The sequence below is a fragment of the Telopea speciosissima genome, chromosome 4 (assembly GCF_018873765.1).
Source record: "Telopea speciosissima isolate NSW1024214 ecotype Mountain lineage chromosome 4, Tspe_v1, whole genome shotgun sequence".
In the NCBI taxonomy this organism is placed as follows: Eukaryota; Viridiplantae; Streptophyta; class Magnoliopsida; order Proteales; family Proteaceae; genus Telopea; species Telopea speciosissima.
The window spans coordinates 18,023,131-18,095,219 of NC_057919.1; the positions used below are offsets into that span (position 1 = coordinate 18,023,131).

The 72,089-nt window shown below is 41.2% G+C and overlaps 2 protein-coding genes and 1 pseudogene across 2 annotated transcripts; 1 reads left to right on the forward strand and 2 right to left on the reverse strand.

Moving 5' to 3' along the window:
* Window positions 1-416: 416 nt before the first annotated feature.
* Window positions 417-1,202, reverse strand: LOC122657765 (DPH4 homolog). The gene has a single exon (XM_043852560.1). The coding sequence runs from the start codon at window positions 1,102-1,104 to the stop codon at window positions 568-570; it is 537 nt and encodes a 178-aa protein (XP_043708495.1). The 5' UTR covers window positions 1,105-1,202; the 3' UTR covers window positions 417-567.
* A 10,102-nt stretch (window positions 1,203-11,304) lies between these two features.
* Window positions 11,305-30,959, reverse strand: LOC122660156. Its single transcript, XM_043855342.1, has 7 exons — window positions 30,710-30,959; window positions 30,382-30,470; window positions 30,091-30,229; window positions 16,390-16,488; window positions 16,159-16,281; window positions 13,132-13,394; window positions 11,305-11,754 (listed from the first exon to the last, which is right to left on the reverse strand). Exons 1-7 carry the CDS (start codon window positions 30,855-30,857, stop codon window positions 11,644-11,646), a joined length of 972 nt encoding a protein of 323 aa, XP_043711277.1. The 5' UTR covers window positions 30,858-30,959; the 3' UTR covers window positions 11,305-11,643.
* An 11,610-nt stretch (window positions 30,960-42,569) lies between these two features.
* LOC122659039 lies at window positions 42,570-60,579 on the forward strand (annotated as a pseudogene).
* The last annotated feature ends 11,510 nt before the right edge of the window (window positions 60,580-72,089 follow it).

The following is a 72,089-nucleotide window of genomic DNA, read 5'->3' on the forward strand; positions in this document are numbered from 1 at the left end:
GACCCAAGTTTCCACCAAGTTGCAAATTAATAAGACCTAAAATTTTGTGAACAGATAGACACACTTAAGGTTCTAACTTAAGGTCAAGTTTCAAATCAAACAGAATTTAACATGTGACAAAATACACATTTGAAAATCTAAGAATTCAGAAAAAGTGATGCAAAGACAGTTGAAAAATACAAAGAAGCATACATACACAGGAAGGTATTTTATGCCCTGAAATTTTACGAGACTGATCCAATCTTGAATGTATCTATTAAATGGTCAGAATTACAGCACCATTCCAAATTTTGCCCCATTTTGGGGTTTACAAATCAGAAGATTTTGGGCTAACAAATTCATTGTCAAAATTTGCATGTGCCATGGAATGGCTCTTCAATATAAAGTTTTTGTCAGACAACACTCTGTTCCACTGTATATAAATGCATGACCAAATGAAAGAATTGCTTTCAACAGATCATCAAGAATCCCCCCCCCCTCCAGGTTAAGCAGATCATCGGCAGACTGAAAAATTGTTCTGATAAGCTCGCAGTCAAAAAATAGCTCCAAGGCAGCTAGTTTTGCTGATCAACTGGAAAAACTAGTATCTGCATCAATAGTCAAGCGGACTTTTAGAGAGCAAGACCCACATGGAAGAACAACTGATGAAGCCAAGGCATCTACTGTCCATAATAGTATCTTACTCTCACTCCTATCTAATGAATATCCCATCTCCTCTAGCTCTGCAGAATTAATGGAGAAGTAATCACCACAGCTGCATTGGTACGAAAGCTCCATGACTTCTCCAACATCTTCTACCACCATGTCCTCCAAACTAACATCTTCTGCAGTTCCCATATCCCGTCTCAGTTCCTGCAGTTCACTATCATAAGCAGCACGAGAACTTGAATTACTGAGAACTTCCCAAGCCTTCTGTATGTTGAGAAATTTTTCTTGTGATTCATGGTGAGGATTGGATATCTCAGATATCCCACGCAACTTGTCTGGGTGAGAGTTAAGGATGGCAGATCTGTAGCTTGCACGGATATCTTCATAACTAGCATTTTCCTTCATGGATAGAATGTCATAGTAGGTTTTCTGAATCGAACTGCTGCCAAGAGGCATGGTTGGTTGGTGAAACTGCTCCTATGAGCTATGACAACAAATTCACTGCCAATACAAAAAAGACGAAATGTTGCAATTAGAATGCCAACAGCTTTAACAACTAAATTTAGACAAAAGCAACTCGAGTTAAAAAAAGAAAAAACAAGAGCTCTAGTGGACATGAAAACAACTTGAATGGAAAATTAAATTAACTAACAAGAGAAAAATAAAATTATGCACTGTTTGGATCCTGTGCAAAATAAATGTGTTTTTGCTTCCGAAAAAAGGGTTTCCCGTAACTACTCTAGTTTCTCAATAGAGAAAAGAACCAGCAATTCATTGTTGCTATCACTGCAATACCCACCATGGCACCAAAAATATTTTGGTAAGAACCATTCTCACTCATACTGTATTCCAAAATGTTAAGTTTTCAAGTTTTCTCGAATGTCTTTGCTGGAGACCTAATTCAGTGATCCTTATTGTAGCAAATGCCTCATCAGTTCAAATTTTCCTCACCAGGGGATCAAGGGCAACACAACAAGGGAAAAATGAGCTAGGTTGGTCACTAATTTTTAAAAACTTCTCTCAGCTCATTAGTGAATAATTTTGAGGGAATAAAGTACATTGAATTAGACAAAGAGAGAGAAGTTTGCTGATTTAAAGAAAAAATTGATGACTTTAAGTTAGGGACTGAGCTTCTGCTTTTGGCGGATGCCACTTCTACATTTTGTTTGGGAAGTTAACTGAATTTACAAAACAATTTTATGACATTGAAGTTAGGGACTGAGCTTCTGTTTTTGGTGGAGTCACTTCTACATTTTGTTTGGCTACTTCCGATTGTCGTTTTAGTGGATTCCTCACATTCTGCGCCCCCCGGCGGTCTCTCGTCCCGTTCTTTTTTTTTCCTTTTCTTTTGATGTATTCAATGTCATCTCTCCAAAGAAAAAAGAATCCTAGGACCGTCCTCTGCAATTCTTATACCTTTCTCTCTTTTTATCTTACAATGGACTAGCCTTTTTTACTTTTCAAATATCAAGAGATCCACACGGACCACACCCCATATTAATCATTTGGAGGCATCCTCCCTAGTCTACACATTATTTCTATTCTATTTGAGCAGCCAATACCATTATTCATGATGAAATCCAGAAATTAAGAAAACATTACTATGAAATATTTTTCATCCTTAAATGGGAACCTGTGAAGGTGTTCAAATTCAAATAGCCATTAGCCCACTCAAATCAGGGTGCAAAGACCCAAAAAAAAAATCTAATACAACCTTATCATGACCATCTCTAGTAATGCTCTATCATAAATAATCACCCCATGGCAAGAACTGAGTCAGTTCCCCCCCCCCCCCCCCTTTTAAATAACAGGTTTCAATTTAACCAAGAAAGCATATAGTATAACAACAAAAAAAAAGAATCCAGAGGACAACAAATCCATGACAAAGATCAAATATTATGATAGCATTTCAACATTTCAACTTCGAGACTTGATCTAAAACTCAACCAATTGTATAGGACACAATGCAAATTCTCTCTCTCCTTGGGGCAACAGACTACATGACTGGAAGGTTTTGACCACATGTTCATGTTAAAATGCTGAAACCAATACAACAACAACTCAGCCTTCCCAACAGCTGAAACCAATATTCGCTTAAGACAAAAAGCAGAGTTTGTTTTAAAAATCAGAAAAAACTTCACTTTTCAATATTAAATTGCCAGCATTCCACCCCCCCCCCCAAAAAAAAAAGCCCCCTGAAAAAGATAATGATCCAAAAATGCGGAAATCAAGAGGTTCCAACTGAAAAAATAAACTGTGATAATTGTAAATCAAATAAATTAAATCTCGTTCATATTACATTATTCTAGTTATTACAAGTAATGCTATTACCATACTTGTCAAGGTGTCACCTAGGCATCCAGGTGCCTTTGTCAACTTGGGCGCCTTGGTCGCCTAGGCGGTCGCCTTGGACGCCTGAACACTTAGTTGGTGTCACCTTGAATTTGGACCCTCTCCAACGCCTTGGGTCGCCGAGACACCATGACAACTATGGCTATTACGACAGAGTCCCTATAAAAGAAAACTGAAAGAGAACCATATTTCCTCTAAGTATTACCATAAGAATTATTATTTTTTTTTTAAAAAAGAAGTTGTAAACCATGGGTACTTTGTTAAGCATCTCACTCTATCAAGATAAAAGCAACGTTTTGGTTCTCTCCAGAGCTTTATTAATAGCTTAGCGTCATTTTCAGAGACATCACAATTCTTCTCCTTACAGATATCCCAAGAGATGGTGAAAGCAACCAAAAAAAAAAAATCATAACATTTCTGGAAACACCAGAATTTGTTATACCCTCTTAACACATTCCTGAAAAATCTTAACATAACCACTGAAATCCAAGGGCATACAGTTCTGTGACTTCTGTCACAGGCACAAGAGCTCATAGAGCTTCTTCACTTAAAGGTTAATACATACCACTAATACAACAACATCTACACTAAGTGCCCCTCCTCTTTTCTTTTGTTCTGCTTAGGTGAGTGTCAATTCTTCTATAACGTTTCTACCTTTATTTTCATCCCTTCTTTTTCAACAAATAAAATTTTAATTGTCATTCATCAAAAGGGGGAAAAAAGAAAGTTGATTTGATACGCATCCCTAAATTTTCATTGCTTGTTTAGGTGATTCACAATTTCAACTCAACTCAGCCTTATCCCAACTAAATGGGGTTGGCTACATGGATCCTATTTCTCCAATCAGCTCATTCAAAGCCATACAAGATTCCAGTCCTAAACTATACATGTCTTTCCTCACCACTTCTCCTATGGTTATTTTGGGCATACCTCTAGTTCTTATAGCTCCTTCAATTTGAAATATATCAGTTCTCCGTACTGGGGTATTCAAAGGCCTCCGCTACACATGTCCATGCCACCTCAGACAAGTTTCTCTCAACTTATCATGAATAGGGGGCAACGCCCAGGTTTCCTCTAATTTGTTCATTCTTCATTTTATCTTTTCTATTTTTACCACTCATCCACCACAACATCCTCATTTCAGCCATATTAAGTTTGTTTAGATGTTTTTTCTTTACTACCCAACATTCAGCTCTATACGCCATTGCTGGTCATATAACTGTTCTACAAAATTTCCCTTTTGTGTTTTAAAGGGTACGTGGATCACACAACAATCTGGATGCACTTCTCCATTTCATCTACCATATTCTAATTCTTTACATAATATCATCCTCTATTTCTCCTTCTTTATTCATAATTAAACCTAAGTATCAAAAGTTATTTCTTTGAAACTCCCTATCATCAATTTTCTCCATCCTACTCTCAGTACTATAGTTACTGAAGTTACACATCATATTCTATGTTTTTGTTCTACTTATCTAATAACCATTTCAATCCAGTTTCCACGGTTGATTTCCATAAATCCAACTTTGCATTTATCTCAACATTTGTTCCATCCACGAAAACAATATCATTTGCAAATAGCATCCACCAAGGAAGCTGATCTTGAATGTCTCTAGTCAATTCATCCATGATTAGTGCAAACAAATACAAGCTTAGAGTTGAACCATGGTGTGATCCAACTGTTATTGTGCATTGACTAACCTGTCCTCTCAAAGTTCTTACGCTAGTCACTACATCATGATACATATCTTTAATTATATTACTCGAAACATTTTTCTTCTCTAATACTTGCCAAATTAACTCTTTGGAAACTCTATCATAAACTTTTTCCAAATCAATAAAGACAATATGAAAATCTTTCTTATATGCTCTAAATCTTTCCATTAGTCTCCTAAGCAAATAAATAGCTTATGTGGTTGATCTCCCTGACATAAAACCAAATTGGTTATCTGAAATATTAGTTTCTTGTTTTAAGCGAGCTTCAATTACTTTTTCCCATAATTTCATAGAATGGCTCATGAGTTTAATTCCTCAATAATTATTAGAACTTTGAGTATCAACTTTATTTTTATAAATCGGTACCACAATGTTTCTTCTCCATTCATCAAGCATATTCCTCGTGCTCAAAATCTTATTAAATAACCTATTTAGCCACAATAATCCACAAATTCATACTCTTCCAAACCTCTATTGGGATACCATCTGGACTAACTACTCTACCTATTTTCATTTTTTTTAAAGCTCAAGAATGATTATGTTCCCTTTGTCAGTTCGGAGAAATCCAAATCAGACGCGTCCTAATTGAACACCCAAGGCTTCTGCTCTTCTTACAATCGCAGAATCGATGCTTCCCAGCCCTAAAATCCCGACTCTTTTGCCACTGAACCAGGTGGTCAACAAAAGCAGGCAACAGAATATCCAACAGCGGACCCTAACCCACTGGTTCTATGTACGAGAGCGAGACTTCCTCCATAACCCAGAACTCCAAATCAAAACCATATCGGCTGATCAACTTCTAGGGAAAAGAACGCAGTCTCGATCTAGAAGTGTAATTCTTTTACAGAGACAAGAGAACCAATCAGACTTCTAGCTTGCGATTTGAGGCTAGTCTTCTTCTTCAATTGACCACCGCTCTACCAGACACCGGAGAGAAACGATAACAGACCTGACGATTTAATTTCTGACTCAGACCATATTCCACAACAACAATAACAACAACAAGCTCTGCCTTATCCCAACTTAATGGGTTGGCTACATGGATCCAAACAAATAAAGTAGGTAAAACTGAGGATTTGACAAAATAAGGGAATGAAGAGACAGAAAAAGAAGGGAGGGAAATGAGATTAGAAGTGAAAATTGGGAAATGACAAATGAATGATGTAAAACAAAAGAAAAATGAAAGATAAAAGTAAGAGGAAAGAGGCACAACCCAGCAAGTTAGGAAAATCTCAGCTAAATAGGGTCTGCTACATGGATCATTGCCCTCCAATAGGCTCTCTCCGAGGTCATGTAAGACCTAGACTATGCATGTCCTTCCTCACAACTTCTCCTATGGTCAATTTAGGTCTGCCCCTCGCTCTTTTAGCTCCTTCAATCGGAATCAAATCACTACTCCTAACTGGAGCGTCCCTAGGCCTCCGTTGAACATGACCATACCACCTCAAACGACTCTCTCGAAGCTTGTCATTGATTGGAGCAACTCCCAAGTCAGCTCTAATACGATCATTCCTTACTTTATCCTCCCTTGTTTTGCCACATATCCATCTTAACATCTTCATCTTTGCCACACATAGCTTCGCAATATGATACTTCTTAACTGCCCAACATTCTGCCCCGTACAGACCATATTCCACATTCTCCACAAATGAGATCTTGCCTTGATCACAATTTCACTATTTTCACTTCAGATGAAAAAATCGATTGTCATTGACTTCCCACCAATGAGCTTACCAATGGTTGAGTACTCATTGACTATAGCTGTTAATTGAAAGAGGCCCACTGAAGAATGAGCCAAAGAGCGCCCAATCTGTTCTGCTTGGAAACAACAGTTTTTAGAGCCAGCAGTAGCAGCACAGATGGATCGAAAATACTCTTTTAAGATTGAATTTTCAACTCTCACCTATCATCAACACGCTTTAAGGAAACCAGCAGACTATGAGTTAGGTTTCAACTACTTTCCTTGTAATATCTTTTTCCTACTTAGAAAGGCATACGAAGGAATGTGTAATCCCAATTCTTGTCCAACCGACATCTCGACCACTTATATATACATAGATAGCCTTTGAATGCTTATACAACCATTGACAGCTCAATAACACCTACACTCATCCATTATAGCCCTCCAAATTCGACGTGGAGGCCATATCTTTGGAATGAGAATTTGCATTTGGATGCATATTACACAGTTTGGGAAACAGAAAAAGAAAAGTAGGAGTAAGGATAGGATTCAAAGAAATAGAAAGGATCAGAAGTTGGATATATTTCTGGACTTATATCTAGTTCAAAATTTTGGGACTAAAAGTTCAGATAACTTCTACTCAATTAATCAGTAACCAATCCTTAGTAATATGCAACTAATGAAAAGATTGAATCTCAAGAACAATATAAAGGTTCATACATATTATGGATGAACCTCACGACATGACAAGTCAAACCAACATTTGTAATCATACCTAAAAGCACTAAGTTCTTATTGTTTGCATCCATTTGCCCAACACAACAAAAGGTCATTTTCATCCATCAAAAAACAAAATGAAGTACAACAAACCAATTAGAAGAAAAGTACAAAAAACCATTGGATAACTTTCTGATTCGACATGGTCCCTATCTTTTACTATATCCTTTAACAATATCTTAGTGAAGGGTTCGATCTCTCGGACCAGATAACTTGCTGCATTATTAACAATCTCCCCAATAAAAAGCGACGTTTCTTATCAGCAGCACATGCCCCAATTAGTACTTTCTTATTTTCTTTTCCAATCATATGAAGGTCCAAAAGCATACCAACACCTTAAAAAGTACAGTACAAGTGCATAACTCATGCTCTTGAATATCGATTTAACTCCTCCAAGTTGTGCCTCGGACCATTGTTAATAAACAAATCATCAAGTGCAACTCTAGCAGAAGTAAGTTCCAAATAACAAGAAAAGTCTGCAGAACTCAACTCTGAAAAATTGATTTGTTGCAGTAGATTAAATTTCAATCAGTAGCAAAAGAAATTGCATGCAAAAGAATTAAATTTTAACCAGTAGCAAAAGAAATTGCATGCAAAAGGCTCAAAGGTGATAGTTTATTGAAAGTTTGAAACTTAAGAAATACAATTACAAAAAAGAAAAGAAACCTACGAAATACCCATAAGCTCAACAGAAGTGTAACTTATTTCTTACCTTTAAGAGGAGTTCATAAAAGTATCCATAAGTTCAACAATATAATGGGTGAAGCTTGAAGCTAGAAAGCAGAGGGAAAGCTCAATGTGTGAATTAGGTCAGCAGTGTTTCTATCCAATTAAAATTAAGATTCGATACAATTTTTAAACACCGGCTATATGCTTCTCAGTCAATATTAGAATAGGGATTTTAACCAATTCAGAATATACAGCTATAGCAAACCCTATGTGTTCTTCAAATATCTTTGGCAGAAGAACCTTACTACAAGGGAAAACTTCAGCGCTAGTTGCATATGATTTATGGAAGGTACCCACAGTAAGAGGAACGTAAATGAATCCAACTATAATTTGAATCACAAAGAAGCACGACAGGACAGTCAAGGGAAACATGCTTTCTTGAAGTTTTACGCGTAAATGTTTAAAGAATGGTTCAGAGAGAGAGGAGCATGCATTGCCACTTTGCAACTGATCCCTACACACACACACACGAGCTATTGGATTGCTACCCCACACCGATCGTCTCCACACACAAACACACTATATCAGAGAGAGAGAAAGAGAGATGGCTTACCAAGTGGGATGGAGGAATGGAGGTTGCAGGCTTGGGCAAAGCCAAGACCGGATGCTTCGAGGAGTCCAAGGCGTTAGGAGTTGGACCGCTGCAGCCTGTGAACCTCCCCTGATTGGTCCCCGCCAGTAGTGGCCACACGACCAGGAATTTAACGTGTCTCCAGGGAGCCCAGTACGCCCAGGGTGCTTCCAGCCATTGGGCTGTGCCGCACACATCCCTAGGCGTGCATCAAGATGTGTGTGGCACAGCTCAGCTGCTGGATGCCCCCCGGCAGCACCCTGGGCGCTGGGCTACCTGGAGACGATCCTGATCCCACGACCAGCTAGCAATTCCCAGTGCAAAAAAAAAGGTACCAATGTTGTATGAGAGATGATACAGAGTGGGACCTATCACATACTTTGCCGAACTCATGATGTGGTGCCTAGCTTTAATACCAAATGCTAAGTAAAGGGATGATACACCAAAAGCTCCAGAACTTATGGAACGTGTTAGATTAAGTCTTTTAATTTATCTCATTTTAGGTTGGCCCAATCCGACATTCATACATTAAAATGGACCCCCACTAGGCACATAACATAATGCACTGTGGATTGAAGAGCAAAAGGAAGAAAATCAGTACAATGGATCCATACTCACTCTAGAGGACCAGAGCTGATGGAACGCGTTAGATCAAACCTTTTAACTTATCTCATATTAGGCTAACCCGATCTAGAATTCATACACTAAAATGGACCCCCACTAGGCACATAACAAAGTGCACTGTAGATTGAGGAGCAAAAGGAAGAAAATCACTACAAAGGATCCACACTCGTCATTCCACCACTTAACTACCATTTTTACCTTGAATATTTGTTGTCAATCCAATTATGTGGACATATTTTTTTTCATGTCACGTGTCAATTTCAAATTCCATATTCCAATGTAATGCTATCACATGTTAATATAATCTTGATATTTGTTTGAAAAAATCAATTATATGTAAAAAAAAAAAATGTATTATTACATGATAAATGAGGGGGAAAAGCACATATATGGTAACTATATCATTGAGATATGCCACAAACAGTCGGATCATGGCAAGAGACTCTATAAGGAGTCCTTTTTCCTGTGTGCTTTCATTTGTTGATACTTATGAATAGCCCAGAATGACTTGCTCTTCGATCGACATCCATGAACTCCTGTGGAAGTTATTGAGATGACCCAGAAGTCTTTGAGAGAGTTTTTTGGAGCATTATCATTGTCCACTCATTCACTAAGGTCATAGGGTTCGATAATTTCGTTTTCATGGGAGCCTCCTCCCCAATCTTTCTTTATGTTGAATTGTGATGTTTCGGTTCAACTGGAGAAAAAGCAAGGAGGCTTGGGTTTTATTATCAAAGATTCCCAAGGTCGTTGCATCACTGTAGTCTCTGAGCCTTGCAATACATGTGATGTACTTCTTAATGAGGCATTGGCAGTTAGGTAAAGAATGCTTGAAGTTATTTCTGAAGGGATTAAAAATTTGATTGTTGACACTGATAACCAAGTAAACTTGGCCTTGCAATTAGTATCAACTCCTTTCCTTGTATTAATTCGTCCAATTGTAGAAGACATGATATATCTTCAAGGCTGCTTTGGGTCTTGTACTTTTTTGTTATTATAAGAGCTAGAAATGCTTAGTGAGGAGGATAAAATGGCCTTTATCCGGTCCCAGTCTCTTTGAAGATGAGAGTGTATTTCGCTCTTTTGAATAGACTGGCTTTTTACAAGAGAAAAAAAAAAAAAAAAAAAAAAAAAAGATATGCCATGAGAATCGGGAATCAAACAAAAGAAAAGCAAGTTTATTTTAGGGAAGCAGTTTTCTGTACAGGAGTGTGGCCTACGCCAGCACTCTCCATGTGTCTATCTCTCTCCTCCTTAAAACAAGAAGGCAGAGATGTCTTTTCACATGGGGAGGAGAGAGATAGACTCATGGGAGTGCTGGCGTAGACCACACTCCCGGACAGAGAACTTTTTCCCTTTATTTTATTAACAATCATACAATAGATAACTATAAAAATAAAAGAAAGTTAACGATGCACTTTAACCGGACTATAATCTCCGTTTGGCTTTGACATGTGTCATCCAACCACACTGTTGGAGGAGAGTAGCTACCCTCTTTGGCAGAGGAGATGATCCGGACCTTCCCCCCCAAAAAAAAAAAAAGAAAGAGGTAAAGGCAGAACATTTTTTAAATAAGAAAAAACGATGTTGGCTCCCTGAAGAGGAGCTCTATCCTCCGATCTCCCAACCACTGGTGTTTGAACTCTTGTCATTCCCAGCTCCACAACATCGTGTGCAGGAATTTAATTCACGGTAACGGGACTGATATTGGCCACTGGCAAAACCAATACTGATATCGATACATCAATCAGATATTGAATCATAGCACCATTTTTTCATTAAAAAAAACCATCATACGATCCGTATTGATCAAGTATCAGTATCAATCACGTCAATACCTAACAGCGACACAGATCGGTCACCAATACTGATTCCTAATCCCTGATGGTGTGATTAGAGTGTTAGTTACAAAGAATTTTCCATTGGTAAAAATAAGAGTGTTCGTTACAAAGAAATTAAAGGAAAAAACTTTTGTTTTGATCATAAAGTTCATTCAAAGTGAGAATGGATGCTGCACAGATGGAATCCAAGTCGGTCAATAGCATAGCCATTATTTACCAGATCGCCGCTTTAATGACAGTCACTCTACTGGATTCCATCTGTGCAGGATCTGGCGTACTAGAATGGGTCTCATACAAGAACCTGATCCAACCTCTTCAAAGGTCTAGCCCTAGAACCAAAACACTGCCTTATGAGGACTCAAAAATAGAAATATCAATTGCAATAAATCGTGATATCCACATTATAATGAATCAAAAAATACTGATTACATCCGTCAATGAGCTTCAGTAGGTTTCACTACTCAAAAACTCCCCCAAGGGTGAGACTATGAACTTTGAAAGCCTAAGCCCCTAGACCAGAACCTATGTTACAAAAATGATGGTATAATAAACAAACTTGAGCTTAAGACTACAAAATACCTTCACAAAGGAAGATCAGCTGATCGAATTTAGAGCTGGCCTCAAGAGTGAGTGTTTGTAGTTTAAATGAGAGAAGGATTTGTTACCATCCCTACAAGCCAACCTCCTGATGCAAACCCTTGTCATGTACTAATAACACCTGCGACCCAGGGAACAATCACTGGTGCAGTTGGGTGGGAATTTCTATAAGATTCGGAGTACTTGTTTTTGAAGCTCAATCGAGGTTTTTCTGCCTGTATTTGACAATGAGAAAAGGACAACCGATTAGGTTAAATATAAAGAGAAATTCAAAGATGATGGGAATCCATAATAAGAAGAACGGGCTTAAAACATTAGATAGGCTTATTCATGAAAAATCATAGACTGCACAGAATAAAAGTGCCTAGAATGTTAAGTAGGCTTATTTACAACATATCTAGATGGTAGTAGGTCTGTAAATGAACCGGATATTATCTCGATCATTCAGATCCAGCCAGTTTGTTCGGATATGGATGTCTAGATACAGATACACTGAAATCATATCCGATTAAGATCGGATGCATTTATAACATATCCTATTCATAACAATTGGTATGACAACTGTATAAAATTGTTGATATAAGGTTTTATATAATGGCATTTAACATAATGAGAGGGGTATTATGGGGAGAGATTTTAAAATGGAGTAAATAAGTAAAAACAAGTGTAAAAATTGCAGGTAAATGAGGATTAAAACATAGGCAATTTTAACCGTATATCCGAATACGGGATTTGAATTTGGACATGCCTTTTCAAATCTGTCAGATATCGGATATCCAATTGATTAAACGAACAAAATACGAGTATAGCAATAAACGGCCAGTATCTGGTCCGTTTACAGCCCTAGATGGCTGTTATTGTGATGGAATATTAGGATAACACTCATGCAGTGGGATAGAACCCTATGGAGACGGTCTGTGGATACCTTGGAGACACTATTAAAATATCACATAAGAATTTCCAAGTTGTGGATGTCAACCTTTAGCTTGTGAACTATGACGAAGTCTTAAGTCCTGGCTGCTGTGAGAACTAAAAGGTTTTTAGTGGCTCCAAAAATGAATGTTGCCACAATCAAATGCTAGTGAGAAGTCACCAAAAATCTTCTCAAGAACTTGTTGGTAAGGTAGTGAATTACATTCTCCATTACTCTGTTCTCATACACAGGAATACGTCCGTGGAGGAGACAGACAACTCAGAAATACTACCTGATTTTATGTAATCACCTGGCTAGTATTCTCACCCAAGTACATGCAGGTATTACCCAGACCACTCAACTAGGTCCTCCCCTGACAACACTGCTTACGAATGATGCTCATGGAGATGCACAAACAGGAATTCAAATACAAAATCTAGATAAAGAGCATAATGAGGCTTTTTTTTTATGAGAAAGAACATAATGAGGCTGATGACCCTTTACCCATGCTCATAGCATTGAAAAACTTCGCTACACTACTGCAAATCATACAAAAGTACAAAACCAAGAAATCAATCATTATCAGTGTCTTAAAAAAAATAGAGTATGCAGTTATATCTCTAAGCAAGCAAAATTAAAAGGATTAAAAAAAATAAGAAATAATAAAGCCAAGCCTTACATATTTTAGCCAGCATTCCTGATGCTTGTGTTCATAAATATCAGGTGAATGGCACCCTGTCTCAGAAGGGCAATAAACCCATATATTGCATTTCAATTCACCCGGCTTTGCAAGTTTAGCCTGATCCAAGCAGGCCTGACAACAGTCAGCAGCACTTTCCTCATGGTTGGTCAGACCCCATCTGACAGCAGCCCCACCATAATCTGTATGAATCTCAGCATGGCATTCAGGTGGAATCCGCCGGCCAGGTATAATTTGATCCTCTGAAGAAAGAAGAGTCAAAGAAGTAAATATACATTCAATATTATAATACACGAATGTAAAGATGCCAAAAACCATATTAAGTATGAGGCATGCTGATGGAGATAAAACATAGAATTGATCCTATTTAGGGGAAATAAGCCTTGGGCTGGGTTATATATGTGTTGGGCCTTTAGTCCAATGGGTTTTCTATGTAATATGTTGTTTTAATGGGCCTAAATTATGAGTAGGAGGTAGGAATACGGAATTTACTTTATCAGGTTAATTTGAGATATTTTACTTCATTCACTAATTGTTATTTCCTTGGTGGTTAAGGATAAGATAAGAGTCTTGCCTAAATAGAACTCCAATTCCTACATTGGATAGAGTTTTAATTAGAGAAAATTACCTGATTAGCCACTATTAAGTTTGTGTTTACAAAATTAGACATTAACTGTTTTAGTTAACAAAATTAACTAAAAATAAGTTTGGGTTTACAAAATTAGCCAAAATAGGCCAGTATGTTTTTTGATGGTTTTACCCTTCCACCTCCCCCTCTCCGATCATCATCTGCAACCTCTCCACCACTGCAATCCTCCCACACCTGCTGAGAATGCATACTTTACCTCTCTGATTTTGATCATCGATATGCCACTGATATGGAGAGCCACACTGAAAATCTTTGTTTCCTGAGAATTGGAAAATTGATCTTTTATCATATTTAGCGAGTAACTAGGTTAGCATGAGATCTGAAAGTCCACTATAGTTATCAGTTGGAGGGGTTTGGATTGAGTCCAAAGGGATATGGGATAATGGACCGCAACAATTTTCCATTATTTGGAGTTTTGGGTTATCTGAATCCGTATTATTTCCAGTTTGGGAAACTTTAAAAATTCAAATTTTTTTAGTGGAGTCTCTATCAACTTAAGAATGATGCCATCACCCAGATCTATTTGATTTTTTGCTTCTTTCTAGACCTGGTGTTCTACACTGTAATTATATTTTGGTTTTCTCTTATTCCGCTGTTTTCAGTGTGTGAACTGTGAAGGGCTTTGATTTATGGGTGAGCGCACTTAGATCTATTGTTGAGTTTTTGGTAGATGATTGCATACAGAAGAGTTTTCGAAAATCTATTTCTCTGCTCTTGGCGTCCAGATCTTGTTTCTGTTCATTGGGGGTAAGCTGAATCGAGGGTAGAGGTAGGGTTGTGGGAAGAAAGAAGAAGCAGAAGGGCTTCGATTTATGGGTGAGCACTCATAGATTTGAGTTTTTAGTAGATGATTGCATGCGGAAGAGTTTTTTCTCTTCATTGGGGTCAGCCGAATCGAGCGGTAGGGCTGAGTTGTGGGAAGGAAGACGAAGAAGGGACAGGTGGGGGCACCCCTGCGGCGGGAGGAAGAAGATGATCGCCTCATTCATTGTCCTTTAAGGGTAAAATTGTCAAAAAAGAAGGAAACACACTGTATTGACTTGTTCTGTAAAACCAAACTCAACTTTGTCTCATTTTGTTGAACCAAACAATAAGAGGTTAGTTTGGTAAAAGGAAACCTAAAAGCGTGTAATCTTGTAATTTTCCCTTTTAATTATGTGGGGCACCTATTCCAACTAGTTAAGATGGACTTTTAGTTATAAGGGACATCTATTCCTTTTATGGATAGAGTTTCCTATTTCTTTCTTTCCTATTTCAAGTACACTTTCCTTTCTTATTGTAAATACACTTTTAGTTTCTATATATTGATGTAAGAGCAAAAGAGCTCTATATGTTTTTACTAATCAGGAAAATTTGCTTTTGCAGCCATTATGTTCTGTGGGATTCAGAATGCTCTGTGGTGAGAATGGGATGCAACAACCCTTGGAGGGATGCTATGGATGGTTAATGAGATGTCAGCCTAGCTCCAGGTGGGATGCTTGATCCATATTTTTCTTCTACTTCGACATTCTTCTAATCTTCTTCTTCGCTGTTTATTCCATCAATCTGGTCAGTAACTCCTTGTTTTTGTTCACTTATACCTTATATTTTGCTGCAGGAAATCCCTGTTTTTTAGTTTATACTGCTAAGAATTCAATTCTGATTTCATATATCCCAACGAGACCCTATTCTGAACCTTACCTACGGTATTAAAATTTGAATCTGCCTTCGGAACATTAGAGTCCTATCACTACTAGGATTTCTGATTTCTCAGGTTTGCTTACCTAACATTAGGTTGCTGTTATTGAATTTTGTTTTTCTTTAGAACTTAGATTTTCATTCCAATATTAATTCTGAGTTCTCTTACGTTGTGGATTAATTTAATACAACTACTTGCTGCCCTGAAGTCACCCCAATTACTGCTATCAGTTTTTAGTTTTGGAAAGTCCTATCCCAAATAGGATTCTTCTGTAACTTTGAATCAGACCACTGAATTAACTTCAGTTTTTGATATTCTGTTTTCTTTAATCTGAATAGAGTATTTGACCAGTTTTTGGACCATATACAAGCCCATCGATTTCAAGTTTTTATTTTTTTGTTTATTTATTTATTTTTAGGAATCTGGTTCTTTGTCTTCTTCACTGTGATTCTAGGTTTCAATTGAGTTTCTGATCCTAGTCACCTAGGCTATTAGAAACCCATCACATGCTAGAGGCAATCAGCCGTTGCAAATCTCCAAAGCTTCATGAAGGTAACACAAAGACCAAAAAACATATCAACATTTCCCGCGATTGGAGTGAAGGACAATGGAACATTAGAAATTAAAGACAGAAATTTAAAAAAAAAAGTTTAAAGAGCATAAAGAACTGATTCTTTACCAAGTTCTAGTTCTCTCTCAGGTTTATCATGATGTTCCTTGTGGACAATTTCACCAGGCATCCAAAGGCCAATTTTTTCAAGTAGCACAGTCCAATCAGACTCCAAAGCTCTTAAAAGCTTCTCTGCAGAGAAGATTTCAAAGTATACCAAACAACAGGATAATCAATTTTCTAGTACACAATAAACAGAAATGCAAAGAAGCATGTCCTTTCAAAGGAAAAAGACTATACGGGCTTCTTTGGCTGGAATGGTTGAATTCAAGGTTGCCTGTCCAAGAGTTAATTGTTTGACCTCTTGTAGTTTTTTCTGACGCCAGCTCTCCACTGCTTCTGCTTGTCAAAAATGGTTACCAAAAGAATTTGTAAGAATTTATAGAGAAAGAGAGAGACACAGAGAATAAGGAAAAGCAAAAAGTGCACAATATCTGCAACTTAAACATGAGTACGAGTATCCTACTATTGAAAGTTTCAGATTAATGGTGATTCTTTCTTTCTTTCTAAGAAATGGATATTCTTCTTCTGGGAAGTAAGGAAGGTAAATTCACATTTTTATACTGACATGTGCTTCCGCACTACGTCGAACAGTGCCTAATCACAAGTTAATCAAAACATCACATGCCCCAATTAGTTAGCATCAAGGGTGAACTTTTACTTTACAACGTCAACTGTTGGTCATTTCCCACATAACAAAAAATATGCCAACCATACAAAATATTTTGGATATTGTCTCCACAGAATCCAAATAAGACCTATCTGAAATTATTAGGATCAGCTATAAGAATCCTGTTCCGCAATACACTCTATAAAGAGCCATATCTTTGTTAGTTCATTAACATGCATATCCTTTCTCACCAGTCACCACTTCAACAAAGTCATTATGGGCCTAATCATGTTCTAATTCCCCTAACCTGCGTCATATCAATTCTTCCAACTGGCTTTGATAAACTTTAACGGCTTAGCAAACCAACATGTCAACACAACCCATCAAAAAAAAAAAAAAATTTGTCGACAAAATACAATACTTATTGAAATTGGACTATATGGGGATATTTGGAGTATGACTCCTTCCCAACCATAACATTCTGACAAATTACTTTTAAGTTTCTAATAGTTTATAACATCCTGACAAATCTGACAGTAAGTTTCTAGAATTAGTTTTTTTCACTGGATCAGTAAGATATATAACCCCACCAGAAAGAGATACATACCTTAAGAGCTAGTAGCGCACGCATGTTGCCATCATATTGGATGGGATAGCCATACCCATATCCTGGATTTCTTGAAGAAGAGTTGTTTCCGTGTTTCCCATAAAAATGCATGTATCCCCTATCCATATGTGCAGCCATTGTATATCTAATGCTTGTGGCTGAGACTCAGATCCTCTCATACCCATATCCTGGGTTTCTCAAAGAAGAATTGTATCTGTGTTTCTCATATAAATGCATGTATCCCCTAGCCATATCTGCAGCCATTGTCTCTCTAATGCTCATAGCTGAGACTCAGATCCTCTCAATATAGAGGTCCAGCATGTGTGTGTGTGTGTGTGTGTGAGAGAGAGAGAGAGAGACTGACGGAGTTCTAATATTTTGATCACTTGGCTGAACTTGATCAAGTTGCCCTCATCTAAGATCCAACATTTTATTTGTGCTACTCCTAAGGAGCCTCAAATACATTAATTTTCAAGCCTATCTTTCTCAGTCTTGCCACTAAACGATCCCAAAATCCTTGTCCAGCTCCATACTCCAACTGGATCCAACCACTGATTAAACAACTTCTAGGCCAAGAAAGTTATTCATACTTTAGTTTCATTTCTTCAATGTGTATCAGGTGGATTTCATCTAGATATGCCTCAACCTATTGAACTCTAGAAAAAAACATGGGGTCCTCAGGTACGTTTTGGGAGTTTGGAACACCAAAGTACCAGTACCCAATACTATTGATACAGGTACCTATAGATGGGTATCATAAGAAAGAAATACACAAATAATTGGACATGTTTCTGTATTTTTTTTAAATCAGCAAATTGAAAATTATTTCATTGTTATAATAAAGTTCTTTATGAATATGTGTATTATCATCAATTTATTTCATTGTTATAATAAATTCTTCTCTGTAATTTTTTTTACCAATGCTGATGCTTGTTCTTTCTCTTTTTTTTTTCTAATTCATACCGCTGCTCAGTGGTCACTGCTGTTCAGTATTCACCTTTTTTTTGCTGATAATCAAAATAAACTCACAGTTTACTCCTTACCGCTGTTCATCTCCTCCTCCTCTGTTTTTCATTTTCTTTTCTGCTCCCTCCATGAATGTGTTCCCATTACTGAATTGGAAATGCCAGATGTTATTAGGTTTATTGATTGTGGGGTTTATTGGTTAACCAATCTGTTTAACAGGATCATGAACGCAAGGAAGATGCTAAATAAATGGAGGAGAAGCATTGTAGTCCCGATCTACAAAAATAAAGGTGCTATCAAAAACTGTAATAACTAGAGAAGCATAAAGCTAATGAGTCACATTATGAAACTGTGGGAAAAGGTTATTGGAGCACGTTTGAGAAGAGAGACTCATATCTCGATGAACCAATTTGGCTTTATGCCAGGTAGATCCACAACAGAAGCTATCTACTTATTGAGGAGGTTCATGGAAAGATATAGAGATAGCAAGAAGGATCTCCATATGGTCTTTATTGACCTAGAAAAAGCCTATGACCGAGTCCCTAGCGATCTAATCCAACATGTTCTAGTGAAGAGCGAGGTGTCACATGAGGATGTCATTAAAAATATATATGAGGGCGTGGTGACCAGTGTGATCTGTGGGAGGTTGAGGTAAGGAATTCTCAATTACGATTAGGTTACATCAGGGTTCAGCTTTAAGTCCTTACCCATTTACGCTTATCATGGACGATCTAACCAAGAGCATTCAAGACGAGGTCTACTATAGTGTATGCCCTGCGCCGATGATATCGTTTTGGTGGATGAAACAAAAGAAGGGATTAACTCTAAGTCAGAGCTTTGGAGGTCAACCTTGGAAACAAGAGGCTTTAAGATTAGTAGAACGAAGACCGAGTATATGATGTGTGATTTTAGTCACACTGTGATGGATACTGATATGGTTCAAACATGGAAAGAGAACTCGGTCGAAACCTGTCGAAACTAAGACAAGTTGTGGGTGGAGTTAAAAAAGTTACTGGTTTCAGTTTCAACAGGTTTCGATCTTCTTCGACCGAAATAACCCATATTTCACAAGTTTTGACACTCGTGCCCATCGAAACTTGAGGAAATCTGGCTCGAAAATGGGACATAAAGTTATTTATGACAGAAACCAGACCAAAAACTAGGACAGAGACTTATTTATGCCTAATATCATTTACTTAAGATATTATTCATAAATAAGCAAATACCCCCTATTTGAATCCAATAAAATATTTAAAAAATCAAATTCCAAAAGGATAAAAAGTCAACCCTCCAGTTCAAGAACAAAAATTGGATTTTCAGCGGTAGGTGCAATTTTTCAGCTTTTAAATGTTGGGGTTTTTCTCAAATCTAAAAATTCAATAAATCTTAATACGGTAAAACATTGCTAAAAACCAAAAGTGCGGTAAAATATTCATTTTTTTATGTCTAAAAAATTATTTTCAATCAGTGCCATTTTGACAGCATTCGCCCACATCAAATTAACTTTGACTGGAACATAACTCTTTCAATATAAATCAGATTTAAGCAATCTTGGATTTGTTGGAAAGCTATCAAAGCAAAGCTTTCTAACAAATCCAAGATTGCTTAAATCTGATTTATATTGAAGGAGTTATGTTCTAGTCGAAGTTAATTTGGTGTGCGTGAATGCTATCAAAATGGCTCTGAATGAAAATAATTTTTTAGACATCAAAACAAATGAATATTTTACCACTTTTGGTTTTAGCAATTTTTACCATATTAAGATTTATGGAATTTTTAGATTTAAGAAAAACCCCTGCATTAGAAAGTTGAAAATTTCACCTACCGCCGAAATTCCAATTTTTATTCTTGAACTGGGGGGGTGACTTTTTATCCTTTTGGAATTTATTTTTTAACTATTTTTATTGGATTCAAATAGGGGGTATTTGCTTATTTATGAATAATATCTTAATTAAGCATTTACTTAAATGATATTTAGCATAAATAAGTGTCTGTCTTGACAACTATGATTCTGGGTACACTGTACATACACTAGTAAACTTGGGTGGGTCAAAAACCACAAGTAACATTTTGAGTTTTTTTTTTTTCCTTTTTTTGTGAAAATAGTTCATGCATTGTGTTTAAAATGTCAACAATAGGTTGTATACAAAAATCAGATAAAAAAAAAAGCATTTCTGGGCCTCGAAACCACCAACTCGAGTTGGCTAGGAAAAAATAAAAGGTTTCGACCAGTTTCGCCCATATCTCGGTTTCTGGCTGGTCGAAACCCGTGTTTTAGAACCTTGGGTGCGAATTGAGGAAAGAGAAATACCACAAAGTGACTATTTTAGATATCTGGGGTAAATCATAAACAAAGAAGGTGACATAGAGGATGATGTTTCACAGAGAATTAAAGTGGGATGGATGAAGTGAAGAGGTGTGTCCGGAGTGTTGTGTGACCGACATATTCCTTTAAAGCTTAAAAGAAAGTTCTATAGGACAATTGTACGACCGGCCATGATGTATAGAGCAGAATGTTGGGTAGTTAAGAAGTGTCATATTGATAAGCTTTGTGTAGCAGAGATGAGGATGTTAAAATTGATGTGTGGAAAACCAAGAATAACGTATGGAATGAACGTATAAGAGCGGACATGGGAGTAGCCCCGATCAATGACAAGCTCTGACAGAGTCATTTAAGATGGTATGATCATATTCAACGGAGGCCTAGAGACACCCCAGTAAGGATGAGTGATATGATTCCGATTAAAGGAGCTAAAAGAGCTAGGGGCAGGCCTAAAATGACTACAGGATACATGCATAGTCTAGGTCTCGAATAGAGCCTATTGGAGGGCAAGGATCCATTTAGCAAACCCCATTTCGCTGATATTCTCCTGATGTGCTGGGCTGTGCCTTTTTCCTCTTACTATCTTTCATCGTTCATCTTTCATTTTGCTATTTATTTCTCAACTTTCACTGGTCCTTTTTCATTTTTCATTGATCAGCTCTCTCCTTTTTGGTTAGGACTCGGTTTTCCTTACTTTGTTTGTTTGGATCCATGTAGCCAACCCCATTAAGCTGGGATAAGGCTGAGTTTGTTGTTTTAGATGTTATTAGGTCTATTCTTTGTTTAATGAGTTAATCATTCAACTGATAAGTGATATCTAGGAAAGCTGCTTTATGTGGTAGTGTGGTACTGAAAAGGCATTACTAATCCATCTGATTCTCAACGCAGGAGATCTCGTCAGTGGCTCCAATTGAATATTAGTGCTTCCAGCACTTTGACTCATCATGCATAGACTATTGCTATGTGACGGGCTTATATTATTCTTCTCTGTTACGTTACTTGAGTAGTTATGTAATCTTCTCTATTACGTGCCTACCTCCTGGCTCCTGCAGATTGCTAACCAGTGGAAGTTCAGGGGAGAGAGAGAGAGGATCAGGGCAGCTACTTCCCTGATTATTTATCAATATTTGGTAGTTGTACTTACTAAGTAAGGCCTCATTCTTCCTATTCTGGTTATATTTGTATAGTATATACCCTGTTCTTCTATGATCCTGTGCTGAACTAGTAACCTATTCTATCAATTTTTTTTACTATGAATCTATGATTATATATGCTTTTGGTGGTTAACTTGTTATTTACTTATTTGTTTAATAATAAATAATTTGATATTTTAATTAATTTATGATGTTCTGAAATCTGATTTCTGATGTAGTTTTGTCATTGTACTTTGTTGTTTGTAATCACTTTCATCTCAAGACCAGCACATTATTGATTGTTCATTATAGCAATGTACAATGGATGGTACTGTTGGTAGTAGTGGGGGTGATAATGCAAGCATTGCGGGGTATGATCTAAGCAAAGACCCAAAGAGGAAGGCCAAATCAAATGACCCAGGTGAAAGTATGGGTATTGGCCTGATCTTGTAGACAAACCTTGTCAAATGCAATCGGGGTGCAAGAAAGATTTAAAAGGGGGAATTAAAAAGTTAAAGCAGCATTTGGTGGGTGGATATGGAGATGTTGCTAAGTAAAGGCGGGCCTCGGTGCAATGATAAGGTTGCTCCATTGCGACCTAGTGGTCACGGGTTTGAGTTGGGAAACAGCCTCTCTGCGAAGCAGGGGTAAGGCTGCGTACATTATGACCCTCCCCAGACTCCACAGTGGCAAGAGCCCCGTGCATTGGGTACACCCTTTTTGCAGTGATTGTTGCAGAGATGCATGCAGCTATTATGCGCAAAAGAAGTTAGAAAGGGTTTTCAGATGGTGATGATGATGATGATCAGGGAGGAGAGACACATGTAGAGGTTGAAGAGCAAACTAAGTAGATACAGTCTAGTTCTGGTAGGTCTCAGTCTTCTACCAAAGTTTTTCAAAGCCCTGGGATAGTTGCTAAGAAAAAGAAAGCTATAATGATTCAGCCACAAGCAAGGGGTCCAATGGATGTGCTCATGTGAGACAGACCCCTGAACAAGTGCTTGCTGAGAGGTGGCTTAAAGATCCTACTCAGACTACAATAGAGAACCGGACTAGATCAGTAGCAGGAAAAAAAGAGTTGATAGTCACATTGCAGACTGGGTTTATCAATATGGAATTCCATTTAATGCAATTAAAGCAAAAATTGAAGTGATGGTTGAATCCATTGCACAATATGGGTCAGGATATAAGCCCTCTATATATCATGATGTGAGGGTTCCTTTGTTAAAGACGACAAAGTAGAGAACTGCAGAGATGAAGAAGAAACAAGAAGAGTACTAGAAACAGTATAGGAGCACTCTCATGTCTGATGGGTGGATGGACAAAAGAAGAAAACAATTCATTGATTTCCTCGTTAATTGTCCAGAGGGGACTTATTATATGGGTTTTGTTGATGCATCTAGTCATATACAAGATGTGAATATGTTGTTTCAGTTGATTGATAGCAAGGTTGAAAAGATTGGGAGGATTACGTTGTGTAGGTAATTACAAATAATGCAGTCAATTATAAAGCAGCCGGTGCATTGCTAATGCAGAAGAAGACTAAGCTATATTGGACTCCTTGTGCAGCCCATTGCCTTGACCTTATGTTGGAGGACATAGGTCATTTGAAAGCAAATAAAAAGGTGATAGCGAAGGCTAGAAGAGTAACAACCTTCATCTACATGCACACACGCCATCTTGATGCTATGAGACCCAAAACAAATGGGATGGATCATGTGAGGGCTGTTGTAACCAGATATGCAACTTCATTTCTGACACTTCAGAGAATATTAAAACATAAGGATGCCTTGAGACATTTGTTTATATCTGATGAATGGAAGAATTCTAATTTGTCAAAGACATTGGTAGGAAAGAAAGTGACTGAAACAGTGTTTACTACTACATTTTGGACTGGTGTGCAACATTGCCTTCAAGCATCAAAGCCACTTGTTGCTGCCTTGAGGATTGTAGGTGTTGATGAGAGGCCTTCCATGCCTGAAGTTTATGCTGCAATGGAAGAGGCAAAAGAAAATACAAGAAAATTTTGGGGACAAAGAACAGTTGTAGAGGAAAGCAATACATATGGTTAATAGGCGTTGGGAGTGTCAAATGCAGGGCCCACTGTATGTCGCTACACTGTTTCTTAATCCTGGACAGTTTTTTAAGTATAAGGAAAGTGATGACTATCAAATGATACAGACTCTATAGCTTGCTTTGAATAAAGTAACTGCAAGACTAGTGCATGATGTGTCTACACAAGACAAGATATGTACTCAGGTATATACTTACAGAAAAGCTCGAGCTTCTTTTTCGACAAATATGGAGATTAGACAATGGACAGTCATGAGTCCTAGTAAGCAACTAATTATTTTTCAATTTAAAAACTTTTTGTTCGTAGTTCATTTCTACTTTGTACAACAACAACAACAAACTCAGCCTTTATACCTACTTTGTAGTTTGTATGTTGAATTAGTCCAATTTTAGCTTATATATGTATACTTTATAGTTTCTTGGTGGAATACACATAGAGGTCTTGCTTTTGAGCTTACAAAGGTTGCGATGCATATACTAGACCTTTGTTGCTCCTCTATTGGTTGCGAGCGCAATAGGAGCACATTTGAGTATGTAAATAATTAGCAATTGCATCTATTTTAAATTTTTAGACTTTTAATTTTGTAATTAGTTTAATGAATTAGTGGAAGAATGACTTGGATATGATCTCTATTGCTTATGAATTCAGATTCACACCAAGAAGAGGAATAGATTGGAACAGCAACGTTTGAATAATCTAGTCTAAGTTCAATTCAATCGCTGCCTTGAAGAAAGATTTTGAGAAAAGCAAGACGAGAACATAAATTTGATCCACTAGTGCTTGATAAGCTGGACTAGAGTAGTGAGTAGATGGTTGGCTAGCCAATGGATGATTTAGTCCATCCCCAAGATGATCTCACATAAAGGCACTGCCAATAGAGCAATGGGGGCATCTACATCATTTGAGGGCCACAACCCACCAAGTAGAGCTCAAGCATCAACCTCTAGAGCCAATGTGTGCTATACAGGTCGTGGTAGTCTGGTAGAGGGAGGGTTGTTTGTTGAAGAGTCATCAGGATCAGATGCAGGAGATATGGAAGAAGAGTGATATAGATCGAAGCATGACCAGAAAAAAGTTTCTGTTCACGTGAACAGTGATTTGGGGGCTGATATGGGCAGCTGGCTTAGGGAGTTGATTTTTTGTATTATTTTTATTATTAGACACTTATTTAGTTTCCTATTTGAGTTGCAATCCTAATTGGGAATCCTAGTTCTGCTAGGAATTCTAGTTAAAGCCTAATTTCCATTTATAGGTTTTGATGTTTTATTAATTAGTTTCTTATTTAGATTAGGATTGTGTTGCTTTTGTAATTGGATTATTATAAATAAATATGCGGCTGAACAGAAAAAGAGATAGAGATTGAAGAGAAAAGAGCTATTGATGAAACTGTGAGATGCGGCAATGGTGAGATACCATGGGCTAAGATAGCTTATCTTATCCCCCCTTCTATATCCCTTTCTTCTTCTTTTCCTTATCTTTTTATGTTCTCCTTCATATGTAAACAGAAAATGGCAATAAAAGAGTTTTAGTTATTTAATTTCTGTTCTTTTATTGTATTGATTCTGCTGCAATTGATTTCTCGCTGGTTTCTCTGGTTCGAGGTCGATTTTTTGCATTAAGGAGAAAGGTGTGAATGACAACGACGTTGTCATAGATGACTTTGGTGAAAGGGCAATTGAAACTACGGGACAGCAGCAACAAGAACAACTGCCAGATGTTGATTTCTTTGATGATATGAATTAAATCACATCTATTTGGATTTTGGATATGTATGGATATTTAATTATCATTTAATCTTTCTTTTGATATGTACGAGACAGCAACCTATCATTTGATCTTTCATTATGGATTTTGGATTTTGGATATGTATGGGGCAATAGCCTATCATTTGATCTTTCATTATCGTATCCGTTTCTGAATGCATATCTCAGATTTAGATTCTGTTATGCTCAGTGCTGTTAACTGCTGCTCTTCACTGATCTGATTCATATATACTCCTTTTACTCTATTCAAGTTGCTATCAAGATTCAGTAACAGGTTAACATATCATTTGATCTTTCACTATCATATATTAATATCTGTTTCTGAATACATATCTCAATTCTCACATTCAATTTCTGTTTTGCTCTTCATTGATCTGATTCATATATCCTGCTTTAGAGTTAATATCCATTGATTTTAAACTTGAAATTCAGATATTAGTTACTGAATATCTCTCATCTGATTCTGATTAATTAGCTCCAGATCCATATTCTGTGGTAAATAAGAATTATTTTGTCAATCTCATTCAAGTAAATCTGATTTCTGACTTGATGTGACTTAATATTAATTTTTTATGATATAATGTACACATTGTAGTATACAGTATACTAAATAATGTTACTAAAGAGGGGAGCGGAATTAACACAAGCATGGGAACCTTGGTCGCCTAATCGCTTAGGCAGCCCTCCACCGCCTTGGGTCACCATGATAACTATGGTTTGGATTCAATAAAGTTGGAGATTACGTACCTGTTCACAAATTATCCTGAGCTTTGGAGCCTCAGTTAGGTGGCGGGATCGATTGCAAGTTATCTGGATTATTGCCTCTGGTTCTCTTATCACAATGAAGAAGAAGACCTGGTATCTTTTTTTTTTTTCACTCAACACCATTTTTCCCTTCTTCCCAAAATATCCCTCCTTTTCCCAAACCCTAGTTTTATCCTCTCTTTTTTTAATTCCAGTACCTCTCATTTATAAATCCGCCTCCATTCACGTACAATACATAACAAATTCTTTCTTTGGTAGCTTTGAACTTTATTAAATTACAGAATTGCCATCACCTATTATTGAGTTGTGTAGTATCCGGGTGGGCCCATAACGATTCTAAACGAGGTTTTTGAACTAAGGATTGCATCACTTATGTTTTATTCTCTCTTCTTCCTCTCCCTTCCCTTCCATCAATTTGATTTCTTCCCTTAACAACGCAGTTACTTCCTTTATTTAAGATCTTATCACAGATTTGATCATTGGGCCTGCTTGCATCTAAGATCCATGATCTGGATTTTATGATTGCATTACATAACCAACTAAGCCTCATTACTACCCATATATTACACTGCCGTAGTATTTTTATGAATTGTTCTGCGCTACTTGTCCTATCTTGCAAACGAGGTATCAATTTTCACAGCATAGTTGTCAAGGGGTCGTCTAGGTGTTCAGGCGCTTGACAAAGTGTTGGGTGGTCTAACGCCAATGTGTTTGCAAAAGGGGCACACCTTGTAACACTAAATGTCACCTAGGCGTCTAAATCAGTGCCTAGGTCCACTTTGGGTATTGGGCGGGTGAGTTAAGGGCTGTATGGCAACATTTCTATTCCAAATTAGTATTTCTGAGTCAAAAGTACTTTTTTATGTTTCTGTTAATTTGGAATACTTCTGTACAAAAGAATTATTGTATGATAAAACTGTAAAAAAAGTATTTCAGCCACTAAAAAAGAACAGAAGCACATATGGAATGCATATTAACAAAAGTATTTCTTCGGTTAGTACCAAATTACATAAAATGTCATGCTACACATATTTTCATTACTCGTATAATTGAGAACATTATTTAGCCACATAAGCAAGATCGTCAAATGTATCAATCAAACGCATGTGGTGGAGGTCGAGATGGAGATGGTGGTGGTGGAGGTGGTGGAGGTAGAGGATGTGATGGTGGTGGAGGTGGAGGGTTGAGAGTCCTTAATATCGGGCTTTTTTGTTTTAACTTTTGGCTTCTGTTTTTTTTAAGCTTCTTCAAACTGTTTTTCAAATGGCTATAAGAAGTGTTTTTTTCACTCAGATTCGTTTCAAAATACCATAAAAACAGACTGTCCAACACATAAAAGTCCTGTTCCACAGAAATACAAAATCAGAAGTGTTTTTTTAGCGTTGCCATACAGCCCCTTATTGTGTAACATTTTTTTCAATAAACTGATTCTATTTCTAACCTTTCAATTGGTTTATGTACATGTTCTAATTGAGGTGAGAAGAAGCATGGAATCAATGTTAAAAAAAACCGACAACCCTAATCTGAATCGAGTTCTATTTCCTTCTCATCAGTTCCTTTCCTTCATGGGTCTTTTAAGCCATGCAAAAGAGAGAACTGAAGTCTTTTCCCCCTTTTTTCTACAGTCATCTTCTTCTTCCTCTCCTCCTCCTCCTCCTTCTCCGGGTCCTGCCTTCTTGTTTAATTATTTGTTGTCCATTACTCCACTTAACAGTCCTTTGCATTTGATATTGAGATCAATGTCTTCCCAGACATGGCTCCCACAAAAATGGACCTTTTCTTTTGTTTAATATTCTATTTTACTCAACGGTTCCCAGTACTGATTGCAGAACTTAGGTGAAGAAAGCAAAAATACTTATTTGTGCGAAACCAATAGGAAAATTGTGGTTTCCAATGCGATGAATCAAAAGAGTAGGAAATGTTAATATAAAAAAGAGGTTAAATTGAAAATTAAAATTAGCTTTTAATCAGGTAGGTGATCCATGAATTTGAAACATAATGACTCAAGAAGTTGGTTGAGAACCATACAAGGGGTAAAAAAGGGGTATCAGACATTTAAGCCAATTCTGTTTGTTTTTTTTTTTTTTTGGGATAGATTAAGTCAATTCTGTTTCTCAATGGTAGACATCAATTTCATAATAACTAATATGCTATGTTCTTTTTTCAATTGAAAATAGAAAGTGGAAAGAAAAGGTGGAAATGAGATGCTTTATTCAGAACATATATAAAAATCAGATACAATGTATCAAACTTTGATTCTTTCCTGTAATAAAATGTTCAATAGGTTGAAGTCTGAATTCTGTAAGTGTTTTCAAAATTTATTAGTTTATTTGTTGTTCTGCAATTCGCATTCTCACTGGCTTTACTTGCGGTTTATAATATATGTTCATGTTGAGAGTGTTGGAATGATATTGATTACACTTCTCATTTTTTCATTCTTGAATTCAACTTAAGAAACTATTAGTTTTTAACATATTGAATTTTCTATTTCTGTAATGGCCTGTTAATTAATTGATGTGTGTGTAGCTTACTAACTTTAATGGGCTATATTAAAAAATAGTAGGGCACCTAGAAAACACCTAGGTGGGCAACTTATCTCCTAAGCGCTTAGGCGGCCCTCCAACACCTAGGTTGACTAGGCGCCATGACAACTATGTTTCACAGGGTTCAAATTGTATATGTGGCAGTAGGTAGTGGTCCAAAAGGTATCACATCATCCTCTAAAGTTGCAATTTCAGTCCAAATCTAGACGTGTGTAGTACTGATGAAATAAAGGGTATCTCAACCTCAAAATACAAAGCCAAGCTAACCTCTGTTTCAAGTGGGATTTATACTGGGAAATCATGTTTCTAATGACTAAGCTGCACTTAATTGAAGCATCATAAAAACCAACGAAATATCAGATCATATGTGTGTTTTATAAATTCTACTATATAAATTATTCAGTAGTCTATTGTCATCCAGAAGCACCTCTCAATCTCCATACGCTGCAAACATCAAAGCTGAAGTTGAACTTGCATATTCATGCTGAAAACATGCTCTTTCCAATAAAGGAATTTAATTCATGGATATTTATCATTTAATCTTATATCATTTTACAATGATATAGCAAAGTCTTCTATGACTCTGGTTGTCAATTGTGATGCTATAAGATCCACAAAATCAAAATAAAAGAGCTAAGCTTTTTTAATACATCTAAAAGCAAAAAATTTGGCTTTTTAAAATTTTTGTAATGAATAGAAGTTCCATTTCATATTTTATGCCTCAACGTAATCCCATGCTGACCCAAGAGATACCAACTTGTCCCAAGGAGAAAGCAAGAAGAACCATACCTCCATATAAGCAACACAGTAATGCACCCATAAAGGTCAAATAATAAATTTGACCAGCGACCCTTAAGCACAAGTATGACATAGGAACCATTGGACATTGACCCTCCCGATGAATAGAAATAATGATTCTCATAGATTAGCTATTAACTAGAAGCTTGAAATGATGGTAAAGCCAATCTGAACAAACGACAGTAATTATCCCCCTTGTAAACAATAATGAATTCTTATAACGATAAGTGGCATCACCAGTTTACTTTGCAGTTCAACTTGATGAATTGTAAAGCATTCAAGCCACATTTCCATACAAAGAAAAGCAATGGCAATGACCCAAGTGCAGGTGAAATTAAATAAAAATTAAGCACACCCACCTTGCTGTTCACTCACATTTGCATTAGCGTTCAGCCCTTTCAACTTCTGTCGAATCTCCTTATTAATTAGCTGCTTCACAGGTAGAGACAATTCTGGTGCCCTTTTTTGTCTGGAAAATTCCTTTTTAATATCCCTCACCTTTTACAAGCAGAAAAAAATAGAACAAAATCAAATCTTATTGACACAATAACTCAAAGTCCACAATTCCTTGGGCCTCTAGAAAAGGGGTTTACAAAAAACATGAAGAAAATTTTCTAAATAAAGAGAGGAAAAAACAAAATGGAACTCACCAATCTAACAAGTTCTATGGGTTCTGATGCCTTTCGAACCCGAATCGAATCATCCATTCTCTTAATTTGATCTTGAGTGAATTTACCGTCTGCCAAAAGACAAAGCCCTTTCATCGGAATAGCAACGGACAAAGAAGGATAACAGAAATAATAAAGTGGGTTCGTTCAGTGGAAGCAAACTGCGCCCACAAGCCAAATTTAGCCAATCCGTTCTTCAAGAAGATCCAAATTAAACCCAGAAAAGGCGAAATATATATAGGTTAAAAATTGAAAACGCGAGATGGGGACCTTGTGGTGAAACCTAACCATCTAGTCTGGAAAGACTAACCGTTGGAATCGGCATTGTTGTAATAGATGTGGAGGGAGCTGTAGAGAAAATGCAGAATGTAAAAAGCAGCGACGATGTTGATGGAGCAGATGACAACAGTGGTTCGCCTGTAAGAGCAACACTTCCCTCTGCCTTCTCCCCTCACCATCTCTCTTCTAGGTCTTCTTCTTCTTCCACTTGGGCTGCCTTCATCCCATCATCTCTTCTTCATATAACTCTGCTTCTGCTTCGGTCAACAACACTGCAAATCCTTCATTCCCAGATTCCCGGTGGTGTCGGAGATGCTCCCCTCAGCTTGGTTTTGATTCCAAAAGAGGAGATCGGTTGGGCAGAACAAAGAGCGACGGACGAATCGAACAAATAGTAATTGGAGGTCTATATAAAACTCCTATTCCTACATTGGCTGTTTTTACACTTTTGATTCCTCCTCTCGTCACTCTGGAATTGTGGCGATATTTTGGTATTCCATCAAAATCGTAATCTCTGCATAGAGATTCGTGCCAACACGCGCTTCGGAATTGATGTTGCGACCTGTGAATGGTATCAGACTTTATTTCGTAAGAATGTCAGAGAAGGAAAAAATCAACCTTAATAAATTACGCTTAGTTATTAGACAGATGTCTTTTATTTGTTTCCATATTTTCATATTGGAAATTTTTCTCTATTCTATATTTGTCTTAAATTTATTCAAATTCTTAATCCCTCTTGGCTATTATAGTCTTAAAAATTATTTTTTCCTCTCGTCCCAAACAATTTTTGGTATCATTTTTTTATTTTTATTTTCTGACAATTCTTCTTATGTTTGATATTTTTTTTTAAACTTGTTTTTATTTAAAATAAATAAAAATACCTCAAAAATCATAATCATAATGTATTCGAGTCTATTATGAATTATGACAAAAACTTGTTTTTCATTCATTTTTTCGTTCAAGTTAATAAGCACATGCTCATAAGACTCAAAAAATATAAGGTAAAATATATATTTGTTTAAAGTGTTATGATCCTTTCAAAGATCAACAAGGCAATCTGATCACCGAATTTCCTGATTCGCGGATCTTGATCAATTTCAATTTTTCATTCGACTAGGCACATTTTAAATTTTGCGAACCTCTTGACCAAAGGATGTATAATTTTGATACACAAAAAAGAAACAATCATCTCCTTAGCTTTGAGGATCTTGTAATATTGAAAGTAAGCCTCCTTAACCAAAACCCATTTATTTTTGTCTCTTATACAAAACCATCTATCTTATCCTCTATCTTCTACCAAAAGAAAGAAAAAAAAAACTTGTCCTCCATCATTTTACTTAGTAGCCATCGTGAAACCCCACTTAAAAGTTAAAAGGTTCCTCTTTGACATTGCTTGATTGTAACGTCATCAATAAATCTGAAATAATATCAGTGGGAGAAGTTTCCACATCTAAAGTTGGCATCGATGACACCAGCCCCCACATCAATCGAGTTCTTTCACACGTAGGTCCCTTTGGCATTGCAATGCCATCGGAACTAAGGCTTTTCCTCTTGCTTGGACATTGGTCTCCGTCTCGTTGGAGAGGTCGTAGCCTGTCGCTAGCATCGATCCTCTTTTAGGTAAAACGGCATTTTTGTACTTTGTTATAATTTTGGTCCACGGAAAAATGAAAAATGGGATTAAGAAAGAAGATGGGTGGAGAGATTATCTCTTTTCCCACCACATAAAAAATGTTATGAAAATTATTTACACATAGGTCGAATACCAAACAGTTTTTTATTCTATATTCTTTTATATCTAGTAGCTATCAAACAGTTTTGTTTATCAAAAATGATTTTTATTAACAACTTCTTTTAAATAGGCTATAAACAAAATGAAAAATTATACCAAAAAGACCCCAAGGGTATATTTGTTTCCATGTTTTCATATTGAAAAATTTTCTCTATAGTCTATATTTGCGTTATAATTTATTCAAATTCTTAATCCCTCTTGGCTCTTACCCTCCTTAATTTTTTTTTCTTCCATCCCAAACCTTTTTTCTGATTTTTCCTAAAACAAACTTCCACCTCCCTTTCTTCCATATAATTTAAAATTTATAAATTATCCTTGATCCCCTTCTCTCCCTCCTACATCCTCCTCTAGCAATCCACCTCCTCCCTCTGCCCCAACACCACGGGCCCCACCTCTGCCCTCTGCCCTCTGCATCTCCCACTCTCCCCACCCTTGCCTCCGCCCTCCGCCCTCCGCCTGATCTTATATTTCTATGTGAAACTAAATGTAACATTATGTTAGAGTTTAAGCTTCTTTGACATTATACTATTGTGGGCTATATTAACAATTTAGGGACTAAGGGGTTCAAAGGAGGATTGTGGGTTCTTACTTCGACATCTTCTCTGTTTTGGGATGTGAATCTCTTGGATTTACACTCTCATTGCTTCTGATCATCATGGTCTCCACCATCTCTTGGCCATTTCAAAGTTAATTTTGATGAAAATTGTCTAGAAGTTATGAGAGGATGGGCATAATTGTGTGCAGGTGCAAGGCTGTGGCCAAATGCATTGCAGAGGTGATATACTCACTGGCTTCGCAAGAATGTTTCTCTTAGTTAAAGACAATTGTTGTTATCTATAATCCAATCATTTTTTAAAGATGATACAAGTAGCATGAAAGGCAATTAATTTCCTTGCATCTGATGACTCTTTGATCATTATTTGCACTACTGGCATATATAAAGATCTCATTCACCTTTATTTTTCATTGCATCATATTTCTATGCAAATTAAGGATTTCAGTTGTAAGGGAACCCTCCAACTATAATCTTCCATATAGCTTAGTCCTTGATTTGACTACAATAATTGCATAAGAAGCATTTGAGAAGTGGCTAATGGCTAACCAACTAATAAGCAGCTCTGACAGTAATATAACTCCAGCATATAAAAGTGGTCCAACAGTCCACAACAGGATCCAATGAGCTCGAAAGGATCACTTAGAAGCAAAACATCAGGGAAAAACAAAAAAATATTGGGGTGCGTGAGAGAAGCTACAAGACCTAAGCACTAGCCGACTGCACCACCAACCCAAGATATTAATATTAGGATAAATTACATGTCACCCTTTGGTTTTCAAACGAAACTCAGATCACTTCCTGGTTTTTTAAAAAACTTAAATCACCCCCTGGTTTAGACTCCAACATGACCAATGTTGAAGATGAAGGAAGGGTAGTATTGTAAATTTAATTCGAATGTTTTAATACAAGGGTAAAATAGTTCTTTCACACTGATAACTAATAGCAGACAAACACCATTACTGTAGAGGGGGTGATTTGAGTTTTTTCAAAAACCGGGGGTGATCTAAGTTGTATTTGAAAACCAAGGGGTGATATGTAATTTACCCTTAATATTATGGGATATTTTAAGTAAAATTCACTTATTGTACCATATAATCATGATTATAATTATCGTCACAAGGTCATGTTGATTTGGTAAGAAGAAGAATTCAAAGTGGAACGATGATGGTGTGATGAACCCAAATTCACACCAACCAATCAGGAACCGCCATGTGTCCTGGCCCGATAAAGGTGGGTCGACTCGGGACCAGGAGAGAACTAGACAGGCGCGAACCAAGGAGGGACTCGACGAAGACCACCCACAGGAGTGGGTGTTCTGGATCGAAGGACTCCCAAGCGGGAGTGGATCAAAGCGGGTCGAAGGACTCCCAAGCGGGAGCGGATCGAAGCCCCAGGAGTGAACTCTCCCTCGGGCGTGAACTCCCCCATGGGTGCGGACTCCCCCCAAATGCGGACCTCGGGAACAGATCAGCCTCTACAGACCTTGATCTAAAAGCAAGGTACCACCTCCGCCACCAACAAGACATGCACCAACATGAGGACTCTAGGCCATCGCCTATCAGTCACGTAGTTAGAACAGACTCATGCACCAGAAATCTATCTACAGTCTATCCATCCAGGACACCAAGTCCATCAGGATACAACGTCTCCCAGGAAGACAACTACCAAGTCTATCGTGACACCACGTTTCACGGGAAGACAACCAATCAAAGATGAGTCTTGCTACTCAGGGGTTCTATCTACTATCAAGGACACCTCACATCAACTGGGACTCTCCACACGGCCACCCTCTGCTATAAAAGGGAAGGTACTCTACCCCATCACTCATCTTGAATTCTATTCACTCATCTGTTTGCTCAAAGAGATCTAACTTAGGCATCGGAGAGTCCTAGGTCGGAACCACACTGGTTCTCCATTGTCACCCCTTAGTCCTTTTGCAGGTTACGACACTCGAAGGGACCGCAGACGATTTCCTGACGCAACATGGTGCATTGTGAAGCCAACAAAGCATACAGTTTTGGGTTTCATGCAACGTGTAAACATGCCAGCCGTACACGGCACATGATATCAGATGGTTGGAGCCTGATGAGGTATTTATTAAAGGGTAAATTACACATCACCCCCCTGATTTCAAACGAAACTCAAATCACCCCCTGGTTTTTTAAAATACTCATCCATCCCCTTCTACAGTAACGGTGTTAGTCTGCTGTTAGTTATTGGTGTGAAAGGACTTTTTACCCTTGTACTAAAACATTAGAATTAAATTTATAATACTACCCTTCAAAATGTATGTTTGGATGTCAAGGGTAGTTTAAGGATTTAAATTTATTTAACTGGCTGACATCATCACTTAACAGCATAAAACTAACGGTAGGGACTAATTTGTCATATTGGAGTCTAATACAAGGGGTGATTTGAGTTTCATTTGAAAACAGGGGTGACGTGTAATTTACCCCTTATTAAATAATCGTTGACAAAGACAGATAAGTATTATTTTTTATAAGGGAGAAAGTTCTCTGCCCGGGAGTGTGGCCTAAGCCAGCACTCCCATGAGTCTATCTCTCTCCTCCCCATTTGAAAAGACACCTTTGCCCCATTGTTTTGAGGAGGGGAGAGATAGACACATGGGAGTGCTGGTCTACTCAAGCACTCTTGAACAGAAAACTACTTCCCTTTATATAATTAATTAATAAAATAATGAAAACTTTTTCATTGAATCCAGCTACCAAAGTTCAAATCTTGTTGCATTTTTTTATCGCAAAAACATGTCCGCTTTAAATACGTTTTGCTGTTTGTTTCCCAAACAAACAGGAAAAAACTGCAAATAGCAAGCATTCCCCTTTTTTTGGCGTTTTTTAAAACCTTGCTCGACTTGTTGAACAATGGTTTACTTAACTAACCATATCTCTCTCTCCCGAACTTTGATTAGCTTGATTTTTTCACCGACGTAAAGATGACTCAAAGGGCTACATTTTTTCATGATATCACCTTAAACTCAAGTTCAGTACACCATAATTAGAAGCATGCATTTCAAATAAAAATTCCTCAATTTATATGAGAATAGTGTTGTTTTTTTTGTTTCGTTTTTTTAAAATATAAACGTTTAAAACCCGTACCATTCATTTTCCATTTTTTATCGCTCTTTGTTTTTTGACTGTCCCTTTGTAATTTTTTACCGTTTAAAACCCGTACCATATGACTCCAATTTTTTTTTTGCTGTTCTTGTTTTTTGCTAACTAAGGGTGGGAGTGTGGGACCTTTGTTTTATTATTCCAAATTTTCATCGAGGGTGAAAATTTTTAATTTCAGAAAAGAAAATCGATGATTTTACTTCGCAATCTAAGATCCTCAATAGTCTCAAGTTGAAACTCTAATCTCTCAATCATGGATTTAATGCTCTTTTTGGTTTTTTGAAAAAAAAAATGATTTTGCTTCACAATCCCAAATCCTCAAGTCTCAATGGGACATGGTGAATTGATATAATATTCATTTTTTTGGGATAATGTTGATGTTTTCTTTGTTTTTATTTTTATAAAGAAGGCATTTAATAAAAATAGGGAAATTTTCATTGACACCCCTCCGTTGGACCGTGGAATCAATGCACCCAAGGACCAAAATATCAATTTAGATAAAAAAACTAACGGAAAAAGCATTTTAACAGTTAATTAATGATGTTAGCATGTAAATATCTCCTTCTCTCGCTCTTACTCTCCCTCCCCTGCAACCCCGTCAGCATGGAAGCCGGCTTACATCCATGTGTCTCTTCTCCGTTCCTTCTCCAGTTCCTCTCTCCTTCGATGAAACTCTAGAGCCTGTAGATTTACAACTCCATTTCTCCACCAAACTTCCAAACCCTAGTTTTCCTGCCCTAAGCTCCCACAGCTATGGAAGCCTCGACGATTCTAAGGCATTCTGATGATCAGATTCCAAGTTATTGAGGAACCTTACTGGAACTAGGATTCTTGAGTAGAAACCCTAAACCCAAAACAGCATAATCGATGGCAGGGATTTAAGGTTCTAAATTAGAAATCAATGGTTGACTAATATCAAGGATTAAACAATAAACTGAAGGGGAAATCAGAAACAGAAAATTAGATTTAGGGAAACTAGAATTTGAAGAAGCAGCTTTGAAGTAGGAGTTCTGAGGTATGAGAAGTTCAGAAAACCTGCCCCTAAATTGGAAAGAATAACAAAATTAATAGATAGATGAAAGAATAGAAGATCAAGTTCAGGAAATCCACCCAAACGGAAGGTTTGGAATCCTCCAGAACTTGTCCTGGTATCCACCAATGCTGAATCCATAGCTACCCCACTCATAATCCACTGAGCACCACCCCTGAATCCACAGATGTCTAAGCCTGAAATCCACAGACCAGCAAAGCAACAGCTTATCTTTACTTTCGAACTTCCCTGAGATAAGAAGAAGAAAGGGGAGAGGGATGCCATGGTAGTCGAAGACGGAGAAGAAAGAGGAGAGGGATGCCATGGTAGCCGGAGAAAAAGAAGAAAAGGGGGGAGGGGGAGGGGGAGGGGGAGGGGGAGGGTGAGGGAGGGTTGAGTTTTTTATGTTTAAGTGTAAAGGGTATTTTAGTCATTTGTATTTTATACACTTAACCCTGTTAGTTTTTGGACCCAAATTGATATTTTGGCCCTTATTGGGATGGCATTAATTCCACGGTTCATAGGAGGGGGTGTCGATGAAAATTTCTCATAAAAGTATGAAACTGATTTTTATTTGGGGTGAGGTTTCGTACAGTGTAGTGTATGATGCATGGAAGTGTTTGGGAATTGTATCTGTTCAAAAACAATTCTCTTGGTGCATCCACAGGTTCACCCCATGAGAAGTATCCACAACCTGTTGCTGGTGCATCTAAGTAACAACAGTATAGCATGTTCTTATTTGTGTTGAGACTCTGATATTCTCACTGCTGTTCTTTTGTTACAGTTACATTTTTGATTTACATACATCAAAACATCTTGGTTGTTGTTACCATTCACACATAATGATGACATTGATTATCTACAAAAGAAACATGTTTAATATATCTAAACCGTTAATAAATAAAAGATCAGGTGGATATGAAATTATAAGAATCGGAAGCAAAATGATAACACAACAAGTAAGAATGAATCAGATAGTGTCAAGGGGAAGAAGAAAAATAGGAGAACATACTGTTGAAGAACTAAATGGGGTTAGTTCATTACTTCTGATACATTTGGGCGCAAGGTGTATTTGTGTATTTTTTAGGTTTTGTCCTCTTCTAACTAATGTTTAAGAACATTCTTATTGTTGGCTGTCATCAATTTTTGTGGTGATCTCCTCTTCTTTATTTCTCTGTGTGCGATTGTTTTTATCAAAAAAGGGATTCCTAACAATTTGTTATGCAAAGTTTTATAGGTTTTTAGTTTTGGTGGACCTCACTAGGGGTGGGGGCGGTGATGGAGAGGGTTGCAAAGGCTGGGTTAGGAGGAAGAAACACGAGATACAGGCAGATGAATTGTGCAATTGGGTTCTTCATCTCAACCCAGATCGAATGGAGAGGAGATAAAGAGAATAGAGAGAAGAGGAGGTCTTACCGTAGCTATTCAAGTCACCGATGGAGAAGAAGAAGGCCCTTGCAGCTCCAATTTGCAGGTCTTCAACGTCTTACTAAAGTTCACTTCAGCCAACGGTAAATGGTTTTCAAACCCTAAGGAAAGGAATGGGTTGAGGTTAAAATTCTCTTTTCATATTTTTTTATTGTTTCAAGTTAACACCTTACTCTAAAAGGGGACGAAAGTGATTTTTGATAACCAAGGAAGTGTTGTGAATATGGGGCAATGTATAAGGGGGTCTGTGTAATTTACCCTAAAATTTTGTTGAATAACACTTTATTCATTCCTGTGTTTATTTGCTAGGTAATAGAAATTTTCACTTGTGCCTGCAAGGTAAAGATAGGGTCAAATCTTTGTCCTATCCAAATAGAGTAAAAGTAAAGATGTTTTGTTTTTTAAGAGAGAAGTGAAAGGATGAAGTTTTCCTTCAACCGCGGTCAAGGGATTTTCCCTTAAATGAGGGCTTGAAATGGTGTCTATAGGGTATGAATAGTATTGGAAGTATTTTTGACCATTCATAGATAGAAGGTAGACAGAGTCAGGGTCCTCTACTACCGAGCTGCCCGTACTGCTGTGTGCGCCCCACATACAACAAGACATGAAAAGACCATCTTACACCTGCCCAAGCGGGATTAAGATAGTCTTTTTGGCCTTGCTATGTGTGGGGCGCACGACAGTAGGGGTAGCTTGGAAGTAGAGGATCCGGATTCAAGGTAGACATTGACAACCATTGATGGCTGTCTTTTTCCTTCATGCAAAATGAAAAAAAAAAATATTTGCCAAAACGAGATGAGACTTTGGCAATTCACAAAAATAAAATAAAATAAATAAAATAATTGATTGAAAATACAAAACAAAAACACCAATACATGGTGGATGCATATGATTAAAGGGAAATGCTAATTGCATGAAAGCATGTGGATTGCTCTCTTTGTGATCACTCCAACGATGCAAGAGTAGTCCATGGAAGAATTCTATTACTATGCATGCAAATAGCACTTGTACTTGAATTGAGCTTAAAAAATTGCCATGCGGCTAATGCAAACCATGTCCCATCCCAACTTTAGTTATTTAAGGAATAATATCGATATACCAATCCTGAAATGGAGTGGTGTAGATACGATAGTAACGATACCCCCTTATTTTGGCATCATCTATGCTTTGAGAGATGAATTTTGAATGGTTTCAATTCATATATTAGGAGACCCACATCAATAAATTAGGTAGAGGAGAGAGAGCTAGTAAAGGGGCGTGTACACGGTTATGTGCCCATCTTTTTTCCTATAAATAAACTTTAGACTCAAATACCTCCCTTAGTCCCTTATAACTTTCAATGCTTAACTTTTTGCCACTTAACATGTAAGCAAAGGATCTTTGTTTGGATTGAAACTTAGAAATGTCTGGGATATTGAGTTAATAACAGTCTACAAAATTTGGGCCCCACACAAACTAGTTGCGATCGACCATGAAACCCAACTAACAAAGATCAACAAACATTGTTTAAAAACTTGGAATTGGATTGAAGGTATCAACTATGATTGATCTTCATTCTGGATGTACCAATCTAGTTGATTATGGGGTTTTAGGATAAAATCATTAGGTCTTGGGATCTAAGGGGTCAATTTAAGGGTTTATAGGATAAATTTGACTACGGATGCAACAAGGTTGGGCTGGGCCGGGCTTTATAGAACCCTAGCCCAACCTTAAGTCCCCTTAGCTGGGCCGAGGCCCGACCCGACCCTGACTCAGGGCCCGAAAAATCCAACCCTGACCCGCCCTCAGGGTCGAGCCGGGTTGACCCTGAATGGCCCTAAGCATGGGAAGGGGGAAGGAAATGAATGGGTTGGACTGCGCCAGGTAGAAAATTATCAATTTTACGTAAAATAACATAGTAATAAAATGTATTATATCACTTATTGTCTTCATATATAAAATATTGGGAGAATGTTCTCTGTGCCGCAGCGTAGCTTGCGCCCAGGCACATGGGCAGCCTGTGCAGGGGGGCAGGGTGGTCATTGCGCCCACGCCCATGTGCCTGGGTGCAGGCTGCATTGCGGCACAGAGAACGAACACCCCTAAAATATTATATAACAAAATATGGGTTACGTTTAAATTTTATAATATATATTTTATAGTATTAACTTAAAAAGGGCCGGGTCAGGCTTAGCCCGAGGCCTCAACCTTGGCCCTACCCGACCTTGATTCAGGGCTAGAAATTTCCAACCCTGACCAGCCCTCAGGGCCAAATATCTCAGCCCAGGCCCTGTTTGGGCTCAGGGCCGGCTAGGGCGGGTTCTAGTTGACAAGGCCAAACTTGCACCCCTAGATTTGACACCTGATTTGGGATTTAAAATGAAAATTGCAGATGGTGATTGCGCAGATTCTTATTGTACGAGTCATTCAATGACACCAATTTCCGGTTTAAATTTGTTAATTGGCCCGACAAGAAACATATAAAATTGCAAGGTGATTACGCAGTCTTTAATATTACAAAAAAACAAAAAGCAACTTATTACTTAGGCCATCTTTGGTATAATTTTTATTTTTGATTTTTGCCTTTAAAAACGTTTTTGCTTCCGTTTGGTATCATTTATGGAATCTGTTACTATTTAAAAATATTGAAAAAAAGCAAAAACCAAAAATGGTTGAAAAGCCGTTCATGATTTTTAAACTCTTTTTGCGCAGAAGTTTTTGAAAACTTTAAAATGCACGTTTAAAATGCACTTTGGTATTCCATCCCTATATGATTTTTAAACTCTGTTTAAAATGCACGTGGTTGTAACAACTCTCTTTTGAGGTTCCACCCTTCTGTCTCTCACTCTCTCGTCCCTCATGTCTGATACCATTCATAGGTCGCAACATCAAATCTAAAGCGCATGTTGGCACGGATCTGCATGCAAAGATTACAATTTTGATGGAATACCAAAATATCGCCCCAATTCTAGACTGATGAGAGGGGGAATCAAGAGAGTAAAAACAACCAATGTAAGAATAGGAGTTTTTTTTTTTTTTATTAAAAGAAGCTTATATTAATAGGAAATAATTAGATCTTACAACCTGTAATATGTCATTCCATTAGCATCATTCCTTATTATAATAGGAAAGAGCTTCTGGAAGACAATCAAGACTAAAATCAATTTTATGAGTTAAATGCACAAAACTAGTCAAATAGTCAACACAGCCATTGATCTCCCTGACATGATATATAAAGCTACAACTACGAAAGCTAATGCGCAAGCAACGAATTTCCTCAAGCAGCCATAATGCATCCCATTGGGGATAAAAGGATCCCACAATCATTTGCACCGCCACCACAAAATCAGAGCGCAAGTGCACCTGCTGGCTCTCCTTAATGAAGACTTGGACATGAATTCGTTGAGAAGTCACTAAATAGGCTGTAGAGAGACCAAGTGTGGGTTCCACAGTACCCAAATCCGACCAGAGTCAACAATATCACTATTGGTACAACAATAGGAGTTTTGTATAGACCAGAGTCAACTATTGGCATAGGAGTTTTATATAGACCTGCAATTACAATTTGTAAAAACAGCCAAAGTGAAAACTCTTTTCCGCATGCGCTGAAATTGAATTTTAAAATGCACGTGGTTGTAACGGCTCTCTTTTAAATTTGTAAATTGCCCAAGATGTAATTAAGAACAAAACTCTTCCCTCTCTCACTCTCTCGTCCGCTCCTCTTTGTTCTGCCCAACCGATCTCCTCTTTTGGAAGCAAAGCCAAGCTGAGGGGAGCGTCTCCGACACCACCGGGAATCTGGGAATGAAGGATTGGCTGTGTTGTTGAGCGAAGCAGAAGCAGAAGCAGAGTTATTGTGTCAGAGAAGGGTAAGAACTTCCGGTTTTCTCTCTAGTTGTCTTCTTGTTGTATTGTGCCAAACTCTCCGTTCAATCCTGGTGAGGGGATTTCTTGGCCCTTTCTCCGCAAGAAGTCATGGCCGAAACCTCACCTCAGCCAACTGTATCGGAGCCGCCGCCGCCGCAGCAGCAGCAACCGTCACAATACTAGTGTCACCACTGTGAAAAGCGGGTCTCCGTCGAAACCCTAACCAACATAACCCACTTGATCTGCTGTGATTGCAAGAATGGCTTCGTGGAGTCCATCGACGCCTCCGCCCCTCCAGCCTCGCCTCCTACACCCCCGACCAATCTTCAGACCCTACAGCCCTCATTCAGCCAACAATTTATCAAAGTCTTACGGTTAATTGTTCAGTCAATTCGTGACGAAGACGCTCCTCCTCCTGCTCAGCTTCCCGATTCTACCTCAGATCCACCTGCGCCGTTCGAAGGTGATGATTTTCTCCGGATTGAGCTTGATGGATGGGACAACGACGATGACGACGATGAAGATGAGCTTGAATTCGGTAACATCGATGCAGATCGATCTGACGATGAGATTGGGGAAGAGGAAGACGATCGTGATCGAGAGGACAATGAAGGGGATCGGCGTGGAAGGCGTCGGGACATCCTCAGGCTCCGCATCAGGGATTTTGCCTCTCGTGCTACAAGCAGACGGAACAGGAACCGGATCCTGCACTGGTCCGAAATCCTGATGGGGTTGGAAGACAACTCGATCGAATTGCGCATGGAGATGCCTGAATCGGATGGTTATATGGGGAATCCGGAGGATTATTTGGATGCTGCGGGATACGAGGTGTTGTTGCAGAACCTGGCGGAGAGCGACGGAGGAACGAGGAGAGGGGCCCCACCTGCGTCGAGATCGGCAGTTTCCGCGTTGAAGACGGTGGAAATCATGCCGGAGGAGGAGGTTTTAGTTTGCGCGATTTGTAAAGAATCCGTGCCAGTGGGTGAGACAGCGAGGAAATTACCGTGTGGGCATGGTTACCATGGGGAAGGCTGCCCTAGTGGAAGAAGAAGAAGACCAAGAAGAGAGATGGTGAGGGGAGAAGGCAGAGGGAAGTGTTGCTCTTACAGGCGAACCACTGTTGTCATCTCCTCCATCAACGTCGTCGCTGCTTTTTACATTCTGCACTTTCTCTGCAGTTCCCTCCACATCTATTACAACAATGCCGATTCCAACGGTTAGTCTTTCCAGACTAGATGGTTAGGTTTCACCACAAGGTCCCCATCTCGCGTTTTCCCTTTTTAACCTATATATATTTCGCCTTTTCTGGGTTTAATTTGGATCTTCTTGAAGAACCGATTGGCTACTTTTGGTTTGTGGGCGCAGTTTGCTTCCACTGAACGAACCCACTTTATTATTTCTGTTATCCTTCTTTGTCCGTTGCTATTTCGATGAAAGAGCTTTGTCTTTTTGCAGACGGTAAATTCACTGAGGATCAAATTAAGAGAATGGAAGATTCTATTCGGGTTCGAAAGGCATCAGAACCCATAGAACTTGTTAGATTGGTGAGTTCCATTTTGTTTTTTCCTTTCTTTATTTAGAAAATTTTCTTCTTGTTTTTTGTAAACCCCTTGTGTAGAGGTCCAAGGAGTTGTGGACTTTGAGTTATTGTGTCAATAAGACTTGATTTTGTTCTATTTTTTTTCTGTTTGTAAAAGGTGAGGGATATTAAAAAGGAATTTTCCAGACAAAAAAGGGCACCAGAATTGTCTCTACCTGTGAAGCAGCTAATTAATAAGGAGATTCGACAGAAGTTGAAAGGGCTGAACGCTAAAGCAAATGTGAGTGAACAGCGAGGTGGGTGTGCTTAATTTTTATTTAATTTCACCTGCACTTGGGTCATTGCCATTGCTTTTCTTTGTATGGAAATGTGGCTTGAATGCTTTACAATTCATCAAGTTGAACTGCAAAGTAAACTGGTGATGCCATTATATCGTTATAAGAATGCATTATTGTTTACAAGGGGGATAATTACTGTCGTTTGTTCAGATTGCCTTTAGCATGATTTCAAGCTTCTATTTAATAGCTAATCTATGAGAATCATTATTTCTATTCATCTGGAGGATCAATGCCCAATGGTTCCTATGTCATACTTGTGCTTAAGGGTCGCTGGTCAAATTTATTATTTGACCTTTATGGGTGTATTACTGTGTTGCTTATATGGAGGTATGGTTCTTTTTGCTTTCTCCTTGGGACAAGTTGGTATCTCTTGGGTCAGCATGGGATTACGTTGAGGCATAAAACATGAAATGGGACTTCTATTCATTACAAAATTTTTAAAAAGCCAAATTTTTGCTTTTAGATGTATTAAAAAAGCTTAGCTCTTTTATTTTGATTTTGTGGATCTTATAGCATCACAATTGACAACCAGAGTCATAGAAGACTTTGCTATATCATTGCAAAATGATATAAGATTAAATGATAAATATCCATGAATTAAATTCCTTTATTGGAAAGAGCATGTTTTCAGCATGAATAAGCAAGCTCAACGTCAACTTTGATGTTTGCAGCATATGGAGATTGAGAGGTGCTTCTGGATGACAATAGACTAACTGAATAATTTATATTGTAAAATTTATAAAACACACATATGATCTGATATTTCGTTGGTTTTTATGATGCTTCAATTAAGTGCAGCTTAGTCATTAGAAACATGATTTCCCAGTATAAATCCCACTTGAAACAGAGGTTAGCTTGGCTTTGTATTTTGAGGTTGAGATACCCTTTATTCCATCAGTACTACACACGTCTAGATTTGGACTGAAATTGCAACTTTAGAGGATGCCGTGATACCTTTTGGACCACCACCTACTGCCACATATACAATTTGAACCCTGTGAAACATAGTTGTCATGGCACCTAGTCAACCAAGGTGTTGGAGGGCCGCCTAAGCGCATAGGAGATAAGGTGCCCACCTAGGTGTTGTCTTGCCCTACTATTTTTTAATATAGCCCATTAAAGTTAGTAAGCTACACATACATCAATTAATTAACAGGCCATTACAGAAATAGAAAACTCAATATGTTAAAAACTAATAGTTTCTTAAGTTGAATTCAAGAATGAAAAGGGTAATCAATATCATTCCAACACTCTCAACATGAACATATATTATAAACCGCAAGTAAAACCAGTGAGAATGCGAATTGCAGAACAACAAATAAACTAATATATTTTGAAAACACTTACAGAATTCAGACTTCAACCTATTGAACATTTTATTACAAGAAAGAATCAAAGTTTGATACATTGTATCTGATTTCTATATATGTTCTGAATAAAGCATCTCATTTCGACCTTTTCTTTCCACTTTCTAATTCCAATTAAAAAAAAGAACATAGCATATTAGTTATTATGAAATTGATGTCTACCATTGAGAAACAGAATTGACTTAATCTATCCCCCCCCCCCCCCAAAAAAAAAAGAAAAGAAAAAGAATTCACTTAAATGTCTGATACCCCTTTTTTACCCCTTGTATGGTTCTCAACCAACTTCTTGAGTCATTATGTTTCAAATTCATGGATCACCTTCCTGATTAAAAGCTAATTTTAATTATCAATTTAACCTCTTTTTTATATTAACGTTTCCTACTCTTTTGATTCATCGCATCGGAAACCACAATTTTCCTATTTGTTTCGCACAAATAAGTATTTTTGCTATCTTCACGTAAGTTCAGCAATCATCACTGGGAACCGTTGAGTAAAATAGAAAATTAAACAAAAGAAAAGGTCCATTTTTGTGGGAGCCATGTCTGGGAAGACATTGATCTCAATATCAAATGCAAAGGACTGTTAAGTGGAGTAATGGACAACATATAATTAAACAGGAAGGCAGGACCCGGAGGAGGAGGAGGAGGAGGAGGAGAGGAAGAAGAAGAGGAGGAAGAAATGACTGTAGAAAAAAGGGGGAAAGACTTCAGTTCTATCTTTTGCATGGCTTGAATAGAACCATGAAGGAGAGGAACTGATGAGAAGGAAATAGAACTCGATTTAGATTAGGGTTTTCGATTTTTTTTAACATTGATTCCATGCTTCTTCTCACCTCAATTAGAACATGTACATAAACCAATTGAAAGGTTAGAAATAGAATCAGTTTATTGAAAAAAATGTTACACAATAAGGGGCTGTATGGCAACGCTAAAAAGACACTTACTTCTGATTTTGTATTTCTTTGGAACAGGACTTTTATGTGTTGCACAGTCTATTTTTATGGTTTTTTGAAATGAATCTGAGTGAAAAGAACACTTGTTATAGCCATTTGTGAAACAGTTTGAAGAAGCTTAAAAAAAACAGAACCCAAATCTTAAAACAAAAGAGCCCGATATTACGGACTCTCAACCCTCCACCTCCACCACCATCACATCCTCTACCTCCACCACCTCCACCACCACCATCTCTATCTCCACCTCCACCACATGCGTTTGATTGATACATTCGACGATCTTGCTTATGTGGCTAAAAAATGTTCTCAATTATACGAGTAATGAAAATATGTGTAGCATGACATTTTATGTAATTTGGTACTAACCGAAGAAATACTTTTGTTAATATGCATTCCATATGTGTTTCTGTTCTTTTTTAGTGGCAGAAATACTTTTTATACAGTTCTATCATACAACAGTTTTTGACTCAGAAGTATTCCAAATTAACAGAAACATAAAAAAGTACTTTTGACTCAGAAATACTAATTTGGAATAGAAATGTTGCCATACAGCCCTGAACTCACCCACCCAATACCCAAAGTGGACCTAGGCACTGATTTAGAGCCTAGGGGACATTTAGTGTTACAAGGTGTGCGCCTTTTGCAAACACATTACCGTTAGACCATGCAACACTTTGTCAAGCGCCTGAACACCTAGATGACACCTTGACAACTATGCTGTGAAAATTGATACCTCGTTTGCAAGATAGGAGAAGTAGCGCAGAACGATTCATAAAAATACTACGGCAGTGTAATATATTTAGGTAGTAATGAGGCTTAGTTGGGTATGTAATGCAATCATAAAATCCAGATCATGGATCTTAGATGCAAGCAGGCCCAATGGTCAAATCTGTGATAAGATCTGAAATAAAGGAAGTAACTGTGTTGTTAAGGGAAGAAATCAAATTGATGGAAGGGGAGGGAGAGGAAGAAGAGAGAAGGAAGCATAAGTGATGCGCGACCTAAACTATGGAGTCATCTAAATGTATCCTTGTTCTCCAACCAGATCTGTTCTACATTATAGACGATACGCGACCTAAACTATGGATGTCTTTCCCCACTGCTTCACTTAGTGAATGCTGTCGCTCCCTGTGACTTGGGAGGTGATTTAAAACTCTACACCTTCATCACCTTCATTGCCTAGGTGTTCAGCTCTCAAATTTCAAATGAATGCCCGAACTAACCTAGGGTAGCATGGAAGGATTGGGCGAAGAATAGGATACCACCCAAAGTATTAAATTCTGGGGCGGGTCCGAAAAGTATCCTACTCTATAGAATTAATTATTCAGCCATGATCAATCTTCTTATTCTCTTACTGTGGCCAACTCCTCTCATCTCAATTAATCGGAGCTAAAACCGATCATGTTTTGATTCGGGATCGGGAACTCCTCTTCCCCTACCACCACGACCTCCCCTACGACCCCTTGCTGCAGCCATGTTTGATAGAATTCTGTATATATATACAAACAGACAATGATCTTAAAAAAAAATAATATGTATATATAAATGTATATATGTGTGTTTGATAAATGTGGAATGCTATAACCCCTATATACATGAAATTCTGCTAGGAAATTGGTATTTCGTGCTAAGTCTTCTTCCATTCTATTACTACTAGATGAATGAGAGGCTGACCATTGGCATAAGATGAAAGACCTAGGAGTATAATATAGCTTAGGAATGCCTTAAGTTTTACAAAAAAAAAAAAAAAAAAGAAAAAAAAGAAAAAAAAGAAAGGAGAACAGGATTCTCTAATAAAAGAGTGCAAACATAAAGAAAAGGGTAAGAAAAAGCTAGACAAATGGGGACTCATCCCACAACTAATGCAAGGGGTTTAGTAAAGATAAAAACATATATGGACTTTAACAAAGATCAAATGGGACTGCCAAGTAAAGCACAATTAAATCTTTAATAGAAACCATATGGAACTAACCTAATTTCATGGAAAGTGCATTGGAATTAGACCAAAGAAAGTACAGCACTATAGGTGACTGAATCCCCTATGAAATCAACCCAAGAAGCCATAGGAGATGTGTGGAAGCGAATAAATAACATTTGATATCATTAGGCTAGGCTTACCTAAGTCCTAGGATCCATTAAAACCCTAATCAAATTTAAAGTAACCTAGAGTATTAGAAGGAGAAGTTCCTAGATAAGAAGAAATTTCACATAAGAAAACTTATGAACAATCTAAGTATTGAAAGGTATAAGAAAATTTAGGGATTTCATAACGAAAGACCTAGGAATGCTAGTTTAGGCATCTTGCAAACACCTTGTAGGCATTAGAATAACAAGCTCTTCCTAAAATTGTTGAATTCCTTTACTTTAAACATAATGCAATCAAGCTAAGAAGAACTAAGAACAGAAAGAAGCTGGAACTGAAGGATGTGACAAAACTTTGCTCAACAATAGGTATGAGTGGAGTAATGGGTCACCGAATGTCCCCTCCGTTTGGGAGTGAACACCAGGGATCCCATCAATAGTCCAATTCATCCTACAGTTGAGTTAGGTATTGCAGAACCAGAAGTGAAAATCTTCATAAGGAAAGCCCTATAAGCAAGAGTTGTACAGACTTATGCACTACAACCCGAACCTAAACAATACAGATAAAAGTATAATGATCGAATTATATGAATATATCATGAACAGAATAGAATAAAATAAAGGAAGAACAGAATTGAACACCAAAGAATAGGTGGAACAAAAAAACAAATAAAAATAATAACAATAATAAGAAAAAGAATATTTTTGGGATATTTTTTTTTCCATTTTAGATACTTACCTTGTCGATATGGTGAGTGTGCCTTGTAATGGATTGTTCCCAAGTTGCCTTAGATACCCTTGGACCCCCCCCTCTTGAATATTCTTGAGTGTTTAGAGAAAGAATAGGAGAGTTTGGAAATGAGAATAATGTGCTTGGTTATTTTAAAATACTGTCTGACCTGAAACCGTTCAACAAAAGCCATCGACCAGTAGATCGTACGGTACCCAAAACAGGAAACAACTTAAGAGTGTAAATCATGATGCAGTTCTCAACTGTTCGGATTGTCTTCTGCATCAATTTCGAGGACGAAATTCTTATAAGGTTGGGGGAATGTGAAACCCGCCCTAGATCGGGTCTTATTTGAACCTATGTAATAACTCTATGTATGAAACCCGTTAGTAATTTTATATAAACTATTATTGTACGTATAAAACTAATGTCTTGGTTGTCTAATATGGGCTGAAACGTAATTTTCTCCTATGGGACCCACATATCTCCGGCGGGTCCGAGCTGCTCGTGTACCATCGTGACCGGGTTCTCAATTATGTAATGTACCATCAATCCTGGGACTTAACTTTAAGTTATTAAGGGGTAATGGTCTTTTAAATAGTTTAGAGAATCACATTCCCAAAACTAGTTCTTTTAGGCTCAAACCAAACAACCCTTAGTAGGACTTACTATATAAGATATACTTAGCTTTAGGATTAATTTTAACCCAAATCAGAAAACGTTTCTGCCTTAGAGAAGAGGAGAAAAAGGGAGGAAGACTTGAAGGGAACACTTGGAATTGGAAGGAGAACAACTAGAAAAGGCTGGATTAGTGGGCTGCTATCATCTTCCCTATTCACCGTTTGGTAAGTCTTCAAACTGCTCTGAATTTCCCAAATTCCTCCTTCCTTCCTTCCTTTCAAGCCGAGTTTATAACTCAATCAACCCAAAACCATGAAGCTAGATAGGTTGAGTTGTAAAGACTCTAAACCCTGCATGATTTGGGTTGATCTAGCTCAATTGGGGATCATCTCCAGCTCTGATGCTGTCCCAATGCCCTCTTTCCTTGGGATTCAGCCATGTTCTTGAAATTCCAAGAATTCATTTTTATTTAATTTTGATTGGAACTAAAAAATAGGCACTGTATGACCAACCGGATTCAGAGCCTGTGACCCCTACGGCCGGTCGGATTCAGGGCTGGTCTGAATCCGGCCCATCCTTGCTGTCTCTACTTTGGTCCTAGTTGGTTTAGGCTTTAACCTAGCTTATATAGGGTGTAATACATGCTATTTACTACTGTTTAGGACTGTAATTTCCTTTTGGTGAGGTTTGTTTGGGAGTTGGTTTCATCTACGGACTTGTACAAACATCCAACTCTAGGTAAGGGGATTTGACTTAATTTTAGCGTGTTTGTTGTATTAATTTCTGTTTGTTAATGTTTGCCATGTCATGCATCATATTATCATGCTGATCATATAGGTTTATAGTTTCTTTCTTCTTTGCATTAGATGATGTATGTTACTAGGATGCATTACATGATGCATATGCATAAAAATTATTTATGTTATTGAATTGATGTTGTTATTATTATTGTTGGACAGAAATGAAATACTCTCTTGCTTGATAATGATTCATATGCTATCATGATAATATGCATATGGTTAGGACTGGCATGAACCCAATGCTACGACCCTTGCCAACGGGGGTGAGGTGTTGGATAACCCGAGGCAGGTCTGAAGGGTATATACTGGAATGCCATTCACTGTCCTAGGTCTGAAGGGTACATACTGGAATGGGAACAAACAGTGGGGTTATCATTGGGGGTTCGTTGGGGTATGATGTGTTCATTCCAGAACTGGCGGGTCCCCATCGTAGTAGGGTGGTATTCTTGGGAAGACCGATGAGTTCATTCCGTGACTAAGAATATCATACCTATTACAGTAGCATTTATACCTCATGAGACTTAGAACTGTTGCTAGATGCATACTTAGCTTTAAGACCATGCATCATGGACTATTTTGCATCTGTTTGCATGTTTTCCCTTGCTGGGCTCAGTGGAGCTCATCCCTCGGTATTCTTTTATTTTAGACAAGGCAGCTGGCGTGATGTTGATGGATGTGGAGCTTGATGGGCACAAAGATATACGTGATGATGATAGCTGTACTTATTGGCTACTGCTTGAAGATGTTGGATGATGGGTTATGATATATGTTTTGATCAACTTATGATATTTTCTTTTTGTAAGTTAATCTTGTTGGATATTATGTATTTATATAAGAATGATTGTAAAGCTTAGATCAACAGTATGGTTATGTAAATACTTATGTTATCATTTAGTACTCTGCTACTGAAGTTCATAATAGTATTTTGTTCTTCCGCTGCATTCTCTGATTTCCATATAGAAACAGTGAGGTAGGCCACTGAACTGAGATCCTGGTGGATTTGGGAATGTCTGTGGACATTCGGTCACATAACCCAGGCAAGTCTGGGTGGGGTGTGACAACTTGGTATCAGAGCAAAAGTTCTCTGAACCTACCTTACAGTTAGCAGCATCTTCAGGTTTACCGATCCATAAGTAAACTTCTTTAGGATTAAAGCTTAAAAGAAAATAAAACACAGTAGGTAACAAAGACAGACTAGAAAACTGCTTTGAGCGGTGATAAAGCTGATAAATTAATTAAAGAGTACAACTGTTGATTTCATAAACCAATCCAACAAAATTACTTTGTAATTACAAGAAACAAAAGTACATAAACTTTAACATGAACCTAAACAAAAAAATAAAATAAATAAATATATATATATATATATATATATATATATATATATATATATATATATATATATATATATATATATTAATCAGCAACTCTAGTATCACTGATTCAAAGTTGATGGTGATGCTGGTGATGCTGATGGTGTTGAAGAAGTAGAAGGCCGAGGTGCCAGCACACGTCGAGGCATAGGTCTCGACAGCCTGTGTATGCCCATCCGTACAAGAGACCATGCTCAATAGATCATCTGGCCTTGCTTCACTTCCCTAGAACCCGATTCAATCATACTAGCCAGTCTACCCAATCTATTTCCTCCCCTCGAAGTAGATGCTCCAGCTGAGGTAGAAGGTCCAGCAAAATCAGCAGGAACTGTAGGAATGGTAGGCTGCACCTTAGTCTACTCCTCATTCCCTGTACTGCTGTCCTGTTCATTCCTCTCTTGCTTCTTCACTTAACCTTCATCAATAGTAGGCATAGACCCTGGAGACCTATTCAGAGTCGCTCATTAACCTTTATCTTCAAACGTCTCTACATCTCTCAATTCCATTCTTTTCATTGTTGTGCTACCCAATCCTTTGTCTTGCTCCCTATTAAACTCAACACTAAAATGAGTGAAAACAGTAGACAGTAAACTCCCATAGGGCCGGTTCCCATCCTCAGGGTAATCCGCGTGGATAGTCATTGTTCTCATAAGAACATGGGGTAAGCAGATCCGATACCTGACAACTCCAAGGTCAGGTTGGCAGCCAGGATTGAGATTTGTGTCCGATGCCCACCCTTGGGCACAATATTATGTTGTGCTATCCTCGAACTCATTCTTGTGGTTGGAACATAATTTGTTCCCTACTTCTCTCTCTCTCTCTCTCTCTCTCTCTCTCTCTCTCTCTATAATCCATCTATCAGCGTAGCAAAGACCATATCATACACCTGGGGACTCAGAAAATCCAAAGATTTTGTCCTTGGAGGGCAATATCTTCTTACACCTTCATTGGAGACTCTAAGAATCTTCGCTAATTGTGTTGTAGTGAATGTTGTGTCTCTCCCTGTGACTTGGGAGGTGATTTAAAACTCTACACCTTCATCACCTTCATTGCCTAGGTGTTCAGCTCTCAAATTGCAAATGAAAGCCGGAACTAACCTAGGCTAGCATGGAAGGATCGAGCGAAGAATAGGATACCACCCAAAGTATTAAATTCTGGGGCGGGTCCGAAAAGTATCCTACTCTATAGAATTAATTATTCGGCCATGATCAATCTTCTTATTCCTGTACTGTGGCCAACTCGTCTCATCTCAATTAATCGGAACTAAAATTGATCATGTTCTGATTCGGGATCGAGAACTCCTCTTCCCCTACCACCACGACCTCCCCTACGACCCCTTGCTGCAGCCATGTTTGATAGAATTCTGTATATATATATATGTACAAACAGACAATGGTCTTAAAAAAAAAAATATGTATATATAAATGTATATATGTGTGTTTGATAACTGTGGAATGCTATAACCCTATATACATGAAATTCTGCTTGGATATAGGTATTTCGTGCTAAGTCTTCTTCCATTCTATTACTACTAGATGAATGAGAGGCTGACCATTAGCATATGATGAAAGAGCCGAGTCCCCCTAAAAGAGACGCCAGACGGGTCGGATCGGGAGATTGATGGACAAGGCCCTCCCCAAGGCCAGGTCGGCCACTCCCGAGGCCGAGGACACCCTTGGGGGATTGATGCCCTTGACGTTGAAGGACAGCTTGGGGCGCTTTGGGTTCTTCGACGGGTTCTGATCGCCCTTCTCCCTCCTCTTCTTCTCTTTCTTCGGTGGGCTCAGCTTGCCGTTATTCTTCTCGGCCTCGAGGCAGACCACCGTGTCCTTGGGAGTTGGGGCTCGGCGTGGCCAACGCCTTACCCTTCCCAGCCTTGGAGGCCCCTGCTTTCGCCTTGGCCTTCTCGGCCGCCTTCTTCCTCCTCTCCTCCGTGAGCTCGACCTTCAACCGAGCCGAGTTGAGCTGGGGGATGTTGTCGACCACTGGAAGAAAGAAAAGAAAAGTTAGGCTACACAACAGAAAAATCACAAGTATCTAAGCTCGGCTTGGATTCCCTACCTGGGGTCAACCTCACAATTGGAGAAACTCCTCCATCAGGAGCTGCTGAACATCGAAGGGTGTCTGCCGAAGAATTTGGTCGTACGAGGGCTGGTCGTAGTCGTTCAAAGGCGACACCCGGTTGACATAGCTCAGCTTGATTTCCTTCCACTCGGTTTGGAAGGGACAGTTCGGGATGGTGGCGAAGAAGAACTGAGGCTTCCAGTGCTTGTTGGTGGTCGCCACCTAGCCCAGGTATTTGTCCGAGCTCGGCGGGTGAAGTAGTAGCACCCATTGTCTCGGTACCTCTTTAAATACCAGAGCTGAGGCAAGAGGTTTACCGAAGCGGCCCGACACATCCTGTCGAAGAAGTGGAAGGCGTACATCAGCAGCCACGCATTGGGGGTCAACTGCTTGGGCGATAGATGGAAGTGATCCAAGATCTGGTCCACCAGGCCGAGCATTAGGAATCGGAAGGCGTACTTGAAGGCGATCTAATATAGCGCCACCTCACCGGGTCTGATGAAGCAGGCCATCTCTCGAGGACGCGGGGCTCGGAGTTGGATGTCCTCGGGGATCGCGTACATCTCCCTCAAAGTCAGGAGCTTGGACTCGGTGACAGTGCTCTCAACCGAGCCGACACTCCCTTTGGCGGGCTTTGGGACGTCGGAAGAAGAGTCGACCGAACTAATCTCATCATCGAAAGATTTTTCTTCGTCTAACTCTTCATCTTCTCCTGAGGACGATCCCGAACTCTCAGCACGGTCCTCGGGGATGGGCTGAGCCTGATGGCTGGATTCTGGGGGCAGAGAAGGCTTCGGCACCGTGGTTCAGACGGGTCACCACCACTTCGGGCTCATCTAAGCCCGAGCCCAAAAGATCTACTAAGGGAGACAAAGGGGAGAGCTCTCGGCTCGGACTCACAGTGTCTCGCACCCCGGCGAGAACTTTGCCTTCGGAACCACTACCAACTAACATATTGAAAGAAGAAGACTTACTAGTTGGAGGAGGCTGGGGTGACGAGCTGAACACTTGGAAGAGCTGAACGCAAGCGAAGGCTGAGCACTTGGAAGATCCGAAGACTCTTGAGTTAGCCGAGCACTCTGAAGATTTGAACTGGAACAAATGAAAGAAGAACCTTCACTATTTATAGTCACCGAATCGCCAAGATCCAACGGCCGAGGGAAAGCTAAGAAGATCTAACGGTTCAGATCAGGAGACGGTTCGAATTCCCAAGCACCATCATTACGCCGAGTAACGTGTCAGTGACAACATTAATGTCAGAGTCCGTACGAAACGTCAAATCATCATTGAGAAAGGACTCGGATTCGGCCTCAGGACGAAGTGATCAAGACCCCGAAGACCTTACTCACCAAGGCCGAGCCGAGCCTTGATGAGTGGGGGGTCTGTGATGAGTCATAGAACCAGCCTCCATATAGAAGGTGACACATGGACTGACCCAGGCCGAACCTGGATACCGAGCCGAGCAGACCATGCGATGCCAGGTAATGAAGAAGGATGATTACCCCATTCGCCGAAGTGGCCGAGCACTAAGGCCAAATACTGTTCGGCTACACGGCCGAGGATCACTGATGACTAGTACCGGGCCGGGCAGCCATGTGGCCGACCCCTTAAAGAGCCCGTCGAGCCGAGCATCTGGCCGAGGCTCTGCACACCCGACACCTGAGCCGAGCATGAAGCTGAGCATCAAGGGCATGGCCGTCCGAGGCCGAGGCCCCTCCAGAGGCGGTTACTACGACTCGCCTATGATCACGGAGCCACGTCACCATATCCCGACAATCACGGGATATGAATCGGGCCGCAATCCAACGACGAAATTGAATTATGCTCCAATAAGGACTCTTACCTTATTAAGAGTCCGACTCCGAGAATAACTCTCATCTTTGCTCCACATGGAAGAGCCCAACCAAAGAAGGACTCTTACCATACAAGGACTCTTCCGGTTGCCTCAACTCGTCCTATAAATACCCAGGTATGGAGCTCTAACGCTTATCTCACTTTTCACTAAGTTGAAACGCTGTTGCACCGGAGACCTAACTTAAGCATTGGAGTTTCCTTGGTCGGAGCCACACCGGCACTCCTGTGCTCACTCGGTTTTTGCAGGCTCTTCCTTGGGCGAACTGGGCGACGGAGGTTTTCACACGCAAGAAAAGGTATAAGAAAATTAAGGGATTTCAAAACGAAAGACCTAGGAATGTTAGTTTAGGCATCCTGTCAAACCCCTTGTAGGCATTAGAATAACAAGAAGAACTGAGAACAGAAAGAAGCTAGAACGGAAGGATGTGACAAAACTTTGCTCAACAATAGGTATGAGTGTAGTAATGGGTCACCGAATGTCCCCTCCGTTTGGGAGTGAACACCAAGGATCCCATCAATATTCCAATTCATCCTATAGTTGAGTTAGGTATTGCAGAATCAGAAGTGAAAGTCTTCATAAGGAAAGCCCTATAAGCAAGAGTTGTACAGACTTATACACTACAACCCAAACCTCAGAAATATAGATAAATGTATAATGATTGAATTATATGAATATATCATGACCAAAATAGATTTCCGCCCAGTAGTAGTAGCTCATCCAAAAGCAAATGGACAGGCAGAAGTGTCGAACCGAACACTGCTAGCGGGGATCAAGAGGAGATTGGATGAAGCAAAAGGAAGATGGGTGGAAGAGCTACTGAGCGTGCTGTGGGTGTACCGAACAACTGTGAGAACTCCAACTAGGGAAAGCCCGTTCCGGCTGGCATACGGAACCGAAGCGCTCACCCCCGTGGAGGTTAAAGCCTCATCATATAGAGTACTCAGCTTCGATGAGAACATATGAAGACGGACTTAGGGCAAATCTTGACTTCCTCAACGAAGTAAGAGAGAACGCGCTACTCCGGAATACCACGTACCAACAGAGGACGGCCAAGTACTATAACTCAAGGGTAGAAAGAAGACACTTTCGTCAAGGGGACCTAGTCTTTAGGAAGGCAAGCGGATCCCAACCAAGGCAACATGGAAAACTAGCTGCCAATTGGGAGGGGCCGTACTTAGTCTCTAAACAACTCCGCCCAGGGACGTATCGCTTGCAGACTCCGGGAGGCAAGAAGATACCAAGACCGTGGAACTCCGAGAACTTGAAGAAATTTTTTCAGTAAAAGTGACAAGTATTTTGTTTAGCTTGGCTCAGACTTCGCCTAGTTTTCGTTCAGTTCCACCCTCGGGCTCGGCCTCGGCTTTCATGTTCGGATCAGTTCAAAAATTTGTTTGAAAATTCAACATCAAGAAAATGAGATTGTTCTCCACCGCCGAGTTTGTTTCAAGCCTACCACGCACTAAGTCATAAGGCTAATCCTCATAGATTGACCAACACCGAAGACCGACCCACACAGGTCGGCAACAAGGTTATAAGACCAGCCCTCGTAGGCTGGCTGACTAAGACTAGCCCTTATGGGTTTGCTACGTTCCAACCATAAAACCGAGTATGGCAGTCGAGCCGATCAATAAAGGTTAAAAGAAAATTAACTAAGGCATGGAGCTCGGCTAAGAGATCAGGCTCGGTACAATGCTCCTATGCTAAAGCCAATCATGGCGACTGAGCCGGCCGCTAAGGTTGGAAGGAAATTAGCTATGACGATGACCGAATTGACCGCTAAGGTTGGAAGGAAATTAGCAAAGGCATCAAACTCGGCTGAGCGATCGGACTGGGTACTCGGACACAAGAACAATGCTAGCAAACCGATAAAAAGAAGTGGCCGAACACAAACACTTGGACAAATTTTGCAAGAAAAGATCATTTCATTAATTAAAGCCTACGCTCGACACAGTACATTTGAAAAGCCGATGGCTCGGCTTAGTACATAAAAAAAAAAAAGAGGTAAAAAAGATTGTTCTCAAAACCCCGAGCACGGGGACATACATCATCAGCAAAAAAAGAAAAAAGAGGGAACTTCAAAGAGTGGGGGTGTCTTGGGGGTCCTCGGCAGGGAGGTCGTTCGGGTCTTCAACCGGGATGGGCGTCTCGGCCAGGGGGTCGACCGCGGTGGGGGCAGCCTGGAGAACTTCAACCCTGTCCTCCTCTCCCAAGTCCTCGAGCACGGTGGCCGCGTCTTCATCGAACTGGGATAGGTTTAGATCGGGGTAGGCGTCCCTCAGCTCGGCCAAAAGCTCGACTCGGCCCTCATCGTAACTAGCTGAATAGGAGGGCTTCCGCAAGTTGTGGTACACCTCCGCTAAGTCCTTCGACTGGAGGTACTCCCCCACGGCCTCGCTCCTAGCATTGGCCAGGTTGGACTCTGCATTCTTGTTCACCTGCTCGAGCTCGGCCTTCAAAGTCCGCACCTCCTTCTCGGTCTGGACTCGAAGCGAGTCCATCTCGGCTCGGAGGGTGCCGAGGTCGGCCTCGGCTTTCTTTCTCTTCCCCTACTCCTCTCGGAGCACCTGAATGGCCTCCTTCTCTGCCGTCGTTGCCTGGGCCTCAAGATAGGCGTTGTTGGAAACCACCGCCTCAAGCCGAAGAGCGGCCTCGACCGCCTTAGAGAAACCCTGGGATAAAAGACCGAAGTAAACGTCATAGCGCTGAGTAGAAATAATAAATGATGGCATGAGGGGGAAGAACTCACCCTAGCCACATCTTGGAACAACGTAGACAAGAGCTCGGCGTCGCTCAGGCCCAAGAGAAGAGCCCTGTCGACCTAAAGACGGCCATCGTCGAGCCACTCCCAAGCGTGAGCGGCCGAGGTTAGAGCGGAGTCCCCCTGAAAGAGACGCTAGACGGGCCAGATCAGGAGATTGTTGGACGAGGTCGTCCCCAAGGCCAGGCTGGCCACTCCTAAGGCCGAGGATACCCCTGGGGGATTGATGCCCTCGACGTTGAAGGACAGTTTGGGGCGCTTTGGGTCCTTCGGCGGGCTCAGATTGCCCTTCTCCCTCTTCTTCTCTTTCTTTGGTGGGCTCAGCTTGCCCTTATTCTTCTCGGCCTCGAGGCCGATCACCATGTCCTTGGGGCTCAGCGCGGTTAACGCCTTGCCCTTCCCAGCCTTGGAGGCCCCTGTTTTCGCCTTGGCCTTCTCGGCCGCCGCCTTCTTCCTCTCCTCCGCGAGCTCGGCCTTCAAACCAGCCGAGTCGAGCTGGCAGATGTTGCAGACCACTGGAAGAAAGAGAAGAAAAGTTAGGTTACATAACAGAAAAATAACAAGTATCTAAGCTCGACTTGGATTCCCTACCCGGGGTCAACCTCCACAATTGGAGAAACTCCTCCTTCAGGAGCTATTGAACATCGAAGGGTGTTTGTCGAAGAATTTGGTCGTATGAGGTCTGGTCGTACTCGTTCAAAGGCGACACCCGGTTGACATAGCTCAGCTTGATTTCCTTGCACTCAGTTCGGAAGGGACAGTTCGGGATGGTGGCGAAGAAGAACCGAGGCTTCCAGTGCTTGTTGGTGGTCGGCACCTGGGCCAGGTATTTGTGTGAGTTCAGGGCCGAACACTTCTGTGCTCGGTGGGTGAAGTAGTACCACCCGTTGTCTCGGTACCTCTTTAAATACCAGAGTCGAGAGAAGAGGTTTACCGCAGCGGCCTGACCCATCTTGCCAAAGAAGTGGAAGCCGTACATCAGCAGCCATGTGTTCGGGGTCAACTGCCTGGGCGATAGATGGAAGTGATCCAAGATCTGGTCCACCGGGTCGAGCACTAGGAACCGGAAGGCGTACTTGATGGCGATTTCGTATAGCGCCACCTCACCAGGCCTGATGAAGTAGGCCATCTCCCGAGGACGCGGGGCTCGGAGTTGGATGTCCTCGGGGATCGCATACATCTCCCTCAAAGTCAGAGCTCGGACTCGGTGACCGTGGCTCTCAATCGAGCCGACACTCCCTTTGGTGGGTTCTGGGACGTCCGAAGAAGAGTCGACCGAACCGATCTCATCATCAGTGGATTTCTCTTTATCTGACTCTTCGTCTTCTCCCGAGGATGATCCTAAACTCTCAGCACGGTCCTTGGGGATGGGCTGGGCCTGATGGCTAGTTTTTGGGGGCAAAGGAGGCTTCGGCACCGTCGTTCGGATGGGTCGCCACCACTTCGGGCATGTCTGAGCCCGAGCCGAAAAGATCTGCTAAGGGAGACAGAGTGGAGAGCTCTCGGCTCGAACTCACAATGTCTCGCACCCCGGCGAGAACTTCGCCTTGGGAACTACTACCAACTAACATGTCGAAAGAAGAAGACTTACTAGTTGGAGGAGGCTGGGGCGACAAGCTGAACACTTGGAAGAGCTGAACACAAGAGAAGGTTGAGCACTTGGAAGATCCGAAGACTGAGTTAGCCGAGCACTTTGAAGATTTAAACTGAAACAAATGAAAGAAGAACCTTCAATATTTATAGTCACCGAATCGCCGAGATCCAACGACCAAAGGAAAGCTAAGAAGATCTAACGGTCCAGATCAGGAGATAGTTCGAATTCCCGAGCACCATTATTACGCCGAGTGATGTGTCATTGACAGCTTTAATGTCATAGTCTGTACGAAACTTCAAATCGTCGTTGAGAAAGAACTCGGATTCGGCCTCAGGACGAAGTGATCAAGACGCCGAAGACTGTACTCACCCAGGCCGAGCCGAGCCTTGATGAGTGGGGGGCCTGTGATGAGTCTTAGAACCACCCTCCATACAGAAGGTAACACGTGGACTGACCCAGGCCGAACCCGGGCACCGAGCCAAGCAGACCATATGATGCTAAGCAACGAAGAAGGATGATCACCCCATTCGCCGAAGCGGCCGAGCACCAAGGCCAAATATTGTTCGGCCACACGGCTGAGGATCACCGATGACGAGTACCGGGCCTGTAATGAGTCATAGAACCACCCTCCATACAGAAGGTGATACGTGGACTGACCCAGGCCTAACCCGAGCAGACCACGTGATGCAAGGCAACGTAGAAGGATGATTACCCCATTCGCTAAAGCGCCCGAGTACCGAGGCCAATGCCACATAGCCAAGGATCACCGATGACGAGTACCGGGCAGGGTACCCATGTGGCCTTACCCGCTAAAGAACCTGCCGAGTCGAGCATCTCGCCGAGGCTTTACTCACCCGACACCTGAGCAGAGCACGAAGCCGAGCATCAAGGGCACGACCGTCCGAGGCCGAGGCCCCTCCAGAGGCGGTTACTACGACTCGCCCAAGATCACTGAGCCACGACACCTTATCTCGACAATCACGGGATACGAATCGGGCCGCAATCCAGCGACGAAATCGAATCATGCTCCAATAAGGACTCTTACCTTATTAAGAGTCCGACTCCGAGAATAACTCTCATCTTTGCTCCACATGGAAGAGCGCAACCTAAAAAGGACTCTTACCATACAAGGACTCTTCCGGCTGCCTCAACTCGTTCTATAAATACCCAGGTATGGAGCTCTAACGCTCATCTCACTTTTCACTGAGTTGAAACGCTGTTGCACCGGAGACCTAACTTAAGCATTGAAGATTCCTTAGCCGGAGCCACACCGGCTCTCCTGTGCTCCCTCGGTTTTTACAGGCTCATCCTTGGGCGAACCGGGCGACAGAGCTTTTCACACGCAAGAAAAGGTATGAGAAAATTTAGGGATTTCATAACGAAAGACCTAGGAATGCTAGTTTAGGCATCCTGTCAAACCCCTTGTAGGCATTAGAATATCAAGCTCTTCCTAAAATTGTTGAATTCCTTCACTTTAAACATAATGCAATCTAGCCAAGAACAATTGAGAACAGAAAGAAGCTGGAACTGAAGGATGTGACAAAACTTTGCTCAACAATAGGTATGAGTGCAGTAATGGGTCACCGAATGTCCCCTCCTTTTGGGAGTGAACACCAAGGATCCCATCAATATTCCAATTCATCCTACAGTTGAGTTAGGTATTGCAGAACCAGAAGTGAAAGTCTTCATAAGGAAAGCCCTATAAGCAAGAGTTATACAGACTAATACACTACAACCCAAACCTCAGAAAATGTATAATGATCGAATTATATGAATATATCTTGAACAGAATAGATTTCCGCCCAGTAGCAGTTGCTCACATCAAAAAGCAAATGGACAAGTAGAAGTGTTGTACGGAACACTGCTAGCGGGGATCAAGAGTAGATTGGACAAAGCAAAAGAAAGATGGGTGGAAGAGATACCGAGCGTGCAGTGGACGTACCGAACCACTGTGAGAACTCTAACCTGGGAAAGCCCGTTCCGGCTGGCATACGGAACCGAAGCGCTCACTCCCGTAGAGGTCAGAGCCTCATCATATATAGTACTCAGCTTCGATGAGAAAACATATGAAGACGGACTAAGGGCAAATCTTGACTTCCTCGACAAAGTAAAAAAGAACGCGCTACTCCGGAATACCATGTACCAATAAAGGACGGCGAAGTACTATAACTCAAGGGTAAAAAGAAAGGCATTTTTGTCAAGGAGACCTCGTCCTCGGGAAGGCAATTGCATCCTAACCAAGGCAGCAAGGAAAACTAGCTACCAATTGGGAGGGGCCGTACATAATCTCCAAACAAATCCGCCTAGGTACGCATTGCTTGCAGGCTCCGGGGGGCAAGAAGATACCAAGACCGTGGAACTCCGAGAACTTGAAGAAATTTTTTCAGTAAAAGTGACAAGTATTTTGTTCAGCTTGGCTCAGACTTCGCCTAGTTTTCGTTCAATTCCGGCCTCGGCTTTAATGTTCGGATCAGTTCAAAAATTTGTTTGAAAATTCAACGTCAATAAAATGAGATTCTTCTCCACCCCTGAGTTTGTTTCAAGCCTATCATGCACTAAGTCATAAGACCATCCTCATAGATTGACCGACGCTGAAGACCGACCCTCACAGGTCGTCAACCAAGTTATAAGACCTATCCTCATAGATTGGCTGACGCCGAAGACCGACCCTCATAGGTCGGCAACCAAGTCATAAGACCAATCCTCATAGATTGGCGGATGCCGAAGACAGACCCTCATAGGTCGGCAACAAGGTCATAAGACCAGCCCTCGTAGGCTGGCTGACCCTTAAGACTAGCCCTTACGAGTTAGCTACATTCCAACTATAAAACCGAGCTTGGCAGCCGAGCCGATCAATAAAGGTTAAAAGAAAATTAACTAAGGCATGGAGCTCGGCCAAGAGATCCGGCTCGGTACAATGCTCCTAGGCTAAAGTTGATCACGACGACTGAGCCGACCGCTAAGGTTGGAAGGAAATTAGCTTAGGCATCAAACTCGGCTGAGCGATTGGACTCGGTACTCGGACACGAGAACCGTGCTAGCAAATCGATAAAAAGAAGCGGCCGGACATAATCACTTAGACCAATTTTGCAAGAAAAGATCATTTCATTAATTAAAGTCGACGGCTCGGTATTGTACATTTGAAAAGCTAGTGGCTCGGCTCGGTATATTAAAAAAAAAAAAAGGGGGGTATAAAAGATTGTTCTTAAAACCCCGAGCACGGGGACATTAGCAAAAAAAGAAAAAAGAGGGAACTTCAAAGAGTGGGGGCGTCCTGGGGGTCCTCGGCTAGGAGGTCCTTTGGGTCTTCAAACAGGATGGGCGGCTCTACCAGGGGGTCGACCTCGGTGGGAGCAGCCTAGAGAACTTCGACCCCGTCCTCCTCTCCTAAGTCCTCGACCACGATGGCTGCGTCTTCATCCAACTGGGATAGGTTCAGATCAGGGTAGGCGGCCCTCAGCTCGGTCAGAAGCTCGGGTTGACCGTCATCGTAACCAGCCGAATAGGAGGGCTTCTGCAAGCTGTGGCACACCTCCGCTAAGTCCTCCGACTGGAGGTACTCCCCCCACGGCTTCGCTCCGAGCATTGACCAGGTCGGACTCTGCCTTCTTGCTCGGCCTTCATAGTTCGTACCTCGTTCTCGGTCTAGACTCGAAACTAGTCCATCTTGGCTCGGAGGGTGCCGAGGTCAGGCTCGGCTTTCTTTCTCTTCCCCTTCTCCTGTCGGAGCGCCTGAATGGCCTCCTTCCACGCCGCCGCGGCCTGGGCCTTGAGAGAGGCGTTATCCGAAACAACTGCCTCGAGCCGAAGAGCGGCCTCGAGCGCCTTAGATAAACTCTGGGACAGAAGACCGAAGCAAACGTCAGAGCGCTGAGCACAAAAAATAATAATTGTTGGCATAAAGGGGAAGAACTCACCATAGCCACATCTTGGAACAGCGTGGACACGACCTTGGCGTCACTCTGGTCTGAGAGGAGCCTTGTCGACTGGAAGACGGCCATCGTCGAGCCACTCCCGAGCGTGAGCGGCCGAGGTCAGAGCCGAGTCCCCCTGAAAGAGACACTAGACGGGTCTGATCGGGAGATTGCTGGACGAGGCCCTCCCCAAGGCTAGGCCGGACACTCCCGAGGCCGAGGACACCCCGGGGGGATTGATGCCCTTGACGTTGAAGGACAGCTTGGGGCGCTTTGGGTCCTTCGGCGGGCTTAGATCGCCCTTCTCCCTCCTCTTCTCCTCTTTCTTCGGTGGGCTCAGTTCGCCCTTGTTCTTATCGGCCTCGAGGCCGACCACCGTGTCCTTGGGGCTCGGCGCGGCCAACTCCTTGCCCTTCTTAGCCTTGGAGGGCCCTGCTTTCGCCTCGGCCTTCTCGGCCGCCTTCTTCCTCTCCTTCTCTTTCTTCGTTGGGCTCAGCTCGCCCTTATTCTTCTCGGCCTCAAGGCCGACCACCGTGTCCTTGGGGCTTGGCGCGGCCAACGCCTTGCTCTTCCCAGCCTTGGAGGCCCCTGGTTTCGCCTTGGCCTTCTCGGCCGCCTTCTTCCTCCTCTCCTCCTCGAGCTTGGCCTTCAACCAAGCCGAGTCGAGCTGGGGGATGTTGCCGACCACTGGAAGAAAGAGAAGAAAAGTTAGGTTACATAACAGAAAAATAACAAGTATCTAAGCTCGGCTTGGATTCCCTACCCGGGGTCAACCTTCACAATTGGAGAAACTCCTTCAGGAGCTGCTAAACATCATAGGGTGTCTGTCGAAGAATTTGGTCGTACGAGGTCTGGTCGTACTCGTTCAAAGGCGACACCCAGTTGACATAGCTCAACTTGATCCTTGCACTCTATTCGGAAGGGACAGTTCGGGATGGTGGCGAAGAAGAACCGAGGCTTCCAGTGCTTGTTGGTGGTCGGCACCTGGGCCAGGTATTTGTGCAAGTTTAGGGCCGAGCACAGAAGTGCTCGGCGGGTGAAGTAGTACCACCCGTTGTCTCGGTACCTCTTTGAATACCAGAGCCAAGAGAAGAGGTTTACCAAAGCGGCCTGACACATCCTGCCGAAGAAGTGGAAGCCGTACATCAGCAGCACGCGTTCGGGGGTCAATTGCCCGGGCGATTGATGGAAGTGATCCAAGATCTGGTCCACCGGGCCGAGCACTAGGAACCAGAAGTCGTACTTGATGGTGATCTCGTACTGCGCCACCTCAACGGGGACGCGGGGCTCGAAGTTGGATATCCTCGGGGATCACGTACATCTCCCTCAAAGTCGGAGCTCGGACTCGGTGTCCGTGGCTCTCAACCGAGGCGACACTTCCTTCGGCGGGTTCTGGGACGTCCGGAGAAGAGTCGACCGAACTGATCTCATCATCAGAAGATTTCTCTTCGTCTGACTCTTCGTCTTCCCCCGAAAACGATCCCGAACTCTCAGCATGGACCTCGCGGATGGGCTGAGCCCGATGGCTGGATTCTAGGGGCAGAGGAGCTTCGGCACTGTAGTTCGGACGGGTAGCCACCACTTCGGGCTCGTCTGAGCTCGAGCCCAGAAGATCTACTAAGGGAAAGAGTGGAGAGCTCTCGGCTAGAACTCACATTGTCTCGCACCCTGGCAAGAACTTCGCCTTCGGAGCCAATACCAACTAACATGTCGAAAGAAGAAGACTTGCTAGTTGGAGGAGGTTGGGGCGACGAGCTGAACACTTGGAAGAGCTTAACGCAAGAGAAGGTTAAGCACTTGGAAGATCCGAAGACTCTGAGTTAGCCGAGCACTTTGAAGATTTGAACAGGAACAAATGAAAGAAGACCTTCACTATTTATTGTCACCGAATCGCTGAGATCCAACGGCCGAGGGAAAGCTAAGAAGATCTAACGGTCCAGATCAGGAGACGGTTCCAATTCCCAAGCACCATCATTATGCCGAGTGACGTGTCACTGACAACATTAATTTCAAAGTTCGTACGAAACGTCAAATCGTCGTTGAGAAAGGACTCGGATTCGGCCTCAGGACGAAGTGATCAAGATGCCGAAGACCGTACTCACTAAAATCGAGCCGAGCCTAGATGAGTGGGGGCCTGTGATGAGTCAAAGAACCCCCCTTGTACAGAAGGTGAGACGTGGACTTACCCAAGCTGAACTCGGGCACTGAGCCAAGCAGACCATGCGATGCTAGGCAACGAAGAAGGATGATCACCCCATTCGCCGAAGTGGCCGGGCACCGTGGCCAAATGCTGTTCAGCCACACGGCCTAGGATCACCGATGAAGAGTGCCGGGCTGGGCACCCATTTGGCCGGACCCCCTAAAGAGCCCGCTGAGCCGAGCATCTTGCCGAGGGTCTGCACACCCGACACCTGAGCTGAGCACGAAGCCGAGCATCAAGGGCACGACCATCCCAGGCCGAGGCCTCTCCAGAGGCGGTTACTACGTCTCGCCCAAGATCACGGAGCCACGTCGCCATATCCCGACAGTCACGGGATACGAATCGGACTGCAATCCAGTGACGAAATCGAATCACGCTCCAATAAGGACTCTTACCTTATTAAGAGTCCGACTCCGCGAATAACTCTCATCTTTGCTCCACATGGAAGAGCCCAACCAAAAATGGACTCTTACCATACAAGCATGGTACTAAATCGCGCGATATATCAGCGAAATTTCGCCATATTTTGGAAATTTCGCCAAGACCGAAACGAAATGCACATATGAAGTGAAAAAGTACCAAATTTCGGTCGAAATTTCGGATATATCGACATATTTTGGTTAAAAACTGATATATCAGCGAAATATTGCAAAAAACCAGATTTCTCACTTAAAGGTCACGTGACCATGGGCATATATACCATATATATCGACCGAGACCTCCAAAGCTCTTATTTCTTCTTCTTCTTTCCTCATTTCTTCTCTTCTCTTTGAATTTCTTCCACTCTTTAAGCATTAATCTTTATAGTTTTCGACGCATTATCGCCGGAAACACGTCGGAGCCTCATCCAAGCACATCCTCCAAAGCTTTGACACTTTGTGTATTGCCTATTAATGGACTATTGAGCTATTGAGTATTAAGTTATTGACTATTGAGTCATTGATTATTATGGAGTTTATGAGAATATGATGTATGAATTATGTCTTATGAGTTTTAATTAGTTTGTTTAAATTTCTTTTATGTCTTTAATTGCCTAATCAATGTGTATTTAACTATTTATACATTAGGGTCGGCGACCGTATACCGTGAATCGAGGGTGCAAGCCCAAAACACCACTTTGAGTTCATTTTTTTTGCAATTTTATGGTTTAAATGTGTTTATTTAGCTTAAATAAGGGTGTCCATGAAGTATCAGGCCTAGATATGGCCAATACCCACCGAGATGGACTCCCAAAATATTGCAGAAAAAATGCAATATTTCGGCAAAATTTCGCCAAATTTCGGAAAATTCGGATATCTCGGCAGGCCCGAGATACCGATATATCCCGAGATATTGAACTATGCATACAAGGACTCTTCCGGCTGCCTCAACTCGTCCTATAAATACCCAGGTATAGAGCTCTAACGCTCATTTCACTTTTCACTAAGTTGAAACGCTGTTGCACCGGAGACCTAACTTAAGCATCATAGATTCCTTGGTTGGAGCCACACCGGCTCTCCTGCGCTCACTCGGTTTTTGTAGGCTAATCCTCGGGCGAACCGGGCGACGAAGGTTTTCATACGCAACAAAAGGTATAAGAAATTTAGGGATTTCATAACGAAAGACCTAGGAATGCTAGTTTAGGCATCTTGTCAAACCCCTTATAGGCATTAGAATAACAGATTCTTCCTAAAATTGTTGAATTCCTTCACTTTAAACATAATGCAATCAAGCCAAGAAGAACTGAGAACAGAAAGAAGCTGGAACTGAAGGATGTGACAAAACTTTGCTCAACAATAGGTATGAGTGGAGTAATGGGTCACCGAATGTCCCCTCCGTTTGGGAGTGAACACCAGAGATCCCATCAATATTCCAATTCATCCTACAGTTGAGTTAGGTATTGCAAAACCAGAAGTGAAAGTCTTCATAAGGAAAGCCCTATAAGCAAGAGATGTACAAACTTATACACTACAACCTAAACCTCATAAATATAAATAAATGTATGATGAGCGAATTATATGAATGTATCATGAACAAAATAGATTTCCGCCCGGTAGCAGTAGCTCATCCAAAAGCAAATGGACAAGTAGAAGTGTCGAACTGAACACTGCTAGCGGGGATCAAGAGGAGATTTGACGAAGCAAAAGGAAGATGGGTGGAAGAGCTACCGAGCGTGCAGTGGGCGTACCGAACCACTGTGAGAACTCCAACCAGGGAAAGCCCGTTCCGGTTGGCATACGGAACCGAAGCACTCAACCCCGTGGAGGTCAAAGCCTCATCATATAGAGTACTTAGCTTTGATGAGAACATATGAAGACGGATTAAGGGCAAATCTTGACTTCCTTGACGAAGTAAGAGAGAACGTGCTACTCTGGAATACCACGTTCCAACAGAGGATGGCAAAGTACTATAACTCAAGGGTAAAAAGAACGACCCTTTCATCAAGGAGACCTCGTCCTCAGGAAGGCAAGCGCATCTTAACCAAGGCAACAAGGAAAACTGGCTCCCAATTGGGAGGGGCTGTACATAGTCTCCAAACAAATCCGCCCAGGGACGTATCGCTTGCAGACTTCGGGGGGCAAGAAGAAAGCAATAGTTACATCTTGGAATAGCGTGGACAAGAGCTTGGCGTTACTGTTTGAGAGAAGAGCCCTGTCGACCAGAAGACTGCCATCGTCAAGCCGCTCCCGAGCGTGAGTGGCCGAGGTCAGAGCCAAGTCACCTTGAAAGATACGCCATACGGGTCGGATCGAGAGATTGCTGGACGAGGCCCTCCCCGAGGGCAGGCTGGCCACTCCCGAGGGCGAGGACACCCCAAGGGGATTGATGCCCTTGACGTTGAAGGACAGCTTGGGGCGCTTTAGGTCCTTCGGCGGGCTCAGATCGCCCTTCTCCCTCTTCTTCTCTTTCTTCGATGGGCTTAGCTCGCCCTTATTCTTCTCGGCCTCGAGGCCGACCACCGTGTCCTTGGGGCTCAGCGCGGCCAACGCCTTGCCCTTCCCAGCCTTGGAGGCCCCTGCTTTCGCCTTGGCCTTCTCGGCCACCTTCTTCCTCTGCTCCACGAGCTCGGCCTTCAACTGAGCCGAGTCAAGCTGGGGGATGTTGCCGACCACTGGAAGAAAGAGAAGCAAAGTTAGGCTACATAGTAGAAAAATCACAAGTATCTAAGCTCGGCTTGGATTCCCTACCCGGGGTCAACCTCCACAATTGGAGAAACTCGTACTTCAGGAGCTGCTGAACATCGAAGTGTGTCTGCTAAAGAATTTGGTCGTACGAGGTTTGGTCGTAGTCGTTCAAAGGCCACACCCGGTTGACATAGCTCAGCTTGATTTCCTTCCACTCGGTTCGGAAGCGACAGTTCGGAATGGTGGCGAAGAAGAACCGAGGCTTCCAGTGCTTGTTGGTGGTCGACACCTGGGCCAGGTATTTGTGCGAGTTCAAGGCCGAGCACTTCTGTGCTCGGCGGGTGAAGTAGTACCACCCGTTGTCTTGGTACCTCTTTAAATACTAGAGCCGAGAGAAGAGGTTTACCGAGGCGACCCGACCCATCCTGCTGAAGAAGACGTGGAAGCCATACATTCACAGCCATGAGTTGGGGGTCAACTGCCCGGGCGATAGATGGAAGTGATCCAAGATCTGGTCCACCAGGCCGAGCACTAGGAATTGGAAGGCGTACTTGAAGGCGATCTCGTATAGCGCCACCTCACCGGGCCTGATGAAGCAGGCCATCTCCCGAGGATGCAAGGCTCGGAGTCAGATATCCTCGGGGATCGCATACATCTCCCACAAAGTCCGGACGACACTCCCATCTGCGGGCTCTGGGACGTCCAAAGACGAGTCGACCGAACTGATCTCATCATCAGAAGAGTTCTCTTCGTCTGACTCTTCGTCTTCTCCCGAGGATGATCCCGAACTCTCAGCACGGTCCTCGAGGATAGGCTGAGCCTGATGGCTGGATTCTGGGGGTAGAGGTGGCTTCGGCACCGTCGTTCGGACGGGTCGCCACCACCACTTCGGGCTCGTCTGAGCCCTAGCCCAAAATTTCTACTAAGCGAGACAGAGTGGAGAGCTCTTGGTTCGGACTCAACCTGTCTCGCACCCCGGCGAGAAGTTCGCCTTCGGAACCACAACCAACTAACATGTCAAAAGAAGAAGACTTACTAGTTGGAGGAGGCTGGGGCGACGAGCTGAATGCTTGGAAGAGCTGAACGCAAGAGAAGGTTGAGCACTTGGAAGATCCTAAGACTCTGAGTTAGCCGTGCACTCTGAAGATTTGAACCGGAATAAATGAAAGAAGAACCTTTACTATTTATAGTCACCGAATCGCCGAGATCCAACGGCCGAGGGAAAGCTAAGAAGATCTAACGATCCAGATTAGGAGACGGTTCGAATTCCCGATCACCATCATTACGCCGAGTGACGTGTCACTGACAGCATTAATGTCAGAGTCCGTATGAAACGTCAAATCGTCGTTGAGAAAGGACTCGGATTCGGCCTCAGGTAGTAGTGATCAAGATGCCCAAGACTGTACTCACCAAGGCCGAGCCGAGCCTTGATGAGTGGGGGGCCTGTGATGAGTCATAGAACCACCCTCTATACAGAAGGTGACACGTGGACTAACCCAGGCCGAACCCGGGCACCGAGCCGAGCAGACCATGTGATGCCAGGCAACGAAGAAGGATGATCACCCCATTCGCCAAAGCGGCCGAGCACAGAGGCAAAATATTGTTCGGCCACATAGCCGAGGATCACTGATGACGAGTATAGGGACGGGTACCTATGTGGCCGGACCCGCTAAAGAGCCGGCCGAGCAGAGCATCTCGCCGAGGCTGTGTACACCCGACACTTAGGCCGAGCACAAAGCCGAGCATTAAGGGCACGGCCGTCCGAGGCCGAGGCCCCTCAGAGGCGGTTACTACAACTTGCCCAAGATCACGGAGCCACGTCACCATATCCCGACAATTATGGGATATGAATCGGGCCGCAATCCAGCGACGAAATTCTATTATGCTCCAATAAGGACTCTTACCTTATTAAGAGTCCGACTCCGAGAATAACTCTCATCTTTGCTCCACATGGAAGAGCCCAACCAAAAAACGACTCTTCTGGCTCCCTCAACTCGTCCTACAAATACCCAGGTATGGAGCTCTAACGTTTATCTCACTTTTCACTAGGTTGAAACGCTGTTGCACCGGAGACCTAACTTAAGCATCGGAGAATCCTTGGCCGGAGCCACACCAGCTCTCCTGTGCTCACTCAGTTTTTGCAGGCTCTTCCTTGGGCAAACTGGGCGACGGAGGTTTTCACACGCAACAAAAGGTATAAGAAAATTTAGGGATTTCGTAATGAAAGACCTAAGAATGTGAGAACTCTAAACGGGGAAAGCCCTTTCCGGCTGGCATACGGAACCGAAGCGCTCACTCCTGTAGAAGTCAAAGCCTCATCATATTCAGTACTCAGC

Excerpts from the sequence above, each read along its gene's own strand:
- LOC122657765 (XM_043852560.1), bottom strand. The coding sequence starts at position 1,104 with ATGCCTCTTGGCAGCAGTTCGATTCAGAAAACCTACTATGACATTCTA.
- LOC122660156 (XM_043855342.1), bottom strand. The coding sequence starts at position 30,857 with ATGGTGAGGGGAGAAGGCAGAGGGAAGTGTTGCTCTTACAGGCGAACC. Across the intron at positions 30,230-30,381 it reads CCATAGAACTTGTTAGATTG|GTGAGGGATATTAAAAAGGA; the intron begins GTGAGTTCCATT and ends TGCTTGTAAAAG. Across the intron at positions 11,755-13,131 it reads AGGAATGCTGGCTAAAATAT|GCAGAAAAACCTCGATTGAG; the intron begins GTAAGGCTTGGC and ends TGTCAAATACAG.